Here is a 72,089-nt window from a genome sequence, read left to right on the forward strand (position 1 = left end):
GCCTTAGGTGGATCTAGATGCAATTTTTGCTCAAGAATCTGGGAAAGGGATCCAATGTCTGAGCTAGGCTTTGATGGGGCTTTACCAAGAAGTACCTGGTTTCTGGCTCATAGAAAGGATACCATAAATATTTGACTGAAAATAGTAAATAACTAGAGGGTGGTACATCCAGAGAATGAAAGGGTCATTTAAATAAAACCCGGTGTGAGGTAGGTAAAAGAAAGACAACCATTCACACACTTTTTAATAAATACGAGCTAAGTGATCACCATGTGTTCAGTCAGCAACAACTAGGAGTGTGACACCTGAGGGATTTGGCTAGAGAATATGCCTATTGTCACAGTCCTCTATGTAGGAGCAATTAAATGCATCTCTTCTAGATCCCTGTGTCCTAGAGATGCAAGCCTCAACATGACAAAGGTGACAAAAGAGCTATTGATGAGCTCAGTGGGGGAAGAGACACCACTGTGTGTGCTGAGCACCCAAGTCAGGGAGACCCCATTGCATGTGGTGAGCACCCAAGCTTAATCTTTGAGAGATTCTCACTCAGTTGTAGCCAGAGGCCTACAATCAGATATGAGTCACTTCCCTTTATCCCTCACTGAAATAAGGTGCTTAAAAATAATATAACACAGAAGTGATATTTTTTTTATTTGGATCCTGGACTATTTCAGAATACTATCTAGATTATATGCAGACTTTGTTTCTGGGTAGGACAATGGGCAAGCCAGTAAATTTTCTTAGTTCTTGTAAAGACATTGGTGGTCTTTTGAATGGTGGGCAAGATCAAATATCCTTCTTCTACGTGTTTCTCGTATTTTCAGTTAGTTATCAAAAGTACCATGCTATCTGATCAAGGATCCTTGAGTCTTTTTCTCTATAATGTAAAATAGCCACTCAAAGTGGTAGCCTATGAATATACCCAGAGTTTCCCACAAAAGTGTAAATAGAATGGATAGATTAAAAGGTTTCAAAGTTCCTAAGTTTACCTGCATGTGTCTTGGCTCCTTTTAAAGGTCACAAACAAAAAACATCTCCAGGGACTAAAACCTAGCTCTATTGTTTGCTCTTGATTTTGTATTATGAAGTAGTTATGGTGGTATTAATAACTATAACAGGTAGCAGTCAATCAAAATTGGCACAAGGAGGTTCTTCATTGTGTCTGAGTTGGAGAGTATTAAGGAATATAGGAAATATGTGGATGTCTTTACATGACTATGATTAAAAAAGAACACCCCATGCACAAAAGCAACTTGGGAAGGAAAGGAATAATTGGCTTACACGTCAGTATCACTGTTCACCACTGAATTTGTCAGGGCAGAAAGTCAAACAGGGCAGGGACATAGAGGCAGGAGCCGATGCAGAGGCCATGGCAGAGTGCTGCCCACTGGCTCATTCTCCATGGCTTGTTCAGCCTGCTTTCTTATTGAATCCAGGACCATCAGTCTACAAATAGCCCCACCAACAGCCCTCACTGACAATGGGCTGACTGGGCCCTCCATCATCAATCACTAATTAAGAAAATGGTCTACAGGTCTGCCTGCAGCACAATCCTGTGGAGGCGTTTTCTCAATTGAGATTTCCTTCCTTTCAGATTAGCCTGTGTCACATTGACATAAAATTGGGCAGATCTAGCCAATGGACAAAACATTCTCCACCGTTGAGTGGAGAGTGGGTCTGACTTTCACACAGACTCTGGTGCCCCATATTTGACCACATACCCTGGGTGGGGAGGCCTGGTGGCACTCAGAGGAAGGATAGCAGGCTACCAAGAAGAGATTTGATACCCTATGAGCATATACAGGGGGAGGAGGTCCCCCTCAGTCACAGTCATAGGGGAGGGGAGTAAGGGGAAAATGGGAGGGAGGGAGGAATGGGAGGACACAAGGGATGGGATAACCATTGAGATGTAATGTGAATAAATTAATAAAATATAAAAAAATGGGCAGCACAGTAGAGTACTGTGATGAGCATCTGTGAACCTGAACGAAAGAGCCCTTCAGGGGACTCTGCCCTTCTGCTTTTGACCAAGCACGGTAAGTGAGGTGTCCCAGCAGAAACCACTGATAGCTGCCTTTCTAGTTATAGCCAGTCATAGACAAGTACTTTGGAAGGTTGCTCATTTCTCAAATTAGGAGGGAGGTAAATAAAGCCAGGATGGGCTTGAGGGGGCGTCCAGAAGACTTAATAAAGTTCTTTTATTAATTCATGAAGAATTAATAAAAAGTTTTTAAAGACTTCATTTGCTAATTCTGACAGTAAAGAATACAACAAAAAGCCAGGCATGGTGGCGCATGCCTGTAATTCTAGCCCTTAGGAAGGCAGAGGCAGGCAGATTGCTGTGAGTTCAAGGCCAGCATGGTCTACAAAGCAAACCTAGGACAGCCAAGGCTACACAGGGAAACGAAAACCAAACGGGGGGCAGGGGGAAATACAATAACAAAAATAAGAATAATACATAGTATTTGCTTTTATTCCAAGTAAGCAAGGTAGATAAATTATATAAAAATCAGCTTGAACTGGCTACATATGTGCAAAAAAAAAAAAAAAAAAAAAAGTGGCACATATCTCTCTGCAAAAGCAGACCAGTATTCATATCACTAATGTCAGCATCTCCTTTTCTTATCCTGCATCTCCCCTCCACATCCTGGGGTTCTCAGCACAACTGTTGTTCACTCGCATAGCTGGTGGTCTGGAGGCTTGAATCCTGACTATGTGGGCTGTTGTAAAAGAACTCACACAAAAACAATCAAAAATCTGGCCTTTGGGGTGGGCATTGGGCTTCGTTTCCCTGTTGTTGTTCTTCTTGTCTTTAAAGGAAAATTCTTTACCCATGCAGTAAGACTGGGGCTTCATAAACAGAACAAATGTTATTTTAAACCCTGTAATGATAATAATTTCATCAAATTGTGATTTGCTTTTAATAACTTCATTGGCCCTTTCATTTTGAAAAGTGGCCATGTGAATGGTTTGCTTTTTATGTTTTTAATGAGAGATGAGATAAATGATCGTGCGTGCCAGAACAGACTAATAATGGTGTGTGTTCTCATGTTCTTTCTGACGGAACTGAGTTGGCCCATCTTGCCATTGCCACACATTAGGCAGAAGCTCCTGCTTTGTGGGTAAAGCTGAAGGCAACGTTAGCAGTGTCACCTCTGAACCTTGACATATACTGCCTACAAGTCATGTCAGTAACAACATATGCCCAGTGCCTTGTGGCTCCTTGAAGCCATATTCCTCCTATTTCCCAGATGAGGCATTCCTTCAGAGGAATTTAAATCCACAGTAAATAGCAACCTGGAATCTTGAATTCTGCCCTCCAATGTCCCCATTTTAAGCCGCCTTCCTTGCTTCTATGTGGGCAGTGTGCTAATGAAACTGGTTTTGGCAGGCAGTGCTGGGGTGCCGAAAATAATGGAATGCTATCCCTTCCTTCCTCAGTCGTGCCTTTTCACACTCCAGACCATCGGTGAAAAAGAAACGTAAGTTGCCCCTGAGTCTGCCAGTCCACTAAGTAGATGGGCTTTTCAAAGGTAATGAGTTAGAATGACTCCAATCGGAAAACTTCATTTGCTCACCCAATGCTTTCCATAATTTAAGAGGTCTGTGATGGTCTGTGGTGGACTAGACTATCATTAAGGCATTCGTGAGTTGTAAGGAACTGTTGGGGGCTGGGGAGAGGAGGGCTTAGCTGTTAAAGTACTCACCCAGCAAGCATGAGAACCTGGGTTCATTCCATGAAGTTCACATGAAAGGCTTGGTGTGCTGGCATGCGTGTACCCCAGCACCGGGAGGCAGAAGCAGGTAGGTTCCTACAGATCACACCAACAGCCAGCTTCATCCAAGAGGAGCTTCAAGTTCAGCATCACGGTTTTTATTACAAACAAACAAACAAACACCCCAGGACACTTCTATGAGGCAAACCTAGGGACACTGAATCCTTGCCCCCACACATTTCACTTCTGCTTTTTCCTAAGCTCAGTACTTCAGGTGGATACTGAATCCACAAGGAAAACTCAAGCCTTTTAGACTTGGGCACTTGTTGACCAATAGCAAAGTGTACTGCACAACCCAAGTCGGGATTGGTGCAATTCGGATGATGAAGGCAGGGCAAGGTTTTTATTCTCTAAGACGATTCACTGTGGACACGTACCAGGAAAGGACTGGGGGGTCAAGGAAAGTGACGGCACTGCTGTAATCAATTCCACCCACCCACCTGTCCCCTGAACCCCCTAAAAGCTGCTTTACAAGGGAAAGAGGTGACTAGTAAGTTTATTTACGCCTTTTAAAGAGCACTGCCAATCCTAATTTATCAGTTACTGTCTTGCGACAATTTATTCATTGTTCACTGTTAGAAGCCAGAAGTTACACAGAAGTGCATGATTGGTGAGTGTCTCCATTTCAATATGGTATAATAGAGATAACACGGGGCCCAAAAGCTCTGCGGCAGGCCTTTTGTCTGCTTTGTCTCTTTTCATTACTCTATCAGAATCTTCATTTAATATAATCCAAAAAAGCAAGGTAATTGCTTCACTTATCGGTTATCATCGCTCTCGCATACTTATCGTGTCAAAATTATTTATGTGGATAGGCCAGGTTGATCTTGCTGCATTCAGAAGCTTAAAATTTGAATAACTGTTCTGCCAGTTGGGTTATCAAAATTTCAGCATAAGCAATGAGCCTCTGTTTTCTGGAAGGCGGAGTGAGGGAAAGGAGTGGCCTCCGTGTGTGCTGATGGGAAGGGCGGAAGAGCCAGGACGTGGGGGCCGGGACTCTAGAAAACTGAGCTTTCAGTGAAAAACAGAAGAAATGACTTAGAATAGAAAGAGAAACTGAACATCCACTGTGTCTGTGGCAAAAGAAATGATGCCAACCTACCACGCCCACGCCATGCCTTTTGAATACTATATCTATATATGTATATGTGTATATGTCATATATATTCACACAAATATACAACACACACATAGTACAATCGTCCCAGGGTCTTCATACACCCCTCCCTGTGGAAGATGCTCCTGAGATGGGTTTCAGCATGCTTTTTTCGACATGTTAATCATTTGTCACTTGTCAGGTGTTCTGTCGCTATAAAGACATATTAAGCTAACGTGAAATGTGGCAGGTTTTCAGTCTAGAAGCAAACATTTGTTTCTACAAAATAATTTTTGTTAGATATGTCTGGGTTTAAGCCATCTTAATCTCTCTCTCTTTTCTTTTATAAATGTTGATGGTGGATATTTGTTTCTAGTTCTGAATCAGGAACTATCCTCTAGTAAGAGAGCAGAGATAAATAAATGTTAATTCTTTGTCTCAGAGCTCTCTCCTACTCCCTCTCCCACCCATTCCCTCTCCCTCCCACTCCCTTCCCCTTCCTTTCCCTCCCCTTCCTCCCCCTCCCTCCCTCCTCTCTCTCTCTCTCTCTCTCTCTCTCTCTCTCTCTCTCTCTCTCTCTCTCTCTCTCTTTCATGTTTGTGTGTGTGTGTGTTTGTGTGTGTGTGTGTGTGTGTGTGTGTATATACAAAAAAGGGTCTTACAGAGTAGCCTTGATGATCTTGAATGCACAATCTTCCTTCCTCAATTTACCAAATATGTTACTAAACTTTGTTTTCATGTTATATTTCCTGCATTTGTCTGCACAAACACCAGATTATAAGCACAAGAGAGAAGAAAATATTCCCCCAGCCCTCCTTTATAGTGCTGAGTCTAACACACGCTACACATGACAGTTACTAGTGATTATCAACTGGATGGGATAGATTATCACACACACACAAAAAAACAAACAAACAAAAAAAACAAGTATCATGGGATCAGGTGGCTCAGCTCCTGCTGCCACACTTTCCCCACTACCATGCACTGGGATCTTCCAACTATGGGCTCAAATAAATGCTTCCTCCCTTAATTTGCTTTTTCTCAAGCATTTGGGCACAACACTGAGGGCATTCTCAATACACTAAGCAACCATTCTGCTATGAGCTATGAAACTTTTCATTAGCATCATGGGTTTATTGTGTTTGTTTGTTTGTTTGTTTGTTTGTTTGTGTTTGTGCTCTGGGAACTTAAGACCTCATGCATGCTAAGCAAGCTACATCCCCACTTCCTCGGTGAGATCTCTCTGTCCCATCTCTTCCAGAACCATCTCCAGCACAATCCGCTTTGGAAGAGAACGTACCCGGGGATGTGGTCCTGCTATAGTGTAGCCTTTGTCCTTCTCTTACATAGCTAGCCATTGTCGTGCCAACTAGGAGACATCTCATGTAGACATGTCCGTGCTGTGCATCTGGCAGATGTCCTTGTGACTATGCTCCACTCATTTCAAGTTCTATAATGAATACCATGTAGTATGCCCACCTTCTCTCGGTGAAGCAGGTAATTGTTTATCCCAATCCTATATAGACTTTAATACCGATGAGAAATATTTGTGTGGACTAATATTGCCAATTAAAATTCCTTTGTTGGAGCCGATTCCTCATGTACATGGATTACCAAGGAGCTACTAATAACATAAAGAACACCAAGAACATTCTTGTGGCTTCCTGGTATTACTGTTCTGGTTCATTATCATAAAATGAAATGAAGAATATATGTTTAAAGCCCAGCCTTTACATTAACCTTTGGTAGTGACCACTATTCTAGGCATTAGAACTGGAGTTGAAGTGCATCTTATGATCTTTAAAGACCATTTCTACCCCCTGAGATTCAACTCGTCTTTAAGAATAAAACATGAGAAAGTCATATCACACTCTCCACTCAACTGTGGAGACTATTCTGACCATTGGCTAGATCTGGGAAATTGACCATGTCCCCTGGAGGGGGAGACCTGGTGGCACTCAGAGAAAGGACAGCTGGTAGCCAAGAAGAGACTTGATACCCTATGAGAATATACAAGGGGAGGTAATCCCCCTCAGGAACAGTCATAGGGGAGGGGAATTATGGGAAAATGGGGGGGGAGGAATGGGAGGATACAAGGGGTGGGATAAACATTGAGATGTAACAAGAATACATTAATAAAAAATAAATAAATAAATAAATAAATAAATTAAAAAAAAAAAAAGAATAAAACATGATATGGATGCCTTTAAAGAAAGAGCTGCAACTAGGGTAATGGCCAGTCTCAATGCCCAGAAGAGTATCTAGTATTTAATGTGCATCCAAGTATGTGCTAAGCAAATGGAGATATAAGGGATTCAAGACACTTGGCCCCAAACCTTAAAAATACCATTCATTGAACCCCAAGCTTCTGGAACCTCACAGGCCCCACCTAAGACTTTGTTCACATCTCAATTCTTTACAGCAGTGGTTCCCAACCCTCTTAATGCTGCAGCCCTTTAATACAGCTCCTGACATTGTGGTGACCCCCAACCATAAAATTATTTCACCATTAGTTCATAGCTGCAATTCTGCTAATGTTATGAATTGTAATATAAATATCTGATATGTGGGATATCTGATATGCGACTCTTGTGAAAGGGTCACTTAGCTCCCAAAGGGGTCACAACCCACAGGTTGAGAACCACTGCTTTAGAGTCTTGTCTCATCACTTGCCACTGACACTTGTGTGTGCATCACTGTAGACACATATACCCTGTCTTCTCCTGAAATTCTGAACTTGAAGTCAGCAGCCATGTCTATCCATAATGACTGATGTAGTTTTACACACATGAAATATAAATAAATATCTAATGCAAGAGTGGCCTGATTATTCTCAACATTATATGAAGCTTTAGAACCAAACCATCAGCATGGTGTACCTCCCTAAAGCACCTCATTCTCTTAACTCTTTTCACGGTCCATGTATCCCTCATCACTCTTCACAGTGCTGCTACATAGCCAACATCTGAGCCAAGCATGAAGATGTGGGTGTTAATGAATGCCTATTGAATGTTAGCTTTAAAAGAGAGGACAAAAGTAAATTACTCAGGCTTCAGTACAGCTTGCTGTTAATGCAACTTTACTCCCTGTTTATTCTTTTTTTTTTTTTTTTTTTATCGTTTGTTCATCATGTAGGATTTGACCATGTGCCAGGCACTGTGTTGCTGCTAGGATTGAGGGAGAAATAAGACATATTTCTGACCTTGAGAGCTTAAAGCACAGTGGTGGAGGAAAACTGTAGACAATTGTGTAGCTTATGTCTAAATTTACTACTTGCTGATTGTGAAGCCATGAACAGTTCATATTACATTACTTTCTCAGGACTTGCCTTCCTCAAACAGGCAAATAAGAATAGTCCTATTGAGATCGTGGGCCTGTGACATAGCCCTTGTTTTAAACTACAGTGTCCGGTGGGTAACAGACACCCAACAATTGTTGGTTGTATCTGAATGCACAAAATACTGAGGAAACACAGAAGACAGAAAAATTAACCTATGAGGCAAGAAGAGTTGAAACTTGAAGGGTGAGTAGAGACATTGGCTAGACCCTAGAAGTGAAAGCATTGCTACAAATGCCAGATACAACCTGAAAGAGCCTGAACACTGCCTGGTGATAGATGCTAAGGGGACTTTGACCCTCACCACACAATCATTGCGCCTACTTCCCCATGGTCCAATCTGTGGGAGTTCTTTGTTCCTTAATCAAAACACAAAATATGAGCACTCATTTCAAATTATTTAGGTCTGTTTTTGAATAGTGGTTTAATCTACTGGAATCACAAGTCATTTGATTTTTAATTCTGAGGTAAGGCAGCCACTACCATGTTTATCTCATTTGCAAAATTTTAATCTATATGCTCCATATTATCAAAGAAGTAGTTGATATCTGAATAACAATTATGGGCAGTTTTCATACTTCTATGATTCGAAATGACAACATATAGCTTAACCATAGTGAGTAATGTGCCCAAACTCAGATGTTTTCTTTCAATTACATTAATAACAAAAATGTGGTAAAAGATTAAAAATTACATTTCATATTTTTTTTTTCAATTAAAGCTGTATTCCACTTTAGGTACTTCGTGTTCTGGTGATGTCACAGGTGTGGACCAATTTCCTCCGTTCATCACTTCCATTGCTATTCAAGACCATCTAAGTTTTACCTGGGTTAACGCACTCCATGTATACTGCTCTTTCTTTCCACAAAGGTCGTCCATTCTGAAACAGCCTTCCATTTGCTTTTAAAGATAGATGCTCCATTCGCTTTTCCCCAGCGACCTGGGGTCCTGCCAATTCTCCACAGATCCTCACATGTTATCGTTCTTGGCTCTGGGTTTACATCAATTATTTTCCTGGCTAATCCAAGGTAGAACTGGTCTAGCCCAACTGACAAAAATATGTAATGCCTCAAAGTGAAGGCCCACACTTTCCCTGCACTGTTACCTTTGCCTTCCTGGAACAGGCATGCCTCCATACTCACACATGAAACTGGCAAGAATTTCAAGGAATGATTTAGAACCATCAAAAGCCTGTGACACTGTTAACTCCTGCTTGATCCATGAAGAATGCTTAGCAAGGTCCGGGGAACTGGTGTGGGAATTCATCTATTCACAGTTATGTGTATCTGTTTGTGGACAGCTAGATGAGCTTCAGTCAAGGTCAGATATTCCGGTAGAGCAATGCTGGGACAGCAACGTGGTTCAGTTTGTTCAAGACGATAAACAAAACTTTTTTGGCCTCCTCTCTATTCTAGACTCCCACAGAAATGGCAATACACACCAGAAACAAACAAGAATAGTACAAATGAAAACCTTGCAGCAATTTGTATTAAAAACAAACAAACAAAACAGCATAGCAGGGGAGGGGGAGTGCATGTAATAAAGATGTAATAAAGGTGGGTACAATTTTCTTCATGTAAGCTCTTAAATCTAGGTTAAGTAGCCCCTTTTCCTTTCACTTAATTGGCAGCTGTGGTGTCCTAAGCCTGTCATATTCTAGAAAGAAAAATCCACCTGTGAATAGAGTTTGCCTCTGACACAGAGCCTTGTGGCTTCCTTCCCATTTAGGATACTGTCCTCTTTGATAAACTAATCTATTTCATCTTGAGGGTTACCTATGTCAGTCACTACACTAATAAAGCAGTCTTTGTGCACAATAATTAGTTATCATTCAAAGATTACCAAACAACTTGAAAGGAAACTAAATAAAAGAAAGTAAAGGTAAATGTAAATACAGAAACAAATCTCCATGGAAACAGTTGTAATGGGAAGAATTAAGAAAACATTACAACTTTAGGGACTGGAGAGATGGCTTAGCAGTTAAGAGCACACACTGTTCTTGAACCTGAGTTCACTTCTTGGCATTTATGTTCAGTGGCTCACAACCACCTGTAACTCCACCTACAGGGAAACTGTCTCCCTCTTCTGGCCCTAACAGCTACATGCACTCATGTGTGTATATACCCATATGTGCATACACTCACAGACACAGACTCATGAGTTTGTGTGTGTGCATACACACACACACACACACACACACACAATTTAAAAATAAGATAAATATTTTAAAAAATATTTTAAAATGTTTAAGATTTTAATTATTATCCAAATTCAAGAATATATTGTATTTGTAATATGAAAAGAGGCTCCTGTGTGTTCTTAGAAAAAAATACATTAGGAAGCGTTAAAAGTACATATAAAGCATAAGTTAAGAAAACTCTAACCTATCTGCATTTAGATATTAGGAGACAATACAAACAAGACAGGAACTGAAATAAGCAAAGAAATAACAAAAGAAAATAGATAAAATTTTCCTCTAACAGAAAAAATAATCTAACAACTCAACAAATATGAAGTAGGGAAAAATATACACTAAATACTAATCTTTGTAAAACTTTAGAATATCAAAATGAAGGAAATTTTTAATGAAACTTTTAAGGATGAAAAAGAATAGTCACTGAATAAGAAATGTGTAAACAGGTTACCATAAATTACTTTTATCAATGACAGGGTACTAAGGACTAAAGAGCCATTTTTAAACAGAATTCTGTATTAAGTGCAATGGTAGCTAAGCACAATTTTAAAGATGAGAGAAATCAGAACGTTCAGATGATATATCCCTATAATATGAAAAACTAATCTCAAAAAAAGAAACAAACACATAATCTAATAAAAAGAATATAAGAACAGCTTAAACCAATGTATAAGTACAAAATCCTATGATGAGCAGTAGGGTAGGAAAGTCGTGAGTGAAAATTAGAAAATTCAGAGGAGAACATAGATGTCAAAGAATTCGTAGTGAAGTATAAAGCAAAGTCCAATGTTATATTATTTGGGAAATTGTTGAGATGAACTAATTGTTGAAATGTTGGTGTGTGTGTGTGTGTGTGTGTGTATGTGTGTGTGTGTGTGTGTGTGTTTATTCTTTGGATTTTTCATTCAGTATGTGCTATGTTGTTTTCATTGTGTGTTTAATCCCACTCCACAATTCTAGAGAGAACAATATATATGAAACTTAAAAATCACATATATTATTTCAGAGTTTAATATTTTAAGTCAAACTATAAACAGTACATGAAAGACTTATTTATGGCTACTAAACCCAAATGTACATGATACTGATGTAACAATATAAATCTATAAGTTATTAAAATAATGTTTGCATGTACAATTCTCTCACTAAAAAATGTCAGTATATGGCTTCACAACAAGGGCACTGAAACTGTAGGTGAGTTGTTGTTCCTCATCTCCACTAGCAAGAGAGACGAGTGAATCTAAAGCCAATGCTTGAAAAATACTTTGATTAAGTAGAATATTAATCACTAGTATGATTCAACAAAACAAACTAAAACAGTAAGAACGAAATACACCAAGAATAAACATTATAACTTAGAAGGGACTAAGGAGAAGACAGAGAGTATACATGGATGAATTTCCATCAGCAAGTCAATGCATATCATCTGAAGTCTTAAGAAAACCACAAATACATTGGGTGGTGGTGGTGCACGCCTTCAATCCCAACACTCAGGAGGCAGAGACAAGCGGTTCTCTGAGTTCAAAACAAGCCTGGTCTACAGGATGAGTTTCAGGACTCCCACGGACTACAGAGAGAAACTACAACAACAACGATTTTATTCACTCCTCCTTTGCACACATATAGGCCATTCTACATGTACATGATATCTAAAAGTAAAAATGTACAAATAAAAACATTCAGTGGTGCTTCTGTCAAATACAGATTTATCACTACAAAGAAAAACAAGAACAGGATCTTCACTATCATGTACTCCGTCAGCATTTGCTCTGTATTCACTCTGTGTACGACCCACATCTCTAATAATGAACCAGAACCGAGGTCCTCATCATGAGCACACTCTCTGTCTAGCCACAAAGACAGACACTAAACAAGCTGTTGTTTGGAGAAATTGTTCAATTATTCTTGTATTAAGTGTTAGGAGGGGTGAGAGAAAAACGCAGAGAGAAAAACTGAGGCCTCAGGGATCAAGCTGCTTTAGGCAGAAGCGGATTTCATGCATGTCATCTCTCAGTCCTGCCATTCTAAACTGCCAGACATGTTGGGAACAGCCCGCGTGAAATACTGGTCCAACTAAAGTAGTTAAACTAGTTCCCACTTAAGCAGCATTCTGCCTCTTATTTTTGCTTTGAAATGGTACTTTTAGTTCTTTAAGACTTTCATACAATGTACTTTGAACATAGTCACACATACCTAAAGTCTCCCTAACCAAACCTCTCAGCCTCCCACCCTTCCCACCCAACTTCTTGGTTTTTCTTATTTGTGTTGTTGTTGTTGTTGTTGTTGTTGCTCTCCCCATTGAGGTCAGTTTGCATTGCCCAGTTAGTCTTGAGATCGGGGCCTTCTCTGCTTTGTGTTCACCCTACCAGAGTCACACCATTAAAAACAATAACAACCAATTCCACCTCTCCCAGCGGCTAGCAAATGCTTACAGTCCCGCAGCCAGGGGTAGGATTATGTATTCTCCTTTCTCCCTCTATGCTGAGGTTTTGCCTGGCTGGAGTGTGCGTGTTGGTCTTGAGCATGCTGTGACAATCGCTGTGAATTCATTTGTGCATCAGCCCTGTTGTTTCCAGAAAACACTGTTTTTGTGAAGTTATCCACCACCTCTGGCTCATACAATCTTTCTGTCCCCTCTTCCTGAAAGATCCTAGAGTCTTGGCATGAGACATGAATGTCTGATCTCAAAACTAAAAACACAGCTTTCCATGTTTTCTGAATTCGAGAAATGTCCCTGAAAACATGATTCAAAATCACTTATATTTTTAAAAGATAAGAATGCATGGAAGGTTAATATTCTGGCAGTCTGCTAAGGAGCTAGGTAAAGATAAACCTAGCTTAACAGTGTTGTTTCTAGACTTGTGAAACACTTCAGGTTGTGAAGGAGCAACTGTATGTCCCTCACTTAACAACTACCTTTATGCCCACTTCTACTGGGATTCACTCATACAACCTCTGCGGAACAGAAAGAATACTTTTACTCGCCCTGGATCCAACCAAGACATAGATCAGAGCACAAGAGTTGGGGTCCTCTTACATGGCCAGAGAGTTGGCAAGACTGTCCCAAGTAGAGGAGAGAGTTAGGGAACATAGGGGGAGAGAATATTCAATATTAGGACACGATTTTACAATTTTAAAAAGTGGCATTTTCTAGTCCTTTAAACATATGGGAGTCCTCATGTGCCACTCTCAGGAGCCCATAGGTCCCCAGGACCCTGTAATAAGCTATCTCAGTTCCAATGAGCTTGCACTGTCTAGTGGAGCTGCTGACTCCCAGAAGCCAAAGCACACAACAGTGACAACTGTCAGATACACTCTCCGAGTTTCCTGTTTGGCAGCCTATTAAGCTCAATCATTTGACCATTTCGCCAGACCAGGAGGGCAAGCCAGAACATCTTTGTTACTGGTTGCTCCCTTTGAAAATATCAATTAATGCCCATTCTGAGCTGAAAGCTGTACTTCAGCAGCTGCACTGGGTGGAATACACAGGACGTGTCCACTCTTGTGTGACTCATGCTAAGTCAACCAAGCAAGAAGTTTGGTTTTCTCCTGCCACAAAGAAAGCTATATTTCAACCTGGTGCTATTGTTCTTAAAATAACTAATTTAAAAATAAGTGCATCAAAGCCCCGCAACCCAGAGAAACCAGCAGCCATTACATACTTGATTGCCTCTTTGCCGTCCCCAATCTTGCATTTTTTTTTCCCCAAACACAGAAAACTAAAGTATGAGCAATCATTTCAAAGAGAGTTAGATTACAGATTGACTTTCGTGGAAAACCCAAAGAGAAAAGTATTCATTTTTGCAATGTTTAGACTTTTTTTTTTTCCTTTTAGGACTAGAGGATATTTGAGTTTTTTTGGTTTGGTTTGGTTTGGTTTGGGTTGGGTTGGGTTGAGGTTTTTTTGTTTTTTTGTTTTGTTTGGTTTGGTTTGGTTTGGTTTTTTTTTTTTTTTTTTTTTTTTTTTTTGGAAGATTTTTTTTAGGTTTTTGATCATACTCATAGTTTCCGCTTTGAAGAATACTTAATATTTTACAAATCTTTCTAAAGACACTTTAGGAATCTGCACACAATAGGATCTATATATCAGGCTGCTGCTTAAGTGCTAAATATACACATATCTGTGTGCATATTACACAGGAATACATTTAGCTAAATAAACATACATATTAAATATAACATACTTTAATATCTCTAGAAGGTTGGTGTTCAGAGAGGTCACATGACTCATCTAAGACCAGCCTAACAGGTGGCTGAGCTAACATTTAAGATCACATAACACAGATATTCCTCTAAAAGCCCCAATGTATAAAGCACATCTTCTAAGTAACTGACACCTGACATCCATTATTGTCTCATCAATGATTTTCATGAGACTCAAGACCCTGGGGTGCCAGTGATTCCACACTGTTCAGATACCTCCTCCCTCTACCTGCATCTCCGGCCTGCCTGTCAAACAGTTAATGGTCTGTATACAAACATTTACATGAATGAGTGAAGCTCAGCCCTGAAAAGAATCCTGTGGGAATTCTGGAAAGAATCTCTTACAATATGAATAATCATCTCTTAATTTATTCATCTGTACTTTATTGGTTTCATATCATAGAATTACTTCAGTCAAGGCCAATTACATTGAGGGTGCTGAAGGGCATGAATTTGGGTTTTGTTTGTTTGTTTGTTTGTTTGTTTGTTTGTTGTTCGATCTTTTTACTTCTGCAGTTTCAGTGTCTCTCAAGTATATCAGCACTGCTTTGCCATCTTGGGAGCTAAGACGCCCAATCATGTGAATGCCGACAACAGCAACGCGGGTCCTAGAGCTTCTGTAGGTGAAGGACATGTAAACACAGACCTTTAGTTGGAGTTGGTGCCTCCTGGAATGGAAGATTTAGACCCTCCTCCTGATTTACATGCTTATTTGTTCAGACATAGGACAACAAAAATACATTTTCAGTGTCCAGAATATTATTTCTATCCATTTTTAACTTGTCAGGCCAGATCCAGTTTCCACAAGAGGTCAAACTAAACTTTCATATCAGCTCACTTCTCAATTTCCTGTCAAAAATGCTTTTTGATAAGCACAGGCCTTTCAGGAAATATCAGCCTGCCACCGTGATGCTATGGTCCCTTTGAGTTGATCTGACCTGCTCTAAGAGATCCACACTCTACGGGTTTGGTTTTTGAGACTGGGAAACCAGCATGTCAGTATTCTGAGCAAACATGGAAAGGTTCCAAGGAAGCCAGGCATTCCATAGTTACCCAAAGGAATCAGCGATGGCAACATGGAACATGACAGTGAAGGCATGTGATGGTTTTCCTCTCAATTGCTGAACCACAGATTTTGATCTTAAGAATCCCTTTAGGTTTGGGGTTCCGACTTAGCCTTTGCATCGTAAGACAATGACTTCCTCTGTTGGTGGTAAGCCCTGGAGATGAGTGGGGAGAGCCCACTCATTTTTTCTGGGCGATCTCGGAAACGCACTTTGTAACCCCTTCCATGTGATCCAGATCGTGTTATGGATTTGTTAACGTTGGAATATATTCGATTGAAAGATCATAATTCTTTCCATGACAACAGTGTCTGATGTTACAGACGCACAGCCAGCAAGGTCAAGAGTTGACAGATGGAAGTTGGAACCAGGCAATTACTTCTCCCCAACCATTAGAAAGGACGTAACCAAAGAAAGCTGGGACCTTGTCTGAGATACTCCAAACAATGAAAAGCAAGAAAATGATTCACATCTCATAACTCTTTCTTGGATACAACAACTAGTCTACGAATCATTGAATTTCTTTGCCCTGATAAAAGCCAAAACATTTTAAAGGCAATAGCAGTTTATCTAAATTACTGGGTTTTTTTTTTTTTCCATCAGTCTTTATGTTTAATCTCATTTCCTTTTATGGATATGGCAACCCTTTTGAGTAGCTTTTAACCTTTTAAAAGTCGCCTTGACCTGAAGAGCCTAAAAAATTTTATTATAATATTGAACAATAAAAGCTGAACAATGGAGTGCTTTTCTTACCATCGGTCTCCGTGCGGAATTCTGACTCTTGCAACAGAATTCCTGACTGATTTTTTTTTTTTTTTTAATTAAAATACCTGTATGTAGCTTTGCTTCTGGCTGAAACCTTCAGCTCTGACCCTTGTTTTACAGGCTCCATTGTTCCTTTTTCCCTCACAGTATCTTGTCTTTCTCTTTTCCAGAGAAAGAATGTGTTTTATTTTGTAGTGTGTCGGCTTCAAAGAGCTCTCACCTCAAGTATCCAGGGCTCGCTTGTTCTGATAAATTTAAGGAACCCTCAGCTTAAGATTATTTCTTTCAACCACATATAATGTAGATGACTTCAAGACTACATGCAATAATCAGGCCTTTTGTTTGCTTTTTTCTCCCTCTCACTATAGTCTTGGGGCATTAGCTATTTTGTGTTTAGTAAGATGTATGACCAGAAGATGATCCACAGCTGCAAAACACTAAAAAAAAAAAGTAAAAATATTAAAAAAAAATTTTTTTCCAAAACAGGGTTTCTCGGTGTAGCCTTGGCTGTCCTGAACTCACTTTGTAGACCAGGCTGGCTTCAAACTCACAGTGATAGGCCTGCCTCTACCTCCCTGAGTGCTGCGATTACAAGCATGTGCCACCACGCCCAGGTGGGGGGAAAATCTTAGTGTTTGTAAAACTGAATTGCAAAATCAAAATGAAGAAACACAGTCTAGTAGAAGGGGCAGAGGCCTCTAGCAGAATGTCAGTCGCAGTGGGCACGTGGTGAGAGCTGGCAGGGGGCATCTCCTCCTAGAGGCTCTGCCCGCTCACCAGTGCAACCCAGCTGGGATCCATACTTCAGCATCCTGGCCTGAGGAAGCCCTATTGTTAGGAATGTCAGTCAGCTGACATTTTGCCTCCTGCTCTCTCTATCTGAGAGAGGGATCTGAATTTTCTAAGCCAGTTGGCAGCATGCACCCCCAAACAGCATCACGCTTCAGGCCGGCAGTATAGACTGTCACCCTGTGATAAGTGTGCCAGCTCAGTGGTGCAAAGGTTTCTGATGCCCTCCCTTGGGCTATCATTCCAGTGAGCAGTGCCGCCGCCTCCTGCTCCTCCCCTCTCCCTTGCACACTGAGCATAAGGCTCTTGAAGCTTCTTCTCCACTTAGTTACAATAACCCATCCTGGCCAGCGATGCTTAAAATTGAACCATGGTTCAGGGGAGCAGTAGGCTTTCCCCGCAAGCACCCTAAATGTGTTAAACAGTCATGCCAGGTAGTTCATTCCCTTCTCAGAATCAACTACTTATAGAAACCATCTGTCAATGGAAGTTCATTTTATACCAGTCCTCCGACCTAGCATTTGAAGGATAAACAAACTTGCACTTATATATATATATATAAGTATATATATATATATATATATTTTTAGGGGTGGTATTCTCCCTGGTGTCAGAGCTCACTGCCTGCTCTGACTGCAGGCCTAGGCATGGAAAGGGGGGGGGGGGGAGCAGGATTTGGAGGCCTGGTGACTGAGCGTGTACCTCCAGCAGGACGATGTTTCTACAGCTGAGGGCTTGACACGCACGGCTGTTTAGGTGGTTGGAATTATTTCATTTGGCACTGTGACTGCCTCAAATAATACATATTTTCAGAGAGAGAGTGAGAGAAACACTACAAAAGTAAACTCAAACCGATTGGGACATTTATTCTTCAAGTCTAAAATTAATTTCCTGTATTTCTCTGGCATTAAAAAAATTAAAAAAGCCTACTGGAACTGCTACCTCATGAGAAGAAGAAGAAAAAAAAAAAAAATCAGAAACAGTTTCTTTTACCCTGAGCCTAGTATCAGATGCAGTGGAAATGTGCAGGCGCCCCTCATGCTAACCCACTGGAACTCTGCAGCGAGAACCGGGCTCTGCAGACTGTTTGAGGTTAAACCCCTGTTCCATTCCATGTTGGGCAATCAGATGTCATTTAGGCAAAATAAATGGGACGTGCCGAAGGAATCAGGAAAGGTGAAAGATCAGAATCTGGTTTGGATAAAAGTTTAATTCTTCAGTTCCAACCAGCATAAGCTCTTCGAAGATGCTGAGGAAAGACAGACAGGAGTGGCCGAGTAATGAAGATGGATGCATCTTGTTATCAGCGAGCCGTTTACCAGGGCCTGACGTAACCTTAAACAGTGTAGATATCTCAGTGGCACTTGCCACTAAAGCCCTAATTAATGGATAGCAGGCCCTAAATTAACAATGTGCATTTACAGATGAATTCTGGGCACTCATTAAATTATGTTCAAATACCAGGCCGAGACTGTTGGCTTACTCTTGGTAGATTACTTCTTTTACTGTGTGTTTAGGAGGCATTCCCACCAGGGCTTTCCTGTCTTTAAAGGCTGGAGGCCAACTATGAAGCAGAAAGAGACCTGGGCACAGGGTAAGGAGCAAAGAGACAAGAGCTCAGCTTTGGGTAACAACAACTAGGCCATCGTTTCTAAGCAGTCAGAAACAAACCCATTTTATTTATCCGGTTCTCCCAATTAAGACTAGGAACCAGTAGTTGGAGTGGCAGCCAACTCTGCCAAAGATGAAATAAGAGTTTTCAGAGCATAGGTCCCCTTCACTTACCCCTGAATCAGAATGCCCTCTGGGAAGGAAGGCTTTGACCATATACGGATTTGATTGGAGAAAATGTTAATTTGTAACCAATGAAGCTAACAGAGCTGAGGTCTGGCTGTAGTAACCCCTGCCATTCTTACTGCCCTTAACTGAAGCACCATGGCTCCAGCCAACCAAAAATGTGTTCAGCCACCAACAGGAAGGAGCTGAACTCATTATCTGCCTGGGGTTTTTTTTTGTTTTTTTGTTTTTTGTTTTTTGTTTTTTTTTCCTTTATTGAGGGCTTTTAATGTAACAAGGTGTATCCCCCTGGGTAGGAAGGTGTATATGTGTCTATGTGTCTATTAAATGTAACCTTCAACTCTCACAGAAGTAAAATAAAGGCAGGGCCAAATGTCAGTAAGATATTGGAAAGCAAGTTAAGTGCAAAGAAGAAAAAAAAGAAAATAACTTCTGTGGGAGGTGCCCATATGGCAGGTTCTGGAAGCACTCAAGGCAGAGATGGATCTCAGAAAGGAGGGAGGCCTTTCACAAACCTCTCCCTTTGGGTCACTTCTGCTCTGGATAAAATCTTGAGGCAAAGTCCTTCTGTGGGGAGAGAAAGAGAACTGAAGATTTAGATTTTTTCTGTCTTTCTCTCTCTCTCTCTCTCTCTCTCTCTCTCTCTCTCTCTCTCTCTCTCTCTCTCTCTCTCTCTCTCTCGGCATCCACTCTAAAGAAAGCACAGCTGCCTGCCTGCTAAGGGCATAGGCCAGAGACTGAAACATCCCAGGAGAATTCCTTAGGCTGCTGTTTCAAGACCCATGTATGGTCAAAAGCAAAGGCACCCCCTTGTTTCTAGGGCTCCTTCCTGCAATGAGCTTTGGAGAATTGGGCAAGTGCACGCTCGGGAACAGGCTACTCCCAGGGCTCTGCAGGGGCTGTGGAAAGGCAAGCCAGTTTGCCAAAGGAGGGAAAAAAATAACTCTTTAATTTTAAAATGCCCAAGGGACTTGTGTCAGGACAGAGATTGGAAGGAAGGGGAGTGGAAGCTGTGCTCTTGATGTCTGCCACCTACATATCCCTGGGGAATTAATTGGGAGGGAACTGATCAGAGTGGGGAAAACAGGTGTTTCCCTTTCCCCAAGGACATTTCTCATTTATTATATGTCTAGTCAAAAGTTTCTTTTTTGAGCAGACTTTATCGCATACAGATAGAGACTGTTAAAAAAAAAAAAAAAAAAAAAAAAAAAAAAGCACCCTGAGCAATTATTTTAAGAGCTGCCCTCGTTCTACATTGTGTGGCTGAATACAAATCCTTTATTCTTCCCAGTTTGATGATGAGATGGGGATTTAACCTCTGCTTGCCATCATTATCAGTTCACTGCGCTTCTGAGTACAAACCACAAAGGCCCTGAAAACGCAAGTGACTGGATGCTTGCCCTTGCCCAGTCTCCCCCACATCCAAAGCAATCCAAATACAGAGCTTACTGGGGGCAGAGGGATGAACAGGAAGAGGCTTCTTCTTACAGCATTCCCCTGGAGTTCTCAGAACTCCATCCACATCCACCGGCTCTATAGTCCCAGCGGCCACACAATTAAGGAGACAGGGGCAGTGGGGGGGGGGGGGGTGGATGTAGACTTCAGACAATGAAAGAGGATGAGCAAAGGATGGGTGCGAATCCCAGGCCCCCCCCCCCTCGCTCTCTGTTTCCATTATAAGCTGCATAGCCCAGCTCATCATAGCATATGTAAAGGCTGTGTTTCCTCAGGTTTCAAACGCCTGATGGTTCAATGAGAAATGTATGTCATAATAAAGCAACAAAAGATCTGTCCCTTCTGTAACCCTCACTGGCAAAACCTCAAGAATCCCTACTCCGTAGCTCTCTGATTCAAGGGGTCCCTGGGGAGTCTCACATGTGTCCCAAATCACTGCCAGTGTCCTCTGCTCCCACCTCATGCCATTTTCTCTACTTTCTCTGTCATTCCTAACTCCCAGAATGACTCTCCAGATGTTAAATTTGACATCAGTCTGCTATCCTGATATTTCCAACCTAATGTTGTCTCTTTTAAAAGTCTGACCTTGGCCTAGAGAAGCCCTGCTGGGCCTGCATAAAAGAAAGCCGTTCTTTCTCAGTGTAGCATGCATGTTTGTTGGACAGTCAAAGGTTAGCTTTTTGTTCTTAGGATGGTCTTCTCCTGGGGTGGGGGTGGGGGGCAAGTCATCAACCTCAACCTGACAAATATGAGTTCTTCCTTCTGACTAGCTAATTGTAATGGCCCAGGTAGACAGGCTCAGATTGGCTGACTCCAGTAGAGGCCCTCACATTGAAATCCTCAAAAGCAAGTACAAGCAGTGCCAGCAATGCATCTATTCATGTACATATTTCATATGTTCCATATATAATATATATATATATATTCTGGTATGTATCCATGTATTGATCAAGTGAGGCTTTTTATTGGTCTACCATTTGAATTAGGGCCATCATATTTGCTATATGGCAAAACAACCAGAATGTACAATAACCAATCATTGAAATTGGTCTCTCTCAAAGAATTAACACAAATCATAAGAAAACCAAGCAGAAAGTCCCAATGGGTATATTGATAAAGAATCCTAGATCCCCCTGTACTTGTAGCTCCCATATCTGCAACATTTCTTAGTGCCTTCCACTCAGCATCAGCATACACTGGTGAAAGTAACACGACACTCTTCATACAAGGAAAGGGAAAGCAGAAAATATAGTCCAGGCTAGGAAAGCATCTCACTGCAACAACTCTACACTGAGTAGCCAAATTTATCAGACCCCTCCACTGACATGTGTCTAAACAAGAGAGCTATAACAAAGAATGTGTGTTTTCAACTTGAACCTTGTTTTGAAATCTTCATGTGTCACTGTATTTCCCATTAAGGGGCTATCGTTAGTGTAAAGCAAGGCTAGTCCGTTCTACTTCTTCTCCTTTGCTATCTATTGCTATGGTAAACACAATAATCAAAAGCAGCTTGGGGAGGATAAGGTTTATTCAATCTTACATCTTACAGCCCATTATGAATGGACATGAGGACAGGAAATCAAGAAAGGAACCTTGAGGCAAGAATGAAGCAGAGGCCAGGAAGGAATGCTTCTCATGGTGTCCTCCCCACTGCTCACTCAGTCTACTTCTTCATACAACTCAGGACCACCTGCCCAGAGATAGTGCCACTCACAGTGGACTGGACCCTCCTACACCAATCATCAATCAAGAAGAGGCCCCTGAAGCTTGTCTAAGGTCAATCTGTTGGAGGCATCTTCTCAACAAAGATTCCCTCTTACCAGATGATCTTAACTTGTTTCAGGTTCACAAAAACACTTAACTAGCACATTAATGCTACACATTGCAAAAAAAAAAAGTGATAAATCTATTGAATGTAAGGAAAATGTGTAAAATAGGGTGGTATAAATCTAATCTCCCATAAAATGAAAAGGAACACTAGCAGAAATTGTCAAAATCAAAATGTTCAGAAATCTGAAAATGCACCAAAAGGGTACAACAGGTAAGGATGCTTGTCTAAACAGAACATCTGAATTTTTGTTGAAAGAAGGAAAGAAAGAAAGAAAGAAAGAAAGACTTTATCATATTATAGCTTGCCTTTTACAGCTTTCAACCCTAATAGCCTCACAATTGTTAGCAACCATTGGAGAGTTCCCAGAAAACTACTATTATCTGAATAGCCTTCTAGTCCCCTGTAAGCAACTAGATGGATATCAGTCTTTATATGACTTGACTCAAACTTACCTGGGGCTTTTACACTGAGACCATATCCAAACAGTAGCAGTTGGGTGATGTTATCTGCTGAAGGCAGCTGTGACAATAATGCTAACTAAAAATCTTAAATATGGAATTGGACAATGGACTGTTGGATCATGATTTGAGATTTTTCTGGGACTTTCCTAGGAATCTAGAAATCTGTATGCCATGGGGCTATCTACAATTCCAGGTCAGATTTGTGAAGTCCTTAACTCTTTGGTTAATCTATGGGTACCATGGAAGCAAGAAGTGACCGAGTGCATACTCAGGAGCACCTTGAAGACTAACAGGGGATTCCTTCTCAGAAACCATCGGAGCCAGAAAGTGGTGGAACTACTTACTCAATGATCTGATTAGAAAGATAAGAATTCTATATCCAGCAAAACTATCTTTCAAACATTTGGAAAAAAATTCCATGTGTGTAGGACCTGAGCTTGTGGATAGCTGGCTTGTCCTACAAGAGTTATAAAAGGGAACCCTAGTTGAACTGAAACATTAGACAGTAAATGAATACCATGAAGAAATAGGTAACAATAATGATATAGGAAAATTTGAAAGACTATAGATTCATCTTCTGTTTACATATCCTTTCCCCTATGAGATTTAAAATATCTTAAATCAATAATGTGTACTTTCTTGGTAATGGGCAAATAATGTGTGGCCATGTTATTTGTTAGATAGCATCATGATGAGGGAACAAGAATAGTTGTAGAATACAAATGTCTGTGGATATCATTAAAATCAAGTTGACATTAATATAAATAAATTGTGACAAATTAAATGGTAATTTGAAAGATAAAAACAATCCTTGAGAGCAAGTCATTCTGTTCTTTTTATGGCTGCATGGTACTCATTGCATGGTTATAATACATTTTATTGTATAATGGATTAATCTTGAAAAAAATATGCTATGTGAAAAAAAGCTAGACACAAAAGTCACATGAGTCATGATTGGTGTGCATGTATTTTCTGAGTATGCTGATGCACAGAAATAGAAAATAGATAAGTGTTTGGAGAGGGGAAAAAGAATGAGAGAAGGGAATGATTGCTAATGGTGCAGGATTTGGGGGTATAATGAAATTATCCCTAAACTGGACACTTGTATTAGATTCTCAGCCTGGTCAATGCACTAAAAGCCAATGGCTTGTACCCTTTAAAGGTTTAACTTCATGATATGTGAATTTTCATGTTTCATACACAAGCATGTGGTATGCAAGCACATCTATACATGCACACACAGAGAGATCCACTGCTGGATGGAACCTCTCAGTGGACAGATATACTATGTTCCTGTCTGCTAGCATAGCAGAGTATCCTTAATAGTATCAGGGGTTGGCTCTCTCCCATGGGGTGGGTCTCAGGTTGGGTCAGTCATTGTTTGGCCCTTCCCTCAATCTCTGCTCCATCTTTATCCCTGCACATCTTGTAGGAAGGGTATATTTTGGGCCAAAGGTTTTCTGGGTAGGTTGGTGTCCCCTTCCCTCCACTGGAAGTCCTACCTGGCTATAGGAGGTGACTACTTCAGTCTCCATTCCCCCTCTAGTAGGACTCTCAGCTAAAGTCACCCCCATATCCTTCCAGGAGCCTACCCCATCGATGGTCTCTAGCTTGTCCCAAAGATGTCCCCAGTCAGTTTCCTTTCTCTCTCTCAGCCCTCTCACCTCTCACCCCCATTCTCCCCTGCAACCCGATCCCCACCTTTGCTCTCTTTTCCACCCCCTCTCTCACCTAGTTCTCTCTCTTCATCTACTTCCAGTGTCTATTTTATTTCACCTTCTGAAAGAGATTCAAGCATCCTCTTGGGCACTGAATCTTCAGATTGTAGAATGGCTGTTCTGTACTCTAGCAAAGTTTTCTAATCCAAGCTCTCAACAGAATTCTGTCAGGGTAGAGGCGGGGGGGGGGGATTTGTATATTCTATCACTTAGAAATTCAAAGTCAATATAAGAGGTATAGTTCGCCCTGTCTATGTTATTGCCTGCCTTAGAGGACTTAGAGAGAGTGTGTGTCCCTATATAAGAGCTTGGGTCTTTCTGCTTGCAGTTTACCAACAGAACTATCTCCCCAGTTCCTGTCTCACATTTGTTGAGAAGTTCTAGATGGATGACAAGGTTGAGAGCTGTTACCCTAAGACTTCGCAAGCCACAGTTAGCTGAGAAGGACTGTAACAGCACTGTGAGTAAAATCTATGCTGGCTGGGAAACAATTAAATTGACACACGTTTATTACTAGTCAGGGGGAAGGGGGAACCTGTAGTTTAAATTTGTAGTTTAAGTGACAGGTACCGTTCAAATCTCTACTCCAATTTAACTCCTTTAGTGAAGTCTCTTTTTTAGTTTTTTGGGTATTTTTGTTTTATCCATAAAGTAGGGAAAACAGTACCAGCTCCACCTGACCTATGAGAAGGATAAATGGCTCAGGGCAGAATCTGTCTTAGCTGGCTGTTCCCTGGGTTTTAGATTCCTGTGATCCCTTGTATCCATCCTTATGCACATCCTAGGAGGCTGGTCCTCCTGCCCACTTATTTAGAAAGGGAAGAATAGGCTTTTAGAAGAAGCCTTTCTCTCCAGCTGCCTTCCTTGTCCACTATGCAGCCTCCCCTTTTGAGATCTGCTTTACAGGGGGAAAAAATACATCTGTGAATACTAAAGGTTCTCTGTAGGTGGAGGGGAAAATGTTCCCAGGAAAATTTTAATATCATGTAACACTTCTCCCCCACACAGCATTACACATAGATTGGGCATGGCACACACAGCCAATCACCGCATGAAACATGATCCTGTGATCACTTGCTGAACTTCTCTTTGCACCCACCAGTGGCCATAAGTGCTAATGCTGGGACCGCGGCTCACTGCCACTGGCTCACCTAGATCCCTTCTCCTGTCAGTGGGGGGAGGAGAGAAATGACAGGTCATATTATCCTATATGAGATAGAAACATAAATACAGAATTCTGCCTTTAAAAAATACTACTCACATTGAGCATTCATCTTCTCTAACTCGCAAATAATTGGACCTGTGGTATCGAACTTAAAGGATTGTTCAGAACATAAGTGAGAAAAGATGCCAAATACAGTTTCAATTCTTTTAAGCACTATGTAATGATATAACTCTAAGATAAGATATGAGATATATTAAACAAAATTAGGATGGAGTGGTTCTCTTGCTTTCAAACTTCCCCTGTGTGCTGTGTTGTCTTTTGGTCTCATCATGCACAAGTATAAAACACACACACAGACACACACACACACACACACACACACACACACACACACACACTTTCTTCAGAGTGGGAATTGTCTTGCTTGTTTAGAATTCAGGGTCTCAGAAGAGCAGGAGCCATGATCTGAAGGAGCCAGGAGGAGAAAGAACATCCTGGTCTGCCACGGTCAGGCCAGAGCTATGACATCACAGAAAAACAGAACTGTAGGAGGCAGAAAAGTTTGCATACTTGGTGAACATCTACATGGCCGAAGCTTTGGAACCCTGCCTGGCCTACCATACGTGCTAATGAATGAAAAAACATTTGCCAGCTTCAGTTAAAAGCAAACTGTACAATTTTATTTGTCAGAATGAAGTGACCACTGTTGCTGTCTCTAGGAGAGCAGGCCGGTCACGCTCAAGGCAAAACTCAGAGCCTGTGAGTGTTCCACCCTCCTTACCTAATTAACATGGCTCTGACCCTCCAGTTCTACTCTGCTTTTTTCAAGGCTCCTCACCCTCTTGAGCATCTCCTTGTGCAGGCCTGCTCTATGGCCTTATTCAGGCTCCCTGTCACCTCCTCTGCAGCTCCTCCAGTCACCATCATGCACAGCACTTCCTGTCCCATGGGGCATGGTGACACTAAGAAACAGCATTGGGTATGTGATCATGTGAGGAGGAAGCATTGGTTTATATGAGCCAATGGTGTAGCTCTAGTTCAAAACCCGGCAGGGCTGAAACCCCAGAGGAACTGATATTTCCATTCAGTTTGTTAGTTTTGTTTTGTTAGATCTGAAAATGAATATTTATTTTGAATCTCCAAGCAAATTAATAGCAATGGCTAATTTTAAAAATCAGTTAAAATATCACAAATATTACATTTTGATTTACGTCTTGGCTTTTACCAGGATAATTCCTTCTTCATATATCTGGATTTGGGTATGCTCAATAATATTGAAAATAAAACTAAGTAGTTTGAAACTATGAAATAAGCAAGAGGAATTAAAATGTACCTTTTGGTACGATATGATGGGTTGAATAACTGGATAATCAACGTACTTATACAGTACACATGAAATAAATGCATTAAGTAGGTCGCTCATAGGAACAACTGTATCTTCAGAATGTTTTTTCTTTTTTATTAAAAATTTTATATTTTTACATGTACATTTACATTATTACATATATATACAATAAACTACCTATAGCAAGAAGAACCATGAATCAATCAGGAATTGTATAAATGTTACATTCATAGTGTTTCAGCTATTTGTATTTGGCAGCCTTGAATAAAAACATCTTTCCTATTTTAGAGCATCTAAAATTCTGAATTTAAGCCAATATCTGTCATATCTCATCATTATCAACTTAAAACATCTATCTAGACCTAAAAACACCTTAACCCCTAAACAAGTAAGCTTAATTGTAAACCTAATCTATCTGGTCTTCAACCCCATCAGAGACTTGTGAAGGAATAAAATTAGCTATCTGAGTAGATAGGAAGTGCAGGTTAGCAGCTTCCCAAATGAGAAGATGACAGAGACCCAAAATTCTCTATAACATTGGAGCATCATCTTCAGCCTTCTGGCCTAATATATCTGACAGACATATTTGTGAGGCAGGAACTATTGAGGACTTGCTTACCCTGTCTTGGCAGAGTGTGGCTGTCAACTCTGTCTGCATCCAAGCTTGACCATTTTTAGGCAGAATTTTGTCTGTGGTAGAAATGAGGACATTTTGCCCAGTGGCTTGCTTGCCACATTTGAAGCCATTGCAGGCTGCAACACTCATCCACTGGTTTTTTTGTTTGTTTGGTTGGTTGATTGGTTGGTTGGTTAGTTGGTTTGGTTTGGGTTTTTTGGGGTTTTTTGTTTTTTGATTTTTTTTTTTTTTTTTTGAGATTATAGCATAGTTACATCACTTTTCATTCCCTTTCTTTCCTCTATCCCTCATATGTCCCTCTTGCTCTCTTTCAAATTCATGGTCTCTATTTCATTATTTATGTTACATTGATATATGCATATGTACATACATACATACACACATACATAATATATATATTAGCCTGTGTCTTGCTCCATTTAGTTTTTAGTGAAAAGAAGAACATTACAGCTCTGATTATCAGAATGTAGGGGTCTCTTCCTACTGGTGGAAAGTCAGTGTTTTTATTTTCTTTGTGTCAGCTGCTTAGATAAACTTCTTAATTCATAAGAAACGTAGACTGGTTTCTTACAGTTCTGATGGTGGGAAAGGCCAGTTTAGAGAGGGTACATTTGACAGGGACTTCTTGCCATGCCCTAACTTGACTGGTGGCATGTCACAGCAAGAGAGAACCAGAGGAAGTCCTCATGGTAACTACTTTGCTCTGGTGATAATGCATTAGTCCATCCCCTCATGGCATAGGCATCTTTAAAAGACTCAATCTTCCAACACGCTTGCCTTGAGGACTTTATTTTGAATGCATGGATCTTGGAGTACGCACTCAAACCACAATAGGGGCCACCCGTATTAGAGAGGACAATGAACTACTCAGTATATCACTTAAATGTTAATTTCATCCAAAGAATGCAGACACATTCCCAACTAATATCTGGCCAAATATCTAAACACTGCCAGCCCAGCTAGCTGACACATAAAATAATCACAGACACATACTTGCCACCTTAGCTACCCGCTAACCACTGGAAAATAAATTTTAAAATCTTCTCAGAGGTATCTGCCTTCTTTTTAATTTTTAGAAGCAAAAAAAAAAAAAAAATGCAACACCCCCTCCCAAAGAAAACAATTATGTGGAATAAAAGGGAGTGGATTCCTATGTTCCACCCTCTGCCTTGTTCCACTAGCCCAACCAAGAAATCAGGCCTGACTGGAGTCAGGACAGAACCTTCCATGCAGTGTCTACAGAGTGTCTACAAAGTGAACTGTCTGGGATATCAATCTCTTCCTCCCTCTGCTCTGCTCACTCCCAACATCCCACAAATGTGGGCTTTGGCTGTGCCAAAAACATACTGATTCTGTTCATTTATGTGAGTTGCTATGGAAACCTAATGCCAAGGCAGCCTGTAACTGTTATGTGTGTTGTTAAATGTGTGTCAAATAAATATCATTAGAAGTTTTAGTTAGTGAGAAACACTGGGGTCTAGTTGGAAAGACATGAGATAAATAATCAGAGGACTTCACTCTGCATTCTGGCCCTGTTACCTACCAGAAATATGAAAATAAACAAAACACCATTTAACCCTCAGTGTCCTGACCTCTGCAGCATCTACCACATAGTATTGCTGTGGGACCAAGTGGAAGTTCCACAGGGCGCTGTTGCAAATGTTACACATTATTTTGAATTATTTTCAGTCTTCACAATGTGCTCTTTATTTAAGCCTCCACTCACTACCAAAAGGCAAAAATATAACTTTTTTTTAAGTTCCTGAAAGACAGGAGCCTCAACAAACTGCTATAAAGTCCCAGGAATCAAATATGAAGCAAAGAAACATACCCAAACTCTAGAAAAGAAAAAAAAAAAAGTCAAGGAGCAGAAATGACTGAGTCATAATCACTAAGAACTTTAAGTTCTTGGAGGAGGCATTACCTCATGACAGCAGGAGGAGATGCTGTGCTTTAAGAAAACCCTTCGTTTATCATAAAAATAATACCGGCTGTCCTGCAGAGCAGCTGGGTAGCTCTCTAAGGGTGAAAGAGACAGGGCAAATTGTGTCGAAGTATCAAGGGAAGGAAGGATATCAGTATAGCCCATTGGGCAATGACAGCAGAACAGCTCAGCTTAAATGCCAGTAAAGCAGAAGTGGGCTTTGTCAGAAGGCAGGATACAGAGAACACTCATATCTTGGTTTTATAATGGATGTGCTCTAATACCCAAAAAAAAAAAAAAAAAAACTTCAGTGAATTATGAAAGACATTTATCAGACATTAGAAAAATTCCAGTGTTGAGAAAAATTTACCATCATTTATCAGAGGCTTGAAGCTATAATATATCTTTCATTGTGTGATATGAAAACACATGTGCAGTGAGTGGGTGGGTTCTGGTTCAACACCAAATTCATACTATTCCTACAAGTAACTGGATTCAGCCTGGCGCCAAATAGTTTGCACTGGTCATAGAGCTGGGAAGCAAAAATTGGTAGAAACAGTGTTTAAATCCAGCAATGATGATCATGCCACCCATCGTGCAGATCTCTGCTCAGCATCCTACTGTAATGAGAAATAGACTTGAACATAGCCCTATCAGGTGTCCCACACGTTCAACCTCAGGAGTCAGAGACTCCATCTCAAACCTATCTTCTCAAGCCAATTCACTGAGACTTTCCACTCTTTATCACTCTGCTTCTCCTTGTCTTGATCAGCCCTTAATTGTGTTTAATTGATCTCAATGTGTTCCCTCACATTGCTAAGTCTCTACCTAACATAAAAGCATAGCGGTTCTCTGCATATCACTGTTGTGAGTGAGTGTGTCTGTGGGTGTCTGTGTGTGTGTGTGTGTGTGTGTGTGTGTGTAGGTGCTTAGACCTATTCGTGCACATACAAAGGCCAGAGCACAACACTGGTTGTCTTACTCCATAATTCTGTCTTATTCCTTGAGCCAGTGTCTCTTCCACTACACCTGGAGCGAGGCAGGTGGCCAGCAAGTTCCGACTATCCTCTTGTCTCCACCCCGTCGCATACACACAACCAGGGTTACAAATGGGTGTCCCATGACTGCCTTTGAACCATGGGTACTGGGGATCTGTGCCCGTACAGAAAGCACTCTTATCTTAAGCCATCTCCCCAACTCTTACTATCTTCTATGGTCTTCCCAACAGCCTCATGGTGAATTTCAAGAGACATATTTCTATTTTCCCCATATATTAGTAAAAATGCAGTAAAAGAGTGGCTACCCTATGCCTAACCTCTACTGAGTATCAGCTGATAAGAGCACCTAGGCTCCAGGACAACCTTAAACATGACGAAGAACTTGTTGGCTCTTAGGGCTGTGTGACCCTCACAATGTGCACTCCTCCAGGATGGCTCATAATTTCCTTTTCAGGAGCTCCTTAAGAACAGCATAAAGACCTACCCAGCTGGAACCATTTACACAAACTGTACGGCCTAGAGGCAGGGGATGGACTTAATGACCCTGGGCTAATCAATTCCTGCTTCCTAACACAAGGAGTGATTGCAAAGTAATGATCCGCCAGTCCCAGACAAACATCACAGTTACACATTAAATGAAGTTTCTGATTCCTCATTCCATGATAAATGTATGCTTAATCCTGATTCCTGATCCATCATAAATTGCTCGTCTCTTCAGGGTCACTAAGTGACATTTGACTATGAGTCGTAGAGGAAGTTGAGCCGGAGAGCCTCAGCTGGAGTGGGTGCAATATTGTAGGTATTGTAAGCGCTCGCATTAATCTGCTGCCATCTGTCTTTATTTTGCTAACCCACTCAATCGGACACCATAAATGTTAACAGACATAAAAATGTTTTTTTCAACATTAGGCACACATATCTTCTTGCTTCACCTCTTGAATCTCAGGCAGCCTCTGATTATCCCGGGCAATGCCACAATGAACCCGGAGCTCCCTGAAGTGGCTCTCAACAGCAATGCCATATAAGGCATTGTTCCAAACCCACAATCAGAATTTAGATCCCATTTTGAGGCCCTAATGCATCTGTGCTTGGCAGCACATTATACCCATCTTACCCAGAAAGATCTAGAATGCAGCCTTCCGCTTACCCTCTTAAACTGCAGGTACAAGTGAGGTAGTAGTTAAGACAATGTGTTCTTCCAAGAGAGCATGATGGAGGCGATCGCCTTTGTGCCCCCATGGCCACCACGAAGCAGATTTTAAAAAGCAGAAGGTCCCTGTATGCTCACAATTATGTTTTAGGAAAAAAGTCATTTATTTACAACTGAATGAGTTAAATTCACAATAAGAATGTCATCTTATATTTTGAGAAATCTGCCATCTCTCTGGGCCAGTGAGAGTCCTTTAAAGTTTTTAATCACCCTGAATCTGCTTTCATGATCTTTGAAAAGACAGAGAACTCCTACAATTTCAATTATCTTAGAATTTTGCTGGGACCCTTCATCGGCACTATAGTGGATGCCCAGATCTACTGTGACTGAGAAGGATACTCTCTGCAGGCAGAGAGATTGACCATTTACTGCTGTCAGCTGAGTCCCTTAGAGAGCCACCTAACCTAGGGCCATGGCAGCCCTGTTAGGATGTGGATTTGAAATGTTCTTCAAAGGCTCGCAGATGGAAGGCTTCTTCCCCAACTAGTGGTGTTTGAACTGTAGGAGATAGAACCTAATGGGAGGAAGCACTTACTGACTGAAATGTTCTTTTTGTCCTTGTCTCCCTCTCCTTCCTCTCCTTCTTGCTCCGTCCCTCATTCTCCCACCCTCTCCATCCCTCCCCCCATCTCCCTGCCTCATGTCCATTATGAGGAGGTGAGATACTTTGCTCTGTCATGCCATCCCATAGTGATGCTGTTCTTGTGCCTTAGCACAAGCTCAGAAATAAGAGCCAGCCACTATGTTCTGAATGAAGCCTTGAGTGGAAATAAATCTTTCCCCTTTTTTTAAAAAAAGATTTATTTATTATGTATACAGTGCTCTGCCTGCATGATGGAAGAGGGCATCAGATCATATTATAGACGGTTGTGAGCAACCATGTGGTTGCTGGGAATTGAACTCAGGACCTCTGAAAGAGCAGCCAGTGCTCTTAACCTCTGAGCCATCTCGCCAGCCTTCTTTTTCCCTTTAAGGTGATTTCTCGCCATTTTTCACAAAGAGGGAATTCTATGCTATACCCCCTAAGAAATATATAGGACCAGCCATTGTAAGAGTGCAAAGGTCTAGACCATCAAGTCACCCATTTTGGTGACTACATCACTGCTTGACTCCTCCCTTATGCCCATGTGTCCCTTTCCCTTCCTGGCAAGGAGGGGACACTACCCAGGCAGGTCCTCAGAGTCTGATCCCTGAAGAACCTGCCTTACAGTGGGGATCTTTGAAAGTTGGTGGTTTATGAACCAGAATCGAACACACAGAAGTAGGCTGCTTTGTTCCCATTCTTCTTTTCAGTATAATTAATAAACCTGAGCTTTTGGCTAGAGGGATCCTACATTCTAGAAAATGGTCATCACATCAGACCTCCTACAAGGCTTTCAGTATTCCTGGTGTGAGGTGAGGTGATGCTGATGTAAGGTGTGTGAATGAATGCCCACCGCAGCACAGACAAGGCTGACTGCAAGTTCTAGGCCAGATCAGGCTCTGGAGAGATGATGCTTGTACTGATCTGGGCTAGAAAGGAAATCAATAGATGTCACAGATGAGAACCAAAAGAGGCTATATTGAACTGAAAGGGCAAGTAGGATGTACAAGTACGTTTGCCAGTGGGGTGTGAACCCCAAGTCACAGGGCAGTGTTTTGATTTGTGAGTCAACAATGCACAGTGGGTCTCTAGAGCCAGGGGACTCACACAGCACCCCTAACGTCTCATACAGTTGTACGTGAGTATCTCTAGAGGCTGGGGACTTGCACAGTACCCCACAGCTTCTCAAGCAATATGCTTACTCCTGTTTCTTTCCTATCTCCCATCATATAAAATTGTCTTGTTTTAAAAGAAAAGTTTACATTTTTAGTCTAAAAGAAATGGTTATAGTTGTCACAGAAACAAAGGAACTTTATTAAATTGGGTACAAATATGCAAACTTAGCTCATTCAAAGATGATTATTTTATAGCATTTAAGACAGTATCATTTTGAGGCTACTGTCAACTGTGCGCCCATTGAAAGGCAAGTCCCAGTGTGCAGTAGGGTAAGGACATGGCTAATACTCCCTAGCTGGTTGCTCTACTCTGCCGCATCTTCTTGTCTCCTCTACAGAGAAGCCATTGGGGTTTTAGTCTCTCATCTATGCTTCATAGTTTGGAAAACCAAATCCTAACGGGTGGGTTCAAATTTTAGAGTTGCTTCCAGTGAAACCCAACGAGAGAGCAAGCATATCATGGATGACAACCCAAGAAGTAGCTAGTTTCCCCCAAGTGTGTCTGGTCCAGTTTTTTCTTTGTCATCAGCCCTCCTACCAAAGGGATGAGATCAGAGGTGTAAGTCCTCATCTTTGTGTTTCTCTATGCCGGACATTCTTCCTGTCTCCAGATCTGACTCTGCTGATCTGGCTTTGCACATTCTTGGCACTGGCTTTATCAACCTCAAAGAACATTATGTAAAACAAAAGTGATTGAAATGGAGACAAATTTAGCTTTGAAACCTGAAAACACGTATGTCCTACCTATAGCACTCTTCGAAGGAATTGAACTTGATATAAAGTCAAGATAAGGCCCTTACTCCCACAACTTCCAAGCTCTTGTGTCTAACCCACAATGGCTGTCTGTGAGTCTACCTGGTTATCTGGGGAAAGACGGTATGCCCACCCAGTATGGTATGCTTTTGAAATCATTAGCTACATTAATGCCATTTCTTGATAAAGTGGAAAGTACTCAAATAAAATTGTCACTATTCACCAAAATGCTTACTCTTTGGCAGCCCTAGAAGGTTACTTCTGTTTTTTCTAAGTGGTTGCTTATTTATAAAGCCTGTAATTTTAATATCCATCCATAGTGACAGGGAAAAGTACATAATCTGACACAAATGCTGATCCAGAACCCAGGAGTGGGACTATAAGAGAGAGAAAGCTGAGGTGTGGGGAAGGTGATCGCATAATGGCTTGATGCTCTCTATTTTTCCAAAGGCTTTTATTGAAGGATTTCTCTCCGTGATGCTGTTTTTGCAATTACATAGCAACAGAGCCATTTGAAATAACTTTTTTGACACTATAAAGCATAAAAAACTTAAACAGTGGAGGAGGGTATACAAAAAGAAGCCTTCCTGAAATGCTTTCTGCCCAAATGCTGAAGGCCAGTGCCCAAAACAGAGAACTTGTCAGTGTAGGTACAGTCCAGACTGGGAAAGGACTAGATAAGGAGAACCAGACCCCAGCCTGTCAGCCAATGAGAGGCTCTTGGGATGATGTAATGCTTGAAAGCTGATACCCTTTTGAAAAGATGCTTTGGTTGAAGTCTTTGTAAACCAGAAGAAACTGGAATTTCCTCCCACACCAGGACTTCTTTGCTTTCTGCACCATTTCCTTAGGTGGAATTCTTCAAATGCACTAAGTTTTCTTTTCGAATGTGTGACAAGAGGCACTTCAGTAACCATGATGTATATATGGATCCTTTAAATGATACTACTGCCCCTGCTGCTTGTGTCCCCTTCAGTCCTTACTAAGTGGGGACAATGACAGGACCTCCGAAAGACTCCCTCTCATTGGGGCCACTTCTGACTAAATGTCTGTTCTTCCTATTTTTCTCCTATCCTTGGTCTTCAGAGTGGGAGGGCATGTGACAAATAAAGATGGTGGCCAGCACTTTCAGCTCCATACCAAGATGGCGAGCTGCTGAGGTCTGTATGGCAGCTTCCTGTTTTCCTTACCCTCTTCTACACCAGGACACTTTTGACACTAAGCATGTGACACCACTGTGGGTGACAGGAAGTCTGGTAGACTCAGAAAACCCACTGAAGGAAATTCTGAGATTCTGTGAAGCCTTCCCAGCAATTGGCTGCTCTGGAGTCTTCAGTAGAGACTAGAGAAATGGAGACGCATGCTCTGGACCTGGGCTATCAGGCATGCTGCTCATAAAACAATATGACAGGAACAACGCATCTTCCACCTGAACTTAGAATCAAGGCCTCTATGCTAACTACTTTCAGATATAAGTTCATTATTTCTTCTGAAGGAATGAATTCATCATTTTCCACCCCATAAAAATCAAACCTTAAAAATCTTATGGGCAACTTATATGCTTTTCTAAATTGGTTCTGTCTCATACCTACTTCTTTAAAATGCCATTAGTTTTAAAACGTAAATGAATGTCAAATATTTGGGCACTAAATGAGCTCATGTATATAAACATTTTTTAGAGACAAAAAGCTATGAAAAATAGAAGGCATCGGTAGTTTTGAAGACCACCAATCCTTGTCATCATTACTGCTACTTTTCGGGGTGGAGAGTCTCCAAGACAACAGAAGCCCACTTCTTTTGTTCTCCATAGTATCTGTCTACTAACACAGTGCCTCAAGTATTGCAAATACTTGGTACAGATTTGCTAGTATTAATTTAAATGTAGACCCACAGCTAGGGATTAAGTGCTTAATGTATAAGGCACAGTGACCGTAGCAAATGGTGAGAAAGGCAACATGGACAAGCTCCTCAAGGCAACTTACTATAATTCTCTAAGATCTTGCCCACCCAGACCAGCGCTTGCAACCACGAGGCCTCTCTAAGTTGGACAAGCTACTATAAACAAGGAAACAAAGCTATAGAGTTTTAAGACTTTGGAGTGTTATGAGGATAGAGGAACACTACAGAATACACTCCTTATTTAAAATATTTAAGCATCTAAAAATATTTTATTTGTGTATTCCATACATATGCACACATCACACGTGTGGCGGTCACAGGATGACTTGTGGGATTTGGTACTTTTCCTTCCCTTTAATGGGTCCAGGGATCAGCTCAGGTCATCAGGCTTGGCAGTATGCACCTTTACCCATCATGCCATTTACATTTCATTAGTACATTTCAAACATTGTGTAGACACTCTATTAGCAGGTGTACTTTTGACAACTTTGTGGCAGAATACTTAACCTTGAAGCTGGAATGGAGCTCTGACATGTGCTACAGCATGGGCGAACCTCAAAAACATAGCACTACAATGAAATGAGCCAGACAGGAGAAACAAAATACTGTGATTCCTCATTGAAAATATCCAGAATTAGTCATGGTGGCAGGAAGTAGTTATAGGTGACGAAGAGACAAGTAGAGGAGAGAATGCAGACTTGCTGCTTAATGCTAACAGATGCACTGCTTGAGGTGATAAAAAAAATGGAAATAGTGATTGCAAATTAATTAATATCAATTATATATTCAAAATTTCTCAAAATATCAAATTTCATGTTACATATGTGTGTGTGTTTTTAATATAATACTCTTATTGATTCTTTGAGAATTTTATACAGTGTATTTTGGTCATATTCACCCTCAACTCCTCCCCCTAATTCCTGCCAGATCAACCTCTACTGGCCCACCCCCTTCCAACTTCATAACCTCCCATTATTTTTAATAGCCACCAAATCCAATACTCATGAGTATAAGGCTGTCCACGGAAGTGTCATAGTCCTACCAGGAGTCACACCCTTAAAGTAAGCCTTCTCCAGAAACCATGAACTGTAGATAGCTCATCAGTTAGGGATAGGGGTTCATGAGCCCCTCCCCACTCTGTGCTAGAATGTTGACTGGCTTTATCTTGTGCAGGTCTTGTGCAGACAACCACAGCTACTGTGAATGTATAAGTACAATGGTCTTGTCATATTCAGAAGACATCATGCCTTGTACTTCTTATCCCATTCTTTAAACTGTCATATACTCTACCCAGTTTTGCCAGTTGAGACTTTTCAATTCTGGTCTGAGCCCAGGATTGTAGATAAATATGAGCCCAGGCAGGTAAATAATGATAGTGCCCCTTACACCCATGATAACATAGAGTTTTAGTTACAATAATATACTGTTTTGATTTATGTAGGTGATGGTCTTACTATTTGCCTGCTATGGGATCTTGGGCAAATTATTTAACCTTCCAGTATCTTTTTTTTTCTTTAAATACTTTATTTTGCTATACATGACCACTTTCATGCAAGATATAATATCTTCTAAGCATATTCCTGTTCCCCACACAAATATCCCTCTTTCTCCTCCTCTTCCTATTAATTCCCTACACTCCCCTTGACAGTCTGTTTTCTAATTCCATGTTATTTGTACATATGCTTCTGTATAAATTCAGGATGCACAAATGAGAGAAAACAGTATTTGTCTTTCTGCAACTGGCTTAACACACTTAAGAAGTTGCTCCATTCCCATCTATTTTCCTGTTAATGCAATCTTCCTTTTTTCCTTTCTTATCTTTCCTATCAGTAATTTGGAGGTAATAATAGGACCTGTGTGTCATGGTTACAGTGAAAACTGGGTAATACTTGTGAACCTCTTTGCACAGTGGCTACTTTATTACTATTATTAGCTATTGTTAATATTAAACAGGCTAAAAATTATTTTAAAAGAACAACTTACATTTTTAGTCTTAAGCTAATAATTTTTAAGTGCCCCCCCCCCCCGCGAGACAAGGTTTTTCTGTGTAGCCTCAGCTGTCCTGGAAGTCACTTTGTAGACCAGGCTGACTTCAAACTCTGTTTGCCTCTGCCTCCTGAGTACTGGGATTAAAGGTGTGTGCCACCACTGCCAGGCTAGCTAATAGAATTTTTTTTTCAATTACGTAGCAAGGACTGTCCTCTTAGAAGCCAGGAGCACATGAGGGTAGGGTTCACAATGATGGTCCTAAATAAACAATCTGTTGATGTTATGACCTGCTAAAAATCTGATCTTGATTCTCTACAGTTTTGGCAAATCCCAGATGCCATAATCCAGACCTGACTTCAGCCACTCAACCTTGTCGTGGGTGAGTGTCTTCCACATCATCTATTCCATGCTTCCCAATGGCCCTGAGTCCAAGATCCCTAAGTCCTGTGCTTCTGAAGATCACTGGGTCTTTCTTGGGATTAGAAATAGACCATCTAACCCAAGCCAACCTACTTAAGTCATCCCTACCTCCTCAACACAGTGCAATATTTAGGTTGAGGGTGTGACCAACATTGCCCAAGAATGATGACTCTCAAGCCTCCTATGTAAAATGCTCTGCTAAGATTCTTCCTTTTCTGGATAGAACAGAAATGAAGGGTGAGGCTCAGAGCTGTCATGTGAACCTAAGAGCTCCAGAAGAAGGGACTTCTGCTCAGAAAATCAAAAATAAATGAAAAGCCATGATTCAGTCATAGCTGAAGCCATGCTACCTATGGAGTTTCCTTTAACTGGGCCAGTGTCTTTTATTATAGCAACCAAAATGTCTTAGCTAGCTAATGCAAGTGCATACACACACACACACACACACACACACACACACACACACACACATTTTTGCACTCATATCAGTGGTTCTCAGCTCTCCTAATGCTGGTGATGCTTTAATACAGTTTCTCATGTTGTGGTGACCCCCACCATGCAATTATTTTTGTTGTTACTTTGTAATTGTAATTTTGCTACTGTTATGAATCATAATGTAAACATCTGTGTTTTCTGATGAGCCCTTTGAAAAAGTCATTTGACCTATAAATGGGTCACAACAACCCACAGATTGAGAAACACTGAAACACATATATATGTATATATAACTTATATAGTGTATAATATATGTTGCTTATATAGAGTATATAATATATATATTACTGGGACTCAGCCTTGAGTTTAACAACCTAGCCTCACTTCCTGTCTGCTTCCTACTTCCTGATTCCAGATGCAGTGTGACCAGCTGTCTTACCCTCCTGTCACGTGCCTTCTCCATGGTGTTAGACTTTCTCTCCTCAAACAACAACCTAAGATAGACCCTTTTTTTTCCTTTCACTGTCTCTTTGAAAGTAGTTGATAATAGCTAGGAGAAAAACAGCTGAGTTTTCCAAGTGTGTGGAAGCAGTTAGTAAAATCCAGCCCTCTGTTCATAGTTGCATTATACTGCACCAATATCCAGCAGTCAGAGGTAGGAGAGGCCTAGGAAGAAGGGAGAACTGTGGGAGGGATGCTGACTCCATTTCAGTTACAAACCACACAGAACCACAGTGGGGGGCTCTACAGTCTGCGGTAGATCCAGGCACCGAATGGGTGAGACTTCCATTTGCACCTAAGCATGACTTTGCACTAGGTTTATGTACATGTTGTATGCATGTTGTATGCATGTTGCTTTTGCTTTGTGAGCCTCGGTTTTCTCATCTATCCATCCAGGAGAACATAATTCACCTCTGAGAGAGACGTGAGGCGAGCCATGCAAAGCACTGTCCAGGTCTGGCACACAGAGGATAGTCTATATACATGTGAACCCTGTTTACTGTTCAGTCACTAGGGAGAGAAGGTAACTGATTGGTGTGAGCTCCTCTGCCCCTCAGCTTTTGCTCTAAGCCCAGAATTCAGTGGTGACCTGGGTTGATTCCATAAGCAGACGTTTCGTTGGAGATTGTGCTCAATTTTCCCCCTGGGCCCACTTTACCTGACACAGCAACGTGGTTGGGGAGACAGTTTAATGCCATTGCTTTACCTCCTGATAACGGCATTGTTGACATGTCAGCCCTGCATGTCAAAATGTTATGACAACCATAATAAGTAAAGTAAATTTAAAACATGTATTGATTTAAGTGTTACCATTTCTTTCCACGATCAGTGACATATGATGTCAACTGTGATATATTTGAAGCATATTTTAAGCAAGATAATTAACGAATTGGCTTTAGGAGTTCAGTATTTAACATATTTTATGATGCATTTTAATGAAAACTTTCCATAAGTGAAAAAATATCAATAGACGCTGCTATCTGTGAGTCTAACATGCAAAACCAGTGACGTCCTTCCTTTTGGGACTCCATGTCCACCGTGTCTCACCATGAGCTGAGAAGAAATACAAGTTGCTCATGGTAAACAAACAATAGCAACCTCAGTGTTGAAAAAAAATACTTGCAGAGAATAGGGGTGTACCCATATCTCTCCTTAACCCTTTCTCAGGTGTCTATAGAAACCTCTATATCTTTCCTGTGAAGCAATACACTGGCTAGAAATTCACCATATCTATTTTCAAGTGCCATGCCAAAGAGATCTTTGACTCTTGTGGAAACCCCATGTTGATGTTGCTCTCCTGAGCTGTGATGCCCAGCGGTGCCTCCACTGGCATCCATGAGGTTCTAGAACTCGGCAAAAATGGTAAGATGCACTACATGGGGAAGGGTGTCTCAAAGGCTGTTGAACACATCCGTAAAACTTGCACCTGCTCTGCTTAGCAAGAAACAGAATGTTGTGGAATGAGGAAAGATCAACAAACTGATGATGGCATCAAGATGGATGGCACTGAAAAGAAATCTAGATTTGGTGAAAATGCCATCCTGGGAGTGTCCCTGGCTGTCTGCAAAACTGGTACCATGGAAAGGGGGTGCCTCTGTACCATAACACCACTGACTTGACAGGCAACCCTGAAGTCATACTGCTGGTCCAGCTTTCAATATGATCAGTGGCTGCTCTTATGCTGGTAACAAGCTGGCCATGCAAGAGTTCATGATTCTGTTTCCAGGAAGTCATGCACATTAGAGCAGAGGTCTGCCACAACCTGAAGAATGTCATCAAAGAGAAATATGAGAAGGATGCCACCAACATAGGATAAGGGAGGATTTTGTACCTAACATCCTGGAAAACAAAGAAGTGCTGGAGCTGCTGAAGACTGCAATTGCGAAGGCTGGCTGCGCTGACCAGGTGGTCATCCGCATGGATGTGGCTGCCCCTGAGGTCAACAGGTCTGGCAAGTATGACCTGATGACCCTAGCAGGTACATCACACCCAACCAGTTGGCTGATTTGTATAAGTCCTTCATCTGGGAGTGTCCAGTGGTGTCCATCGAAGACCCCTTTGGCTAGGATGACTGGAAAGCTTGGCAGAAGTTCACAGCTAGTGCAGCAGGCATGCAGATGGTTGGGGATGAGCTCACAGTTGATCAACCCTAAACGGCTTTCCAAGGCTGTGGGTGAGAAGTCCTATAACTGCCTCCTCCTCAAAGTAAACAACATTGGCTCTATGACACAGACTCTGGAGGCATGTAAGCTGGCCCAGTCCAATGGCTGGAGTGTCATGGTGTCCCACCACTCTGGAGAGACTGAGGACACTTTCATCACTGACCTGGTGGCAGGACTCTGCATTGGGCAGATCAGGATTAGTGCCCCTTGCAGATCTGAGCGCTCAGCCAGATCCTTAGACTTAAGCAAGAGCAGGGCAACAAGGCCAAGTTTGCTGACAGGTCCTTCTGGAACCCCATAGCCAAGTAAAGTGTGGGCTATAGATCCCTGGAGCCACCAGCTACTTAGATCCTCCCTGTGCCTGATGTCATCAAGGTGACTGAAGGCCGGCCAGTGCTTGCCCAAGCCATATTGCTGCTTCCTTAGACTCCAAAGCCATGCTTGACCACCTGGAGCCCTGCTGGAAACCCCAGTTTGCAATCACGTGATCAGTCTGAATCATTGTTTCTGTCACATCACTGCCCAGCTAGTATCTGGAGCGCTCCTAATTCCAGTTTAATCACTAGGTGGCCATAAGCAATACACGCCCCCCTGACCTGATGGTTCTACATGTAAAATAAAAGCCACACACCACCAACACCACCACCACAAAAAAACAAAAAACACTTGGAAGAACTGAGTCATTTACTCTTATTCCATCTTCAACTCCATGATCATGGCCTAGCTTCTCACAACTGATGCTCTGATAGGCAGGGGTGGAGGCTGCTGGTCAGGGACAAAACTAGGCTCAACTGAGCCATCTTCTGGGTCTCATGGCACTTTCATAAGCCAAGGTTGTTACAATGACAAGTCCAGATGTCACAGAAGAGGGAAGGCCCCAGAGCATCCTGCAACAGAGAGTAGCTGCCCTTACACAACAATATGCAACAGAGGAGGGGGGAAGAGGGAACAGAGGCTTCACCAGCAATTAGAGATTTCCCGACAGGGCCCATGCTAAACGAGTTATAGAAGCAATTACCCTAAAAATTTTGAAGTGGCCATTTGCTCGGTAACCTAGACCGACCTGACACCCAAACAGAGACTGCCATAAGCAGGGAATTTATGGTGGTGCGATGTGCATTTAGCATAAATTACCTCAGGGAACAGATTTAAACCACTAGCGTTTTTAAAAATTATGCAACAACAAAAACAACTGCAAAATGAGTTTATGCAAACTCAATCCTAGTTGCAGAAAGGGCCCCTCTAAGTCTTTATCTCGGAAGACATGGCCTTCCCTCTTCCCTGCTGGCTTTCTCCTGCTGGATGAAGATTCACAACATCAATATATAATAACTGTATCTCACTCCATTACAGGTAGTTCAAGGCCGCTCTGCATAAGCAATATGCATGGCTTTGTGTCTGCATCTTTAAAACCACCAAATATCTCGGTTGCAAACATACGTTAGGTTTAATGCATCCTCTGCCATAAAAGTGCTGTTTAAGACTAATGAGCAAACGAATGTTTGTTTAAACCTCTTTGTGGAAATCAAACAAGCTTTCAACAGCTATTCATGTATTTATCGTCAGATGTGAATCATCACTTAGGTGCTTTGCCCTGAACTATTACCAGTTACTGCTCATAGTTCCGAGGCACTAATTCACATGCTGTGGCTTTTGTTCGGTCCACCCCCTCCCCGTTCCTCCTTCTTTTTGTCAGTACATCTTCAGAAAGGCCGGATGTGTAAAGTTGCATCTTATCCTGGCAGAGCTGGCAATGCACAGGCCCAGCTTCACCAGGAGGCTCTCTCAAGGCCACAACCTCAGGGACTCTGCCAGTATTCTGAGCGCTGTGCTGAGACCCTCCTCACCAAATGAGTAGCAGGGAGGCACTTGCCCTGCCTCTGCCCCACCTCGCCTTACCACATCCCTGCTTTTTCAGACTCAGCAACACCTGAAAAGCTCCCACAAGATTTACCCATTATATTAAATAACAGGTTTTAGACGCTGGGAACTGTTATTCTAGTGTTGCCGGGTGTCATTAAGGTTGCACGTCTATGCTTGTTTAATTTTTCTTCTGCCATTTAGCAAACTAAATGCTCCAAGGGTTTTGTTGTTTTGTGTTGGGTTTTTTTCCCTCTGTCTCAGTGGGGTCCACCCAGAATAGAAAAGAGAATAAGTGTTCCAGGGTTGTGTAACTGGGTTTTTTTTGTTGTTGTTGCTTTCATTATGAGCAAGGAATTAAAAAATCCCTCCTAGTCAGTACTTAAAATATCAAAGTCATTGTTTAATGCCTTTGAGTCACTGTACAACTAATTCAATTGCACAGTGTAGCGCAGTTTCACGGTGTGTGAAACACTGATAGTACATAGAAGTGATTGCAAAGTTGAATAAACACCAAATTAGTTTTAAAAGTCTGCAACTTCCCAGAGGAGTCTTTCAAACTGAATGGCACTATTGTCTGACAAAGTCAACTGGTGGCCAATAGGTAGCATTACCTTCCACGGTATTAACATGACAACGTCCCCTGTTGCTGTAGTGTCTGGAGGATCTCCATCCTCTGGGAAGTGCCTGTGTGTTGACAACGCACTCTAACCTGCCCACCTGTCACTCAGGAGATTTTGCACCGCAACATGGACCTCTGTGGGCAAATGGAGAAGTAGCAAGCAGGTAACAGAGAAGCTGTAGCCGAATGAGACATCCCAGGACACTTACATGCAGTTTGATGCTCATGAAATATAATTTGAGAATCAGAAAGTCAAGAAGCCCCCTCAGATCCACTGCCTCCCGGCCTTCAGACCCTCTGTAAGTCATTGAGCACCTGTGGGCCTCAGTCTCCAATTCTGAGCTTCCTGATCAACAAGGTCATTTATATTCCAGGCACTGGCCCAAACACTCAAGTGCTATAGATAGACCATCAAACCAAGCAAGTCAGCCTATGTCTTCGGTAACAGCTCTTGTCTATTATAAACAATTGCAGAGATCCATGGACAACAATCTTACCAAGCGGGAGTATCCAACCCTTGACCAGCCCGGGACACCCAGGACTGAGACCCAACACAAAATTGTGAGCTTACTAAAATCATTATGCAGATTTTTTTGTGATTTTTTTTTTAAAAACTAGGTTGCATGATTCTTGAGTGTTTTACCTTGTAGAAGGCAATGAGGCCCAGAAAAGCTCACAGATTGAACAGCTCTGAAGCCACCAACAACTGGTGATCACCTTGGTACACAAGGCAATATGCTAAGGATAAGAAGGATAACTAGACATTAACCGTAGTCACCATCTTTACCTACCCACTTAGTTATTCACCTAGAAAACATACTTAAGGGCCTGGTTTATCCTAAGCATTAGACATATAAAATATTTTTTTTTAAACTTAAGTCCCTGGCTTCACAAGTCTTTTATTCTGGTGGAAGAAATGGGCAATAAGTTGGTAAATGGTTTCAATTCTCATTTCCTCCACATCTTTGCTCTGAGTGCTCAAGCCTGGTATCTGATTGCTTCAGTCAAAAGCTAGTGAGCAAATAAACAAGTAACCAAAAAATGACAAGGAGAAGTAAGACCTATGAAGAAAAAGGGAACCAAGAAAGAAAACTTCTCCAAGAAGGCAGCAGCAGTTCATTGCTGGATAGCTTGCCTGAAGAGGAACAGTGAGCCTTCTTACTGTGGACTCCATACATCACTCAAAGTGTGAGATTGTTTCCTGGTTAAACAACTTATTCTTAGTTCCTTGGATATTCCCATGGAACTACAGTAGCGTGATCTTGGTTTTTACCCAGTTTCTCAAACACTAGCACCACTCCCAAACAATAGTGCAATATCACAACCAAGTAGAGACACAAGAGCATCCACAAATCATTTTCAGGGTTTCTGGGAGTAGCATGTACTCATCTATGTATATGATCAGTCCTATGCAATTTTTCAACTATATAGTTCCATATGTCCACCCTCATAGTCATGATGCTGACAGCTTAATATGAACTCCTGTCCATAGTGACACCTTTCGAACCCTCGAACAACCACACCAGCACAATGCTACTATTGCCCAAACTTTACAGCCATTCAAGACATTTGCTCAGGGCCGTAGGACACACTTCATCAGGAGCCAGGGACCATAGCCAGGTCTACTTGGTTCCAAGACTTCCTTTTATAACCCTTGCATATGAAACAAATCATTACAACTAATTTATTAAATAATTACAAAGGGAGTGGATGTTCTGAAAGTGAAGTAGAAAGTGAAGTCATTAACTTGGGATTAGAAAATACCTACCTTACACAGAACTGTATCAAGGATTAAAAACTCTTAGTTGGAGTGCTTTGTACAACACAGACACACACACATGAAGAAGAAGAAGAAGAAGAAGAAGAACAAGAACAAGAAGAACAAGAAGAAGAACAAGAACAAGAAGAAGAAGAAGAAGAAGAAGAAAAGAAGAAGAAGAAGAAGAAGAAGAAGAAGAAGAAGAAGAAGAAGAACAAGAAGAAGAACAAGAGAAGAAGAAGAAGAAGAAGAAACCTTCAAAACTCCTCAGCAGGTCAGGAGGAATGGTGCTACATGGGCTTTCATCGTGTTACTTCCCAAAGTTAAGAATCAAGCCTTCAAAGTACAAACAAGCCTTCAAGAATATCGGGTTTAAACTTTTTAAAACTTCATAGTTACCAACTCCAAAACTAAAGGAAGCTGAGCCCATGCCATAAACTCTTCAATGGAAGTTCATCCCATAGAGGAGAGGGTCAGTGAGTTGCCCTCCCCCCCCACACACACACACTGAGTGAAGGAGTTATGAAGATTCAGAACCATGGAGGGTGTTCTGAAGGGAAGAAAAGGCCCAGTATGTGGAATAGAATGGATCAGGAGGATCAGACCCAACTTCTCTTGGAGTTTTTTCAGAAAAGGAATATTCAGGATCAGCTACCTTAGCACATTCTTAACAGCAAATATAACATTTACTGTGACATGCTATTGTTAACTTAATATTAAGCATCTTAATAATTATTGGTTTTGACCAAATCCCTGGCAGAAACAACTTTAGTAGGGAATGTGTCTTTTTTGTCTCACTGTTTTAGACATAATCATCCACTTGTTATGTAATACTTTTCCTGGGAGGCATGACATGGATGTCTCTTCACCAAAGATAGGAAACAAGCTGGAGACTTACAACAGGGTAGGCTCCTAGGAGAATATGGGGGTGACTCTAGCTAAGACTCCTAGTAGTAGGGGTCATGGAGACTGAAGAGGCCATCTTCTAGCCAGCAGGACTTCTACTGGAGGGAGAGAAACACCAAACCACCCACAGAAACTTCTACATAAATTTATCCGTGCCTACAAGTTGTACAGGGTTAAAGTTTGAACAGAGTTTGTGAGAATGTCCAACCAACACCTGGTCCAACCTGAGACTCACTCCACAGGAGAAAGCCAACCCCTGACACCATTAACAATACTCTGCTATGCTTTCAGAAAGGAGCCTAGCATAACTGTCCTTTGGAGGCTCTACCCACCCAGCAGAGGATTGAAGGAGATGTTGAGACTCACAGCCAAAGAGTGCTGGGAGCTTTTTGGAAATGTGGGGGGAAGAATATGAGGGCCTGGAAGGAACAGGAGCTCCCACAAGAAGACCAACAGAGCCAGCTAACCAGGGCCTGGGGAAGGGGGCTTACAGAGACTGAAGCACCAACTAAGGACCATAAGTGGACTGGAACTAGGCCCTCTACACATATGTAGCCAATGGACAGCTTAGACTTCATGTGATTCCCCTAAGAAGGGGAGCGGGGACTGTCTTAGACATGGACTCTGTTGCTGCATTTTTATCACTTCCCTTTTGCAAGGCTGGTTTTCCAAGCAATGGGGAAGAAGATGTACTCAGTCCTCATGAGACTTGTTATGCTGGGGTGAGAGGGCTCCCCTTTTCTGAGAAGAAGGGGAGAGAGGATACAGGGAAGAGGAAGAGAGAATAAAACAGGGAGGAGGAGTCTACAATCAGGATGTAAAGTAAATAAAAATTAAAAAAAAAGAAAAGAAAAGAAAGGAGGAAAGAAATGAGAAAGACAAACATGGCAGCACATGTTTGTAATCCCAGTTCCTGGAAAGCTGAGGCAAGAAGATTCAAGTTCAGCCTGGGTTATATATATGGTGGGCCTGGAGTGTGCAGGGAAGATGAGTAAAGAGAAGGGGGAGCTTCCTGAAATGGTAGCAGAGAGAACTTAAATTAGGTCACACTACTAGTAACAACAGATTTGTGTCATGGTATCAGCATCTTGTACTAAAAAGAAAAATATGTAATAAAAGCACATAGATATATACATTGTATGACACAAATAGAAAGAGCTATAAAAACTCAAAGAAGGCCAAGGGTGATCACGTAAGCCTGTAAATCTCAGGAATCCAGAGGCCGAAGCTGAGAAATTATGGTTAAGACCAGCTACATGGTAAGACTCAGCCTCAGAAAGAAAACAAATGACAAACTCAGAGAAGAATTAGAACAAAAAAATAGACTTCAAAATTATCACCACAGTGAAAACAAGAGGGAGAGAAGAAGGGAAGAGAGAAGGAAGGGGGAAAGAGGAAGAAAAACAGAAAGAAAGAAAGAAAGAAAGAAAGAAAGAAAGAAAGAAAGAAAGAAAGAAAGAAGAAAGAAAGAAAAAGAACTGCGTGTGGAATGGGCATGTTCATTTGCTTGACTATGGTGACCACTTCTATATGCATATGTACATAAAAGCAGCATGCTGTATGGAGACCTTAAAGCTATACGACAGATCACGCCATTTGAGAGAATAGGATGATGGCTGTGGGGTAGACTTAGTATTAACACAATTTCACTACGAGAATGGACTTTAAATTTTTGAGAAATTAAAAGAAGACAGAGGAGGTAAGTGAGAAGGTTAACTTATAGATCTGGTCAAGAGACACTCTGGAGGGACCATTGTAAGAGGTGCACCTGGATTCATGGTACCTGAAATCACTTACTTCCACCCCAAACTCCCCAGTACCTCTTTTATGAGTCACGTATCTTGCTCTACAACAAGATACGTGAAAGATGGATTGAGAAGTATCTAGGTCAAATGATTAAAAACAAAAAAACTAAAAGAAAAAAAAAAAAAACAATCCAAGGTATGGTAATTATCCTGAGACCCCAGAACCTCAGAAAGGAAATTATTTCACAGCATATTTAAAAAGACATATATCCTGTTTGTGCAATTGGACAATAGTTGGATGCTAATGACATTTAATTTCTGTGACTCCTAACCTTCTCCACCCTGCTGTGCACTTCCAGTGGTTTATCAAAATACACTGAAGAGTACAGAGTCCTTACAAACTGCCTGGTGACTTTTTCAAAACCCATCCTTCACAATAGCATCTGTGCTGTTTTGTGTTTGTGTTTCTCCACCAATAGGATACAGCTAACAAAAGCCTCAAAGCCAACATACAATAAAGAAGAAAGTCGAAAAAAAATTCAGATGATGAGGGATCCAAAATATCCCTCACATCCCTCTTACCCCAACTGTTTTTCCATTTTCAACTGAAAAAAAAAAAAATTGGAATATTGCCTTGGGTCTACTAAATCATTAGCAAATTAAGAACCTGTTTTTAATAACATTTAACTTGTAAATAATGCATTAATTGACTAGCCTGAATGTTAGCTCGAGCATTTGAAATTCTGCTACTAAATTTATAATGAAAGAAATGTGCTGTAACAGTGGGCTGTATGGTGAGTATAGCAGATTAAATATGACAGTTGATATTTGTGAAAATGGGGTTATAATTAGAGGACACCTGCAGCTGTTTTCCAACCAAAACAACAGAAATTGCACTTGCATAAAGCACACGCATGGGTCACAGTCTCTGTTGCTGTGTTTCTTTTGTTCACTGTGAGTCTTACTGGGGTTGCTTTGCCCTTTGTCGGGTCATATACCTAAGTGAGCAACAAGTGATGGCTATTTGCAGGTTGCACTTTACTGGCTCTGTAAGTGATACCATCCTGGGGAGGGGGGAAGGGCATGAGTGCTTCCCTTATGAGGCAGGGGTTACTAGAGTGATGATGTAGTGTATCTGCTCAGAATTCCAAGAAGCCGTGAGAGAAGAAGCCACTGGGCACACTCAACATTCAGAGATGGAAGCGTGAAGGATGTGACCCCTTCCCCAGCAGACATTAGGAAAAGTGTAAGTGGTAAAATCAGTAAAGAACTTTTGGAAGTAGGGGCCGAACCAAAGAGAAACGAAGTATTTTCAATGACTAATAATTAACAAAGTACTATGGATTCTTCAGTTCATTCTTCCATTTATTCCACTAACAGAGATGAGGACCTTTCAATGTCTGTACTAACCTGGGCTCTGAGATACGCAGTGAGCCAGACACAGTCTTGTTTTGTGTCTAACCAAGGCTAACCTGGATTGGGGACATACCCATAAACCATAAGAAGCAGAGCGTGCAAAGTCGGGGGAAAACTGATGTCATAGTTAGAACATGGCAAGGAAGTTAAGTAAGATAAAGGCAGGAAAGGCTTCCTTTGAATCTTTCAATTAAGGTCATCAGTGGCCTTGGTTTAAGAAAAACAGTTTTGGTAAAGTGTTGGGAATGGAAGCCAGATCACAAAGGACACAGTGAATAGGAGAGAGTGTGGACAAAATGAGTGTGGGTTTTTCAGAAGTCTAATCATGAAGAGTGAGAAAAGCAGGAAAGAAGGGGGTGGGAGAGAGGGGGGGAGAGAAGGAGAGAGGGAGGGAAGGAGGGAGAGGAAGGAGAGGGAGAGAGAAAGAGGGAGGGAGAGAGAGAGAGGGAGGGAGCACTCATCTAAGGATCTGAACACATTGCACATGCCAAGTGGTCGTCACAGCCACTGCACACAGAGAATCTTGGCACATTAACATCCATGTGTGCATCTCAGTTATACTTTTTTTTCCTATTAGAAGTGAAAATTCTGTTCCAGTATTCCAAAATATTAACTTCTCATTTAATATGCTAATTATCCTCCGTGTTACAAAGAACGGTGTTGAAGCTTGAATACACACTCTACGCTGTTGCGTGTTATCGAGTTGTAGTTGATTTGGTCAATAATTTGCATTTTTTTCGCATGAGAATTTTCCCAATTTACCACTTCATTCTAACTGGATTATCTACTATATGAAATCACTAGTGCCTTTGTGGGTCAAAAATCCCTGGAATATTGGCAATTTTATGTGGTTCGGCCCAATAGTGGACAGGGAACTGGAGCATAGTGGCGAGTGAGACCTAAGGTAAGAAGAAAGATATAAACAACAGAGCTGGGACAAAGGGTATTGAGTGACTAAAACAACAAATACAAAAAAAAAAAAAAAGTAATCTTTTTGCCTGGGTTAGGTGTGTGTTCCCAAGGGAAATAATTTTTGAGCATGTAGCCTGATAGTAATAATAACACTTTTAGGGAGTACGGATGGCTCAGGGGATCAATTGGGATTGAGGGAGAGGGGCGCTTACTAGCAATCTGTCCAATTTAGTCAGACTAACTTGCAGTTTTACACAACTAAACATCTTATAGATCTGAGGCCAACAAACCAAAGGAAAACACTTTTCCGATGGCATGTCCAGGTATCTTTTCCCTTGTAAAATGGTGACGCCTCCATCTTCAAAGTGAAGGCATACATGATCCCCTCATAGATTAGCCAGTATAAGAAGTGTCGAATTCTGACTCAGAATGAAAGGAGTGCTTGTACAGAGAGAAAGTAATTTTTCCAAACTGCCTGCACTAAAAATAAACCAAATACTGTCTCAGGGGACAGCTACCCAGTCCCCTTCACAGACAGTAAAGCCACTGTGGTGGGAGGCTGATGTGGACTGGAAAAAAAATTCTTGAAGGAAGAAAAACATCCTAATGAGGGCACCAGCGGTGAGCTGGTGGGAAGTGAGCTACCACTGGGAATGCATTACCTAACTGTTTTCTCCTGAGCTGGGTCATTGGACAGACCCATGAGGAGAAAATCCCACAGTGGTACACAATGTGGCCACTGGAGAGGCTCTTGTGATGTCCTCTGTCTGTGGTCACAACTACATTTTTATAAACAAAGAGGAAAAGACTCATTAAGATAAAGACCGTGACTCCTGTGTTCATGGGTAGAAACATAGAGGCACTGGTGCCAGCAGAGCAGGCCTGCATCTGTGTTGGGGGTCTTCATTACCAGTCTTCCTCCTCACTGCCACGAGGCCATAGCTGGGCAAGCATTCACGCTGAAAGTCATGAAACCAGAAGCTTGGTGGCATGGCAGCATGAAGAAAACTGCCCACCCTCTTTGTCAAGCTGTGACAATGCCATGGAAGACAAAGAATAGAGACTTCTTTACCAAATTCAGATTTTTCTCTTACTCTTCTCTTATTTCGTATTAGTTTTAAATGAGTCATGAGACTATATACCTTAAGAGTGTCTCCAATGATGGGTCTAGATGGGATGTGTTCTTCCTGCTCATATGATGTATTTTGTAAAATTGGGCATGGTTCCTTTTACAATTATAATGCCCATAACATCTGGGATGAAATGCATGTTTTGACTTCCTGGAGGCAGGGTATTTTCTAAATTCTAATGCTGAATAACCCTCAGGCCCAGATGTAAAATTATACCCAGAAAATCATGCGAACTGTCTAATCTCCTTGAGGTTGCCCCCAAGGGTTGGATGTCAATCATGGCTGAGAAGGGGTAATTTGCCCCATTGTGTTGTTTAAGGATTTTTTTTTTTCCTGCTACACCTGAAAAAATTTGTAGCTAATTATATGATTGTTCCAAATTGTTTGTTTTCCTTCTGAGAAGAAGCATGTTTTTTCTCATCCCATTGACATCAAATTCAGCTATGGTCTTGGTTTCGATAATAAAATGCCAGCAAAAGTGACAATTACCACTCCAGAGAGAAGGGTGGTGAGCCATCCTGTGATTCCACCATTGTTCTTTCCCTTCTGCCCAGTGAATCGCAGGAGGTACATATGGACACTTCCCTCAGACTCAGACTCAGAAGGAAGATGAACAAACTCCTCCAGTGAGGGGAAGAACACAGCCGACTATAAGCCACTGGAAATGTGTTCATTCCTCACTAAAGGCTAGCATAGGGAATAGTGACTGATACAGGAGCAAAACCTACAGGCACAGGAAATGGATCTGCTTCCTGAAATCCATACACCACCAGTACAGGTGTGCCTGTGCCAACAAGGACAAGCAGAAGAATCAAGGACAAGAGAAATGAGAAATGTAGGGAGAGAGACGCCAGGAAAAGACTTGTGGTCTAGAAGGCTGGTTATGCTCTATCAGCAGCAGTTCAGCATGTTTACTCCTTTCTGGCCTTTTCTCATGTTTTTGTTTGTTTGTTTGTGCTGTAGGAAATAACTTTCTCTGAGAACACCGGTTTGAAAAGGACCAGCCAGAGTAGCCTTAGGAAACCTAAGCGTTTTCTTGTGGAATGCTCTTCATACCCTATTGGACTATAGGTGCCAAATTCCTGAACCCTCCCAGCTCACTCCCATGAAACAATTTGCACCCCTTCCCTTTTGCAAATTTCCAAATACATCTATTGGCACATCCCGACCTTAGGACTTCTTGCATCACCAAGAAAACCTCTGAAAAAGAGATCGGCCTCCTGTCTCCAGCTGCTGTCTTCCCGTCTTCTTCTGTCACTCCCATCTCTGCATCTGTATCCCTCTTCAGGTGCCACCTTTATCAAGGTGACAAAGGTTCTTATTTGTTAAGCTTGTGGTCCCTTCAGGCCTCATCTTATTCGGGTAACCAGAAGCTTTCTACCATACAGGTCCAACACCTATATACATAAATGTTTAAATAGATAAAATGTTTAAGATAGATCAAATCCCACAAAGTTTTTTTTTAACTCCTCTTCTCTTCTACCCTAAGCCCTAACCATATCTTGGCTCCGCCTTCAGATATGCACAGAACTCCAACCCTCTCCATTGCTTTTAACTGCCATATTTCCTGGAGTCCTTGTCTGCTAGCCTCCACACACCTTCTCACACGGACTCTTTTCCTGCTATTGCCGAGTTTCTTGCTATTCCTTGAGTACATTAGCCCCACTTCCACAGGAGCTTCTCTGCCATACTTGCTGATGCTGCCCTACACTGCTCTATTGAGCATGCTCATTTTCTCCATCAAGTAGGAAAACAAAGTCACTGCAGCTCACTCACTTATTTTCTTCAAATCTTTTCTAAGTGAAGCCTTTGCATCTACGCTCCATCCTTCTCTTGTGCACCACTCTGCCAGGCACGTGCGAAACACACTACGCAAGTTCTTTACCAGGCCTAGGTATTGCCTCAGTCCCCCAGCCTAGAATGTAAGGTTCATCATGGAAGATAGCTTTTGATAGCACCACCCTTAGTACCTAACACACAGGAGGCTCAACTGAGATTTGCAAAAAGAACAAATTAAACTATTGAAAATTGCCTTATTGCCATCCCAGATTAGTATTAATTTTATATTATTTCTCTGCCTTTGTTGTTTTTTTTTTTTATCTTCAAGGGTGTTCTATTAATTGTTATCTTCCATGTCAAAATTCCATACACTTGTCTTTTTCTAATTTAAGATAAAATTTTCTAGCCCTACCTTCCAACCTGCATCACTGCTTCCTTAGTTGGCTTGTTGGACCTAGTGGCTCATGACCCTGGCTTGGAGCCATACATGAATATTGCCATTGACATGGGCTACACAAGGTCTCTAGTTCCATTCTTTCCTAAGACAATAAACTTTGGTCCAAGGGAAGATACTGCCTTTTAGAGGTTGAGCACGTCATTGCTGGCTTCCAGCCTACCTTTGCGCTTACTGTGGCAACCACCCATCCTCTGCACCTACAGTGGAGCCACCATCCTCTGCACCTACAGTGGAGCCACCATCCTCTGCACCTACAGTGGAGCCACCATCCTCTGCACCTACTGTGCAACCACCCATCTTCCTTCCAGTGTGGTGAGTAAAACGAGCAGCTTCTCACTTCTCTGCATCCTTTTTTTTTTTTAATCTCCCTCTAGTTATTTCACTTTGATATCTTCATAGATCTGCTTTTATCTCACTTTTGCAAGAATATTTGTACAAAGTAAAAAGGACAGTTTCCACAGAACTTAAACAAAACCCCTACAGACTCTACTAAAGTTTTCATTAGATTCTCTTTAAGATGTATTATGCATAAATATGCAAAGGATATGTTAGAATTTAGACTCCAGAACTAAAATGTTTCAGAGAACTATGATTAAGCTGTTAATAATGCTGCTTTCCTCAAAAGGATGTTGCAAAGATTCAGTGAGAAATGTATATGACCTGGCACAGGGAAGGCAGAGGGCATGCATATTAGTGCATGCATTTCTGTGCCTGGTGTATAGAGGTTCTATGTGTGCCTGTTTCTTTGTGGCCCTGACAATACTATATAATAAATGCTGAGACCCAATTTCCTCTCTCGATATAAAAATGCTGAAATTTTGTAATGGGCCAATTAGTTATGGTAATTCATTATTCCACTTCCTAGAGCAATTTAGAATGTACTTTCTGAATGCTAATTATTTTTAAGAGAGCCACAACCCACATATCCCAGAGCCACTGAGTGACAACAGGTGTCGCCATCTCCATTTTCTTTATGATATGAGCCATACCAACAAATTTGAATCAGTTCAGACACATCAAGCAATGGAAGGAAAAGAACAGGGACTTTATTTATTTATTTATTTATTTATTTATTTATTTATTTATTTATTTATTTTATTCAGATTACATCTCAATTGTTATCCTATCCCTTGTATTCTCCCATTCCTCCTGCTTTCACCCTATTCCTCTCCCCCTCTGTGACCAAGGGGGACCTCCTCCCCCACAATATGGTCATAGGCTATCAAGTCTCATCTCAGTAGCCTGCTTATTCTCTCTCTGAGTGCCACCAGGCCTCCCCACCAAGGGGAAGTAGTCAAATATGGGGCACAAGAGGAGAACAGGAACTTTAACTGTCTAATCTTGAATTGGTCCATTGAATCAGACATCCCTAGAAGTCTAGTGAAAAGCTAAAGGTTATTTTCCTACTCCTAAGCAGATGGAATCTATCATACCCATGAGTCTGAGTGAACTTGGTGACTATTTTAGCAAATAAAACAGAGCACAAGTGAAGCTGACCCAGTGCTATTCTAGGTCTTAGGAAGGCAGCAGTTTCTAATTCTGGCCTCTTAGAGTACTCTCTCTAGGACCATCAGTCACCATGTAAGAAGTCTAAGGCCCTTACTGGAAAGCCATGTATACACAGACACTCCAGTTTACAGTCCCAGTTGGGATCCACCTTCCAGACAAACTTGCCATGGTGTGGGTATTGGGGTGACTCTATCCTGACCCTCCTAACAGACCTATCCACGAACCAAACTCTACTGAATTGCTCCAGTCAATTTGTCATACAGAAGAATTGCCCTGCGAAGCTCTATGCTTGATTTCCAAGCAGTAAAATCTTAATACTTTAAAAGAGTGGCTGTCGTTGCCAAACTTGAGAGTAACTTATTGTACAGTAATAAACAATAGGAATAGAATCTAATTCTTGGAAGTGGTGCTTTGTTGCAGCAAGACCTCAGCTCACCTATTTCAGAACCAGAGAGCAGATAGAAGCTCACGAAGGTATGTGGCCCTGAGGCAGACTGCTGATGACTACTTAGATGACAATACAATGATTACTATTAGAGACCGATACCTTGCTTATGTAGTGGCACCAATTTTGGTGATATTGCCTGGTAATCTAGATAGTAGGAAATGCAACCAGGGTTGCTAATTATATTGCATGGGCAGCTTCACAAGCATTGACAGGAGAATCAGGAGTTTAAGGCTAGCCTTGGCCACATAATGAGTTTGAGATAGCTTGGGATACATAAGGTTGTCTCAAAAACACCACACACACACACACACACACACACACACACACACATACACACATACACACACACACACACACACTGAAATAATGAATTTGGCTACATTTTAATATCTGAAAAGAATACTAAAAATGCCAAATGATTAATTTTAGCATTTACACAATATTACAGATTGAGAAAAATAAGCTAAAACATAAATAATTATTATTGGTAATAATGATATGTATTATTTTATTACATTACGCTCTAATCAAAGATGTCTGTGGCTATGAGAAATTACTCAGTATCCAGACTAAGGACTCTTCGTTGCTTTCCACTCGCCCTGTTTCTGAATGAGAACATCCATTACATTCATTATCTGTCTCAACACTGCACAGAGAAGAATGAGTACCAGGTAGTGTGCTGCTTTCTCCAGGGGAACATGTCTAAAGAACCACAGCCGCATCTGGTTGGAATGAGAAGACCCTGGAGCTCCAGCCAGAACCCAGTGTTGCCTGGGTCCTGATGTTGTTACAAGGTGAGAACTTGGGGGTTCTTTTGCTGGGATGAAGGCCTTTCAGCAGAGGGAAGGGATGGCCAGGGGTTAGAGGCAGCAGCACAGTCTCTCATATGCTTTCCTCTGAGGAGTAGGATGCACACTTCTCCTCTAGATTTGGATATGTCCCATCGCTTTCTTTGGTCTTAAAACCATAGCATGGTAATGCTTGCCTGTCATCCTAGCAGGTGTAGAATGAGGCAAGCAGATGTCAACTTTAAGGCCACCCTGGAATATATAGTAAAACTCATGGAGAGAGAAGAAAAGTGGGAAAAAGGAGGGGGAAAGAGACAGAGACAGAGAGAGTGAGTATGGATATGACATAATTGATATGGAGCTAGATCTGCTTAGGTTCTCTGAGCACCACCTGCAGGAGCCTGAGATTCTGCATAGCATCCTACTTGACATCCCCAGCCTTCTGAACATCCCTGTCAAGGCACTAAACTTAAACAAAAAGCCATCTTGGGGTCTCTAGTTCAACTAGATCTCATCCCTAGTGCTCATCAAACCAAGTGATCTTAGGTGATTCCATGTGACTCTGAGGTTACCCAGATCACTACTATTAAACTACTGAATAAAAATGTAAGTTGTACTCAGATGACATTTTAAACCATTAAACGTGCGATAATTTGTTACAGAGCAAGAGATAACCAGGGCACTCTTTAGACGTACATATGAGCAAATGGAGTAAGGTGTACTCTCAGAACCAATTGTGCTTTCTAAAGAGGTGATGGGTTGACTTTTTGTAAAGAAAATTACATATCAAATGGCTAAGCCATAAGGCATGCAGATAATAGTCACTACCCCACTTAGTTCATAGGAATGTGGGTAGGAACAAATGAGATAACGTATATGAAAGACATTCAAAAGCCTTTCCCACTAAAGACAGTGTTACTACTTTTATAGACATATCCGAGTGTGACAGATCTCTTTGCAATTCAAATAATCACACAGTTTTTTACCACTTTTGTAAGTTCTGTGCATCACATATCTGATTCTTGCATATACCCACATATTTACAAGAGAATAAAGTTGCTATTCTGTTAATGTGGACTGAACTCGGTGCTGGGTTAGAGAACACTTTGTTAACAGACTGCCATGATACAATTCAGGGCAATACTGACCTGCGACAGATATGATCAGACAAATAAGGCCTAACAAATATTAGCTGATTCAATCAAGCAGGCACCACTTAGGGATGGGGCAGGAGGACACAGGCAGCAGGTGGCTTGAGATGGAAACCTAACACCTGTGGGCTGTGCTTCAGTCTCATCTTGGTACTTGGTCCAAGAGTACTGTGTCCATAACAGAGACAAATGGAGGGGTGCTAAGATACTTTCTTCTGTGACAAGGGCAAAAGCGTTGTAGAGGTACAGGAGCAGACTGGTGCACTTTTGCTGAGAGTGTGGGAAACCATCAGACTTCAGGCTCCGGAGCTAGAATTTCATAAGCACCAGTTAGTGTTCTCATGTCAGTGCTCACACTAAAGAGAAGGGCTTTCCAAGGTCCTTTCTTAAGTTTAGTGACAAAACCAGCCTGAAAGTGTGTGGACACATGTTCACACATGGGCATTATAAAACCTAAGCACTCTCCAACTGACTAACTATTGCTAGTTACCAACTAAAACTCACCCTGAGTGAAGGTGGAACTAACCCATAACACTTACTCAGCACTCTACAGGTGACAAATCATTACCAGCTATAAGATACCATCTATAAACTATTTAACCAAACAACCAGGAGAGGAAGGTATTCTGCCTGCTTCATAGAACCAGAAGTTGGAGAATGGGATTGCCCAGAATAACACAGTAGAGTTGGGGTTTGTTCTGAGGCCCGTAGGATCCATCATGCGATCTATCATATGCTAGCTCCATTTCTTCTCTCAGGACATCAGTGAATGTTACTATCCACCTATACTTCCAATGCCATCTTGACTTCTTAGCAGACATTTATCAGATAAGTTAATACATAGCTTGCTATATGCAAGATGTTTGACCTTCATTGTCATATTGTCATGTGGCATATAGATTGGAAACATTTTTACAAATGACGTGTGGTAAAGAGCAGCTGATATAATGGTACCAAGTGTTCCATTACTTATTTATTGTGTCGGGAAGTGGACTCAGGCTTTTGCACCCTCTAGACATGCATGTTGCTGCAGAATTCACAGCCCTAAACCATTATTTCTATTCTGAAACTGAAGTAAAAACCTAAAACATATCAATAGAAAAGACTTATCCACAGGTAACATTCTAGTCAAATTTAGCATCCAGCACCCAACTGAAATAGTTAATAAGATGCCATGGTGTGAAAAGTATATGAGCTTTAACCCTGAGTCCCAGTAGCCATTCTTACTATAGTCAGGGAATGACACAAGTGCAAAAAGTTAATGAAATTGAACATGTAGAGGCAAAGATTCCAAGGACAAACAATAATGCTGCTTTAGTTAGGGTTTCTAGTGCTGCAACAAAACACCATGACCAAAAGTAAGTTGGCTAAGAAAGGTTTATTTGGCTTACACTTCCAAATTGAAATCTATCACTAGAGGAAGTCAGGACAGGAACTCATGTACGGCAGGAACTTGGAGGCAGGAACTGATACAGAGGCCATAGAGGGGTGCTGCTTACTGACTTGCTTCCCATGTCTTGCTCAGCCTGCTTTCTTATAGAACTCAGCACCACCAGCCTAAGGATGGCATCACTCACAATGGGCTGGGCCCTCCCCTATCAATAACTAATTAAAATATACCTTACAGAAGGATCTTATAGAAACATTTTCTCACTTTAGATTGGCTCCTTTTAGATAACTCTAGTTTGCCATGGACATAAGACCATCTAACACAAATACCCAACATGAAGATGAGTTTTACAACATTTTACAAGTGTCAAATCCACCTGGAGTCATGCTAAAAAGAATGCCACCAGTCAGAAGAGAATGGGTCATAGCTAAATATCACTGTCACCTAGACTGTAAGTATAAACAAATATTTACTTGAGGACTAATGACACCAGGTAGAGGGCTGATGGTTCCATGCCAATCAACAAGCACATGTTCACAGGTTATTTCCCAATTTAGAGAGAGATTTTTATAAGATCTTAAATAAGAATGTTTGAGGTATTGTCTTCAAAAATGGAGATAGTAACATTATCTATAGAATGTTTGGCAATGACCACACTCCTTGGCATGAAAAGACACAGAAGGGAGGAATGAAATGGATAAGAATAATTTAATCCTTTAAAACACCTGGACCACGACCCTTTCCCTGACAAACAAAAGATTTAAAGATTATAAGACTCAAGCATGCCTGCTTTCTAGCTTGTTTCATCTCAGTAATCTCACTATTTTAACAGGTATTTGTATTTAGTATTTTAAAAACTTAAAAGAAAAAAATAAAAGAAATGCTTAAGTGATGAACTGGGACCTACATAAGTGATCAGCTGTTTCACTGCTCTGCACAGGAGCTATCCATGTTCACTGAATGTCAACTCTAGCTTGGTTCTCATCTGCCTCCCTTAGGGCAGAGGTCTAGTGGGTTGAGTTCCAGAATCATTGATATTGAGGAGAAAAATCTAGCAATTTCCTCATGCCAGAACTTTTCTGAGCTGATAGTCCCCAAAGATTTTTGTTTCTCAACTAAAAGATAATTGACCAGAATCTTTATGTCAATCAGACAAGACTAAAGCATGGTGTTATTTGGGCTATAATTATCACCTTTATTTTTTATTTTATTTGGTGGCTAAATAGTCACTCTTGAAACCAGCCTGTTCTGCATGTTAAATATCAACCTAAGTCCAAAATATTTCACCAGATGGCTTCTTATTAAAACTCAATAAAAGAGAACAGAAGGAAAATCCCGGCACAGGAGGAGCCAAATCACCCAAAGAGGCTCAAACTAAGTCCTCTTCTGAGACTGATTATCACAGCAGAACATCCCACCAACTTCAGACCCCTCCTGACATGACACAGGCATACAGGGAAGCCTGCATACTTTATATTTTTGTTGGAGCTATAGCTATGTATTTCCTCTTCTCCTAAATCAAATGCTACCATCTTTCTTACACTAAGCTTAAAATCCTTTCTCCTTTACTTACTTGTCCCATAGTCCCAAATAACGTCAAGCTTCCTCACCCTCTCCACTGCTTCTAGTAAAATGCAGATCAGAATAGAAGCAGCAAGAGCAGAATTTGGGGACCAGAATATACATCTTTGAAGGCTAATACTGCTGCTGAAGTTTGGGTCCTAGAAGAAGTTTTTCAAAGTCTCTGAAACCTCTGTGATTTCATTTCTATGGTAAAATGCTTAGAATGGATGATATTGCACATTTTATATTCTGTAGTGATATAATTTCTATAATTTTAGTAATATTCACTAGCTTATAAAATGAAGAAAAGGTCCCAGAGTTGTTCTCTGGCAAATAAGTTAAAACAAAATTTGTTTATTTCATGAACATAGATAATAAGAATATAGTTGCTGTGTGCTAATTATATCTTCTAGCAAAGTAAAAGGTCAAGAGATTGTTGCACTCTTGGTATGATTAATGAAATATAGACTTACATATATTAATTAAAATTTCAGAGCAATGTAAGTATGGCAATCCTAAGTAGGAAAATATAAAGAAATTCTATTGGTAAAAAGAGAGGTAGCATCAAGGAAATAGAGAAGCAAGAAGGAAGAAGGGAGGATATGAAACAGAAACAAGATAACACAAAAACAAGGATCAGCTATAAAAATAAACATAAGTAGACTTAACTTCTTTATTGAAATATCAAGACCCTCAAAATTTGCCAAAAAACAAAATTCACTTATAGACATGATTTTAAAATTAGACATTAGCTTGAGGTTGGAGAGATGGTTAAACAGACAACTGAAGAGGGTAAAGTGTTTCTGTATAAGCATGGAGATGTGGGCTCAATTCCTCAGTTCCCCAACATGCACATTAAGTGCTCAGTAGGGTAGTATGTACTTGTAGCCTCAGCCCTGAAAGCAAAAACCTATACACTTTACCCACTGCCAGCAAGTAAGTTTGGCACAATTTATTATGGCAGAGGAAAGAGGTTGGGGGAGAGACTTATGGATTTTGTTACATAAGGTTCAGGTCTTAGAAAAGTGATGTGATGTGGGTTTGGGTAGACACCTGCACATGGATTGGGGAGGAGGGCACTACAGGAACAGAATCCTGACTCAGAAAGCTCAAGTCATTCAAAGGCGGGTATTAAGCATCTGAGCAGTGCTCAAGAGGAGAGAGCATCAGCCCACTCAGAAAGCACAGCTGAGTTCACTCCATGGGGAGAACATACTGCCCCCAAGGCTGTGAGCAAACTTGTCCTTCTTTTGGGAAAAAAAAAAGAGACCATTTCTGTCTTTCAGGAAATAGCCCAAAGAGTTGTCCTTGACCTGTTCACAAGAACCACAGAAATGTGAAAGACCTGGAAAATTGCATATCCACATTTCATTGAGTAGTACCCCAAAATGTAAGGATGGTTTAATGTCTGGAAACATATGTAGGAAATTACACACACACACACACACACACACACACACACACACACACACACACACCAAGAAAAGTCTTCAAATACAATAAAACTCATGATTTCATCTTGGTTGTTTAAAAAGAAAACATTTCTATAAACAGAAAAACTGATTGCTTCTAATTTAACTATCTCTCTAAAATGATACAAGCTAACCTGACTTACGGTGGAAACCTTGAAGACAATCTTATTAAAGTCAGAATGACGTTAAAATGTCCATTATGATGGCGATTATTTAATATTACTCTGGGAGTTTCTGACAACTGAATAATAATTAAGCACATGTAAAGATTGTAAGCAACAAAATTTATTATTTTACATGCTGTAACTAGACACAAACAACTGAGAATTAAATGAAAAGTTCACAATGAGTTCAATTTTTAAAAAAGCCATAAACAAACATATCTAGACACCAGTAACAACTATCTCAAATTATGTTCAGTTATAACACTATTTACCTAATAATCTATTCCTATAGTCTCTGAAAATATAAAATAACCAAAATATCCTGAACAGGACAGACTTCCATTTTGATGATACATTTGTCACATTACTGACATACCCAAAAATATGTATTAATTAATGAGTGAGGAAAAGTTCATAAACACCTTAAATGGTTCCAAATTAAGTTGTAAATGTAAGTACATTTTAATTAAATACCCAGTAAGATTTCAAGATTGATAAGAGTTTTTTTTTAATATCATGTAATACATGTCTAAGATGGATGACAAGGATGGAATTATTCTTCTAAAGGGCAACATGTATCACAGAGCTTGGGCAAAAACTTTGCCCATAGAAGTTCCCTCATTGAAGAAAACAGATACCAAAGGTCATTATACACATTCGAATCCTATGACGAAAGGATGGTCCTGAATCAACTAACTTTCACTTTCAAAGAAAAAAACAACAAAAGACTAAGAAAGGTCCCTTTGTGTGAAATAATTTGGTAAAAGTTATGCTTTTAATTAAGTTCATAGAAACCCAGCTAGGACACAGATGCAAAGCCCCCAGATAGCTAGAGACCTTTAGAGGCCCAAAGCTGAGATACAGTGAGTCATGCAGGAAAGTAAGAAAAGATCTCACAGCACTAAGGACAGAAATCGTCTCAACAACCAAGGGTTGCCATGAATGCTATTAAAAGCCATTCGATGGCTACAGTAGAATATTGCAAAAGAAAATGACAGATTCAATCATAGAAAAGCATCTAGGGAGAGCCTACAAGCTCAAGCTACACTTGGGCAGAAAAGTTCGTGCGACCCCAATTCTACCACTGGCACAAGGATTTCGCCATGCATCAGTTTGGTTGTACATAAATTAGCAATAATAACAGTGACACTACACCATGGGGCTATTGGGTATATTGCAGGAAAAAATGCAGCCTGGAACAAAAGAAATAGTAAATAAATGTTAACTGTGGTTGTATTCACTGAGGTACAGGGTGTCATTAATTACACCTCTTTCTCTTGACACGGCTTCCTAACCTCTGAGTTAAGATGATGAGAGCCTGACACAAGAACCCAGGAGATGAGCAGCTGTACACAGTCACAAAGACTGCTTGAACTTGACTGGAGAAACAACCCACTTGTTGGACCCCAACCCCAAGCTCTTTTCCTTCATAATTAAATCCCACTCACCCCCACCTTCTGATGCAGGAGGATGATTGAAGAACAAGTATCTTTCCATATGGAGGAGCCCACCATATGTGGGGAACAACCAGAAATTCCAGGAAAATGAACGTCAAAGCCTCTGGTCCTCACAGACTTCTTGTGGGAAATGAGTGAGCTGATGCCTCAGCTGGGACAGGAGCCACACTCTGCCCTAGGAGGGAAGGGAGAGACAACCATGTGTTTCCATTCTTGTCTACTTCCTGGTTAGTGAAGGAAAATCCTCTTCCACCCTAGAAACATGAAGACTTGTTGTTCTCCACCTCACAGCATGCAAGGAGAATGACTGAGCTATGGATGTTTAAATACACTCACTCAAAATTGTGGCTTTGGGAGATTTCTTGACACTAGATAATTGTCACAGGATCACATGGGTGGGGGCGATGGGAAGAACTGAGTACTGTGTGTAGTCATACTGCAGAGGAAAGTTCTAGAAGAAATGCACTAAAGTGTTAAACATGAATCCCCCTTTGAGAATGAACTTGGGGTGGTGTTAGAGTTTGGTTTTGTTAGAAAGGATGTTGATTGTCATAGGATAGAAGCATAAGAAGAGAAAGTGGGATAATGGGTCAGATCATATTAGACTCTTGCCATAGAAAGCTGAGCTCTGGAGTGGACAAGATGCTTCCCAAAGCAAAGAGCAGCGGGGATTGGTGGCCAGGCTCCAGACAGTCTACATTTGGACATAGTAAGAAAGCCAGAAAAGGCAGTGTCCCTGTTTCCTTAGAGTGTGTTGCCTCCAGAATTAACACTCACACATGGAGAAAAACACATCAACTTTCCTTCCTCCTTGAAGACAATATTAATTTCTTGCAGTTTACTGTATTCTTTGAAATTTCTTACAATTTTCATCCTTTGAATATTCAGAAATGAAAATGGGAATGTGACAGGCCCCTAGCTTTTTAAAACCATTGCAATCCTTACAACTCACAGGACCCAAATTTTAAAAGATTTTTTAAAAAGATTTAAAGTATAAGGATTGCTGCTCGGCACTGGGATTTTAGAAATGGGTCATTAAGGATGGACTTTTCCTTCTGATTCTATATGCACATCTGTATATTTTTATAAGTATGCATTACTTTCAAAATTAAAATATAAGCTATTAAAATTTGCCTTTAAAAATATAGTGTTTAAAATATAAACTCCCTGAGTGAGGAGAAAACAAAGCCAAGTCAAATCTATGCATATGTATAAACTTCAAAGTTTATGAGTGAGTTTAGGCACACTACGGTCCACCTAGCAACTAGGCATTTTATATCAGGGCTTTATTTCTGTGAGGTTCAAGGGCGACCAAAAGGGCATTATAAATATTAATAAAAACTTCAAAAGCTAAAACACATTTTTATGGAGTTAGGAGCATAAACTGAAAGAATTAATTTGGGAAGGAGAGGGTATTTTTCTGTGGTGGTTTTGTTTCGCTTTTTCCAGAGTTCCAATTCTGTCAAAAAAAGGAAAAGTGTGAAGCTCGTTCCTTCTAGAAGAGATGACTCTTGCTTGTGTGTCAGGCCATTCACACACAGAGTATAGAGAACAGTTTCCAGCCAGAGTGTATGCCGAAATGTCTGCCTACTGGTCTGGTCCTTGAGCCCACACCCACCCAAGAAGGAGAGACCTAACATTGTGGGTGGGTAGGTGTTTGTAAAACCTACCTCCAAATCTGAAGACTGTGAAGGGGGAAAACATAAAAGCCTCATCACCCTCTTAAAAGTGAAAGCTACATTGAATGAACATAAAGTGACAACAACGTTCAAGAAGCAGCTCCTTAGATGGTAAAATCACAGGGCAGGGGTGGGGGTGGGGGGTGGACAGGGAAAGCCTCTTCCCTCCCCTCCTCTCCCCCACCTCTCCACCACACTTCACTCCTGGCCTGGACCTGAGAGCCACCCTATCAAAACGGAATCATCCCAAACCATGTTCTATTTACAAAGTGCCTTTCATCCCATGAGTTTGCAGGACTTTGTGGGCGTTTATCTTCCCATCACCCCTGGAAAGCAAGTTGTATCAAGAGTTATCTCCTTATTACAGCCTGAGTACCAGGATGGGTAAACAGGTCTCCATATCCCCTGGTGAGCCAGGTAGGCAAAGGCGGGAGGAGGCTGCTGGTTGTTGCCTGGGGAAAGGCAGGCCAGAACACTTCTGGGTTGAACTTTACCTTCTCACTCCAAAGGAATCCTTTTGATGATTAGATAGCCAGCAACAAGAGGCAGGACCACACTAGGCAAATGGTTAGATACATAAATGAAAGAGCTCAGCAAAATCCATCACAGGGTGTGGAGAGAGCATTCGTTCAACTCCAAATGCCCAAAATTCCACTGAGGACACTCTCTAAATTCTTTAAGTTAAGGCATTGTGAAATGTAAACACCTCTAGAGGTGCACTACATTTAACCACATTTATACAACAGCATTACACAATTAATTTATTAAGTTTATATCTAACTATATTATTAGCTGAATCCCTGGTCTGAAGAACAGGCCATATACACAGACACTTGATAGAAGTGAGTCTCTGCTTATGTTATAACACCTTGAGTCCTCCCTAAAAAGAAGCTACATATTAAATGATTGATGATTTATTTGGAAAAAGAGGGCCAGATCACTTCTGATGGAAGTTAGGTAATGGAAGGCATAGAGTCAGTCTGCCAGGCAGACACCAGTCGCCAGTCACCAGGTGATCGGAGTCTCCTTTTCTCGTCTGCTCTGGGTACCTTCAAGTGGTATCTTGGTTTATGTTTCCCCAGGGGCAAATAATGAGGCATGGACTGAGAACAAGTTTGGATAGCAGTCTCAGGGAACACCGGAGACAATGGGAAGCATCCCTCAGGCTGGCTTTGGGAAAAGGAGACCATGCTGTGAGCAGCTACTTCCCATCCCTTTGAGGGCTCTGGGTGACTACAGGGCTCACCTGAGATTGTCTCATCTAGAACTTTTTGCTTAACACATATATCTTCCAGGAGGCCAAGTCTATCATGGCAGTCAATCTGTGGGAGATAGCCTGAGTCAAGCAAGGAAGTGGAGATGGCATTAACAGTACCTGTGATATATATAACTAACTGCTTCATAGCTGCTGAGTGCAGAGAGTCAGAGAAAAAAATGTGAATAAAATACGTAACATAGCTTTGAGTAGTACCTAATGAGGAGCCAATAAATGACTGTGATTGTTTCTATTGCTGGCTTCCTAAAAATCTAAGTAGAACCAGGTTTACAATTGTAGTAGGGGACATGGAGGCAGGAAATATTGCTAGAAGCCTTTGGACAAGCCTGAGAAGCCCTGAGTTCAAAATGAAAATAAAATGAGTGTGAACTGTATAAGTAGGAAACTTCATCTCCCTCTGCATTTTGCCTGTGATTGATCTATGGGGCATTGGTGGGTCAGCATGGCCAGATCTCTAAAGAAAGTCAAGAGGGGCTAGGGATGTGGTTCAGTTTTAAGTGTTTGCCTAGTGTGAGCAGAGCCCTGAGTTCAATTCTCAGCACCACACAAAAACAGGTATGGTAGTGTATGCTCATCATGCCAGCACTTTAGAAACAGGAAGGTCAGAAGTTCAAGGCTATCTTTGCCTAGATAGATGACTCAAGGGCAGCTTTGTCTGTCTGTCTGTCTGTCTGTCTGTCTCTCTCTCTCTCTCTCTCTCTCTCTCTCTCTCTCTCTCTCTCTCTCTCTCTCTCTCTCAAGAAGAAGAAGAGGAGGAGGAGGAGGAACAAGAAGAGGAGAACAAGAAGAAAGAGGAAGAGAAGGAGGGAATGAAGGAGGAAGAGGACAAGGCAGATGAGAGGAAGGAAGAAGAAAAGGACAACTAGGAGGGGGAGATAAGAATTAGAGGAGCTGGAGAGGTGGTTCAGGGATTAAAATGACAAACTGCTCTTCCTGAGAGGTAAAGGTCGCCAGGCGAGGCTCACACCTAACACTTCACCCTCACAGGATCAAGTGCTCTCTCTGGGCCTCTGAGCTTGACGAGCACCCACATACAGATAAACAAACCCACACATACACAGATAATCAAAAATAAAGCCCATCATACTGTGATGGAGGTGTAAGGACAGCGCAAGCAGTGCTACACAAGACCCTGCCCTGCCACCTCCATTCAAAAATGCCACTGAAAAAGAAACAGGGGCCATGCATCCTCGAGGAACCTCCTGAGATGCGAAGATGTCCCAACAACGGAAAACCCCAGCCTCTCTCCAGAAGGAGAGCGAGCTGACTGAGAGGGGAAGCTGCAGTAAATACTTCTGCCTAACTTGGATCAGAGCACAGCTTCTATAAAGTTTAGTTCCAACTTTAGACCCAACTAGGCCAGCGTGAATCCCCACAAATTAACTCCCAGGGCAAACATGGGTGTTAGTGGAGAAAATGGATACAGCTGCCAAGCAGCTGAGCCTGTCAGTCCGGTGACTGCAGAAGTCCTCTCTGAGGCTGAGGAGGAATATAAAAGAGAAAGCAGGCACAGAAACTCGCACGCGTGTGAGCCATCAGGTCACAGTTTCCTCTGTAGAGGTCTGGGCTTCTGCTACCCTGGTATATGGAACACGGCTTACAAACGAAAACTGTTTTGTTTGGCAAGCAGGACCTGATTTCAATTGTGCTCTTTTCTTATTTACTTAAATAAGCAGAGATGCTTTATTTTTTCACAAAGGATTGTTATCACTATTTGAATCTATGTTGCTTCAAAACAAACATCTTTCTTTCCGTATCAGAGGCAAGGGGCTCTATTCCTAAGAGAAGCGGTGTTCTGTAGCAGACCAATGAGAAACTCACGGGATATTGAAAGGATAAGACAACTTCCAGAATAAACGTATGGAAATTCTGTCTTCTGCCCTCCAGTGAGTGTGAGTAGTTCCTACAGTAAGATGCTCATTTATAACACAGAGCAGGGCTGGGGAAATGACTTGGTCAATAACATTCCTGCCTTACAAGCACAACGACCTAATTCCATCTGCAGAACTCATGTTAAAAAGGACTATGTATCGATGTACAGTTGTAATCCCAGGAGACAGACAGTGGTGGATCTCTGGACTCACCACTCAGCCAGCTTAGCATAATGAGGAGACCTTGTTTCAAAACTATACTAGACAGCATCCCTAAGGAATCATACCAGGGGTTTTTTTCCCCATGTGCATGTGTGCATACACACGCACACACACACACACACACACACACACACACACAAAATGAGTCATGAAGGGTGACCCTACAGGACAAGTTCAGGGTGGTCTAGCAGCTTGCCACCAACCTCACAAGACTGTTTCTCTGCTGTGTATCTCTGACTGCCTGCCCTGAGCTCCACCTTGTCGTACATGCCCCAATGGGCTCACTGTCCAGCCAGGACAGCCTATTTGATGAGCCCCAGGCCAGAGAGACCTTCCCTCCAAATGAAAAGGTGGACAGCACCGGAGGAACAAGGTACTTGAGACCATCTTCTGCCTCCATGCACATGTACACCATGCACTCAAACACACACAAACACAGGCATCTTTTTTTAAGTGTTATCAATAAGTATGATTTGCTAACTGCTTCAGTTGCCTCCCTTTTGTTTCTGTAGTCAACATCATGATCAATACCAACATCCAAGCAAGGAGTAGCTGATCATGCACACACGGAGGACCTACTGTGCACCCTCAGAAGGCTCTGAGGGAGATAACCACCTGGGTCTTCATTTTACAGAGGAGGACTCTGCAGCTTGGGGAGTTTAGGTTTAAGTTGACCCAACTGTTGTTCAACTAGAAAGGGCAGGATAGAAACATTAACCTCGCATTGCCTCTGTAGCCTATGCTCTACACTGCAGGGCACTTCTTCTTTGCCTCTGTCTCATCAAACTATGGGCTTCTGAAGGACCATCCCGTGTGGAACCATAGGTGGACTTTCTTCTAATGGAAGCTACAATCATGACATTCCTCATGTGTGTCCCACCAGCCACTGTGAAGCTCTTTCTTGGTGCATTTTCTTCCAGGATTTGAATAACAACTATCGTGATGGTGATCAGTCAGGAAAACTCTACCTTCTCTGCAAAAATAGAGACAAACAAACAAGCAAACAAAACTCTTAGGAAATATCAGCTCAGCTAGCCTCTTTCCCCTTTCTCCTTGCCCCTGCAGGGTGAAAGCTTCTCTACACTGTAGCCAGCTTTTCTTCTTATTTCCCTTCTATAGAAGCAGGAATGTTCTTTTCTTCCAAGAAGGCTTTTCCCTGCTAGGAGTTACATGCATGTGTCAGTGGAGGAATAAATGCCCCACGCTTGAAACCCAGTTATAAACTCCTCATCTGCAGACTGTACAAGTCAGCAGTAAGAATTTTCTCTTTGCAGAAAACTGGGGCATAATCAAGGCTTTCAATGAAGGGCAGAAAAGGGAAATCAGAGAAAATCAATTCCATATAGTCTAGGCATGGAATGCAGATAGTGGAAAGGGTCTCGCAACGTTTCTATGGGCAGAGAGAGAGATGATTTTCCCCCTCTTTAAGGCTGAGACTTCCCCTCAGTCCATGGTGTGACCTTACGCTGTCATTCCATGCACTGACCTGGATCCACCAAGTGACAGTAAGAATAGACTATCACTCTGGTAGAGAGGACCTTGAGTTCTCAGAAGAACGAGACTGCACCCACAGAGCCCTGCTCGCTGCAGCCTGATTTCAGCAAGTTCTCTAATCAGCTTCCCAGTCCATTCCCTCATCTCCAAACTGTAGTTAATAAATCTGCCTCTACAAGATTGTTCTGGGGTTTAAATAAGGATATGAAGAATTCAAAATGCTTCACAGAAAGTTTCAGCAGACGGGAGCGGCCAGCGTAGACAACCATCCTTCTCTGTATCATATGAAGTCCTGTGTTGCACAACAGATTTAATTATTTGTGCAGTCCAGTGACAACAAATGTTAGCAGAGATGGAAACTCACAGTAGCAAAGTGAGTCTGTGATCTGGGACACAGTAAAGGACCTACAACCCAACAGCCCAGCACAATATCGCCTTGTCTGTCATCAGTCTCAAACCCAAGGCAGGTGTTCCTGGACAGACATTGTTAAGGTCTTCCATAGTCCAGGTATTATAACTTGCTCTCCAGGGTAATAGTATACTGAGGTGGGACCTTTAAGAAATAATCTAGTCACAAGTGTGGAGCCATAGCATGACGTCTTAGAAGCAAAGAACAGCCCTCACCAGATAGATAATAAACCTCATGAGACCTTGACCTTAGACTCTCGGCCTCTAGAATTATTTTTTAAAAATTAAAAATTAATTCTGTTTTTATAAATTACCCATACCGTGGCATTTTGTTATCATCCCAAACAGTCCACAACTGACAAACTTAGATGGCTCTTTTCTGCGTTGTGACTTGGGCATCTTAGACTTCTGCCACCAAGAGCTTCTGTCATCTTCTTCGTGGCCTAGAATCCTTGGTTTCTAGACATCCAGATGAGGAGACCAAATAGAAGCCCATATAGAAAATTTAAAGGCCACATTCAAGTCCAACACCCAGCTACTTGACCCCCAAGAAGACTGACAAGACTGGGGAATTCAGTTGAGCACGTGCCGTCCACAGGAGACCCATATACTGACTGTAACACTGAAAATAATGGGCAGCATTATACTTGCTATATGAAAGAAGCAGGATGCATTTAGGTGAGGGAGGGTGCATGGGCCAAAGGAAAAAAAAATGAGACTGGTCACTGGTTTATTAAAGGCATTTAGATAGAAAACAACCCTGGGGTGACATGAGGCAAAATTATGCAAAGGAAAAAAGTTTAATTTTGATGTTTCCCTCACTCCCCTCTTCTCTGCCCTCCTTTTTCAATCAGTGTCTTTGGCTGCCTGCTAGCCTCCCAGGCCCCCAGCATAGGGCCCCCAAGCACCCCAGCCCCTCACAGAACTGC

At 41.4% G+C, this 72,089-nt stretch overlaps 1 pseudogene; it reads left to right on the top strand.

Annotated features, from left to right (window-relative positions):
- The first annotated feature begins 33,109 nt into the window (after positions 1-33,109).
- LOC127206447 (alpha-enolase-like) lies at positions 33,110-41,991 on the top strand (annotated as a pseudogene).
- Positions 41,992-72,089: the final 30,098 nt, after the last annotated feature.

Source organism: Acomys russatus, chromosome 23 (genome assembly GCF_903995435.1).
Source record: "Acomys russatus chromosome 23, mAcoRus1.1, whole genome shotgun sequence".
NCBI classification, from domain to species: Eukaryota; Metazoa; Chordata; class Mammalia; order Rodentia; family Muridae; genus Acomys; species Acomys russatus.